We start from the raw sequence: 72,089 nt of genomic DNA, 5'->3' as shown, positions 1-72,089 counted from the left end.
GGACCTACCTTGATTATAAAACACTATCGAGATACAGTTACAAATCATATTGATGGTGTTGCTTTCAAAGTTTTAAAAAGCCGTAAAACTATGCAGTTAATAAATGGGTGTAACGTTTGATAGTTTTAAAGATATCTTTATGTCTTTAAATATCATCATTCATCAAAACGCTATAAAAGTCTTCCGGTAAGACTGTAAACTACCGTACTTTTCAGACTATAAACTGCACCCCTATATAAGGCGCATCTGCTTTATTTTCCAAAAAAACGATAATAAAACAATACATAGGCCGCACCTTTGTATTACCACATAATTCAGGACGGTGCTTTTTAACGCGGCAGCAACTTCGCTGTTTAAAACGGAACAGTGCCTAACAGCACAGCTTCGTATTAACCAACGCTTTTCAACCTAATGCCTAATGGAGCAGTACCGTTAGGCATTGTTTCGTATTTTCTTTCACCGCTAGAGGTGCACTAGGCGCACTAACCGGAGATTCTGGTTAATGCGCCCTAGCGATAAAAGAAAAAGCCAAAGATTAGCCGCACTCTTATATAAGCCACATGGCTCAAATCATCAGAAAAATGTAGCGGCTAATAGTCCGAAAAGTACGGTACATTATACACCAATCTAAAAACAATGGATTTAGACCTATCGACCGATCTTCTTAGGTACACTGTCACTAAAATCGTGGCAACCACTACAGCAACAATGGAAAAACTATTTGTTATTGATGTAACCAAGTCATTATTAGTACTATTTTGTGGACATTTCTACTGATCCCTTTCTATTATGGGTTTGTAAAAATCAAAGAATGTCAAAATGGCAGATAAATAGAGGGGTGGCATTCAACTACAGGATGGCACTGTATTTTTCGACCCTTCTCCTATTACGACACTGTATTAGAGGCAACATTCAAATAAAGGCGGCGTTCAAATAGAGGTTTTACGGTATTTTTGGTATGACGAGTTGGTAGTCAATATCAACAATCATTAACAACAATAATCTGGGTGTCATTGATCTGCGCTGTTACTTGTGAGCAGTCGCCCCAAAAAATTTCACATATTTCTAGGCAAAAATAATTCCTGATTAAAATGAAGGCTTTTATCTGTTTTTATTGTCACACAATGTGCAGGCTTTATTCATTGTTCCGGTTCTTTTAGGACAATGCAACACGGCCTTCCGAAGAAATGGAATAATTATGTTATTCTATTAGTAACATTGAAGCTGCTATGGTAGTGTCTTTATTGCTAGTAGTAATGGCTGAGACAGCAACGACTAGTAGAAAGAGAGCCTTAAAATAGTATATTCAAACGTCTCATGCCAAACAAAAATCAATCACAGCAATTAATAGATGAAATGAACCAATGTTAGACTGGCTACAAATATACTAACCTATCATAGCATTTAGCAGACTAGTACTTCCTGGGTAAATCATCCATCGTCCGAATGAGTGTGCCGCCAAAAAACTAAAAGGAAAATTGAATTGTGGAAACATTTACCAAGCTGTCAAGTAAAACGCAGGCTGCTGCCAAAAAAAATTATAACCTAAAATTTGTTGCTGATGGTTTCCAAATACAGATACTTTAAATAATCCACCTTTTAGATGAAAACAGAGCAAAATTGTTTACTAAATGTATCATAAAGTAACAAGAAATAAGTCGCTCATGAATTATGCAAACATAATTGTAACTGGTAATCAGGTTATTTATTAGCAGCTGAGTTGAAGTGTAAATTTAATACTCAACTTTCTTCACTGAAATGACTTTAGTCTGTAATCTAGAATATACATGTGCAAAGGTTTCAAATAAAGTTGACCATGACACCTCAGCTTTACTTTAACGCTGACTGTATAAGTATCAGCCATTACCCATATCAGATGTGATAAGTTCATTGCTCATACAGAAACCCTGAAGCAGATATATGCTCATGTCAATAGTACAATGGCTCTAGCAGGCAAGGTATGATACCTCTCAGATGGCCTACTGGTAATCAAAAGGACTACACATGATAAGATATATCCATAAAGATCTATCATTGAATGAGGTACATGATAAGCAATTGATAACGTCTATGAATATCCACAAACTTGGAGTTATCTTCTCAATGATATGTGATCAACAGTAATTACACTTTCAATTAGAGGGTAACCATAGGATGAATCCAATAGGATTCACCTTTTGGAGCCTACAAACTTTAAATAATTAGAGTGGACCCCCGCCATATGACATTAATTCGACCCGATGTCGGTACAGTAAGGCAAAAATGTTGTATAGCGGGGTATAGAAACCCATAGTAATGATCTAATGCAAACACCCCCTGGTGAAAACTTCAAAAAATTTTATTTGTACTGTACATGTTAAAAATTAGTAACAAAATAGTACATTAACCTTAGTAACTATAGTCACCTACAGTAATTTTAGTATAATTCGTTGTAATAGTCTGCAATAAAATGTAATATTACCATGTACTATGTGCAGTACGAACCGAAAAGGGTGTTCTGACCTTCGGCTATAATATAAACATTGAATTCACCTTAAATGAATTTAGCTTATTCGACACACACCTGAGGCTAAGTTTTAGTATGCATTTTACTAAACTTTAATTTTGTCATCGCCTTAAACTTATCACATCTGTTTTAGGCTTCGTTTTCACATTGGCTGCCAAATTTGAATTTGAAGAAAAATTTTTGTTGATGTCGTATGGCGAAAAAATACCATAAGGCGGAGACGAAAAACGTGATGTGTGACATTGTAAGGCGAACAAACCATATAACAAGGACATTGTAACCCAGGGGTGCGCTGTATAAGGATTTGCAGCCAATACTTTTAACAATGCAGACACTGTCAATAAAGCCTACCCTACTCAGTTATCACGTATCCTATTATATCTCAATCTACCGAAATTCTTCTACAACTCTGAAGGGTATGCAAACACAGCACAAGTACTATATACATGTCCCCACTATACATTGGGAGTACACATACTCCATACAAGTACCCCCTAAATATACTCAAGTGCAACCCTATGCATGGGGGACACTCACTCCATAAATGTACCGCCTATGCATATGGAGTACATATACTTCATAAATGTACCCTTTATGCATAGGGAGTATTTATACTCCATACATGTATCCCTAAGTGCGTTTATAGAGTATATGTACACCCTATATATAAAAGGTACACGTACTCCGTACATGTACTCCTATCCTTAGAGGTGCATATATGGAGTACACGTACCCTTTATACGTAGGGGGTACACATACTCCATACATGTACTACCTATCATTAGGGGTACATGTATGGGTACATGTACCCCTATACCCCTAATGATAGGGTTACATATATGGAGTACATGTACCCCCTATACATAGGGGGTACATGTATGCCATACATATACCCCTATGCATTGGGAACCTGAAAGCACCATCACAAAATAAGAGCAGCAATAAATAATCCATTCCAGGAACGTTTACGTTATAGGGATTTTACGTTATAAGAACACTAAAATACATGTAAATTGCCTAATCCGTTCCAAGATCTTTCCAAACTCACCCCTTTGAGCATACAAAAAACTTGATATAACTGTTTTAATTTGTAGGCTGTACCGTAACTGCAGCACTATTAGTTTGCACAATCAACTTGTCTCCGTTTCATGATCAATCTCAGTGGTTTTTATAGACCATGATTGCGGTAATTTTACAATAACTTGACGAGGAGCGCACATCTTCGACGTTCATTTACAATGATTTGCTTATTTATCTAAACAGCATTGTGTACTCTTCAAAGTAAAACTAATAATTATTTTATACGTCTACAAGAAAGCGAAACAACAAAATATTTAACAAAAAGCGGTACTACCTGTTCAGCATCTATATGTATCCAGGGGTCAAGGTGAGGATAAAAGAGAACTTTTGACGATACTCCAATTCGTGACATTCAGATTGGTAGACCGACGCCGTAACACCTGCACCAATCGATTGCCTTTGTATTTATGAACAATGCACAGCAACCCTATTCCACGTTTTATCGGCATATCTGACGATATATCACGACAAACTAGATTGTTGCAAAAATTGTATACGTATATAATATGTAGGTATTACGATATACGGTTTTTCTTTCGCAAGTGCGACGAGATAGATTGAAGTGCAAATCGAATTTGAAAATTTGCCCAATTTCACAATTTACGCTATATGGAATTTTTACAAAGTAGGAAGAAAAACATAATTTTTACACGTTATCCGGAGTATCCAATATAGAAAGTATACAGGTATAGGAGTGTCTACTGTATTAGTATTACAGAGGGATAGGCCTACTAAGTAGATGAACAAGAACTTATGAACAGAAAGTGTGAGTCTGTACTAAAATAGCTTACTAAGAACAGAGCATACCTCACCTCAGCAAATTCGTTGGAAGTTCCTGTATTTTTTCTGAGAACGTCAGCCTCCGATTGGCAGCCTTGCGTTTAATGTTCGGAGCAGAACTGAAACAAGTTGTTAGAACAAACCATAAATTACTAGTTAATAAATACACTAAAGGATCACATTGCAACTGACAATAAACGAATGAATGATAAGTGTATGTCGGCATCAGAAAGTCAGTCACACAGGCACTAAAGCAATTAAGCACTTGAAAACAACTTATGATCGACTTGTTAGTAATGCCTTATAAAGCCTGGCAGCAACATAAACATCTGAGCTAAATATAACACATGAAAACAGTCATAATCGTCTATATTTAGCAATTGTTAATACGTTTACATTTGCTAACTATATGATGCTTGCAATGCAACCATTTTTAACTTAACCAGGCAAAAGTAGGATTCATTTAAATGTCTTTCAAGCTGCAGCATCAGTGAACAGATAATTTATCCAGGCAAACGTTGGACATTATAAATGGTTGACCCCTAATGCTCATTAGGATTTTATAGCTTAGGCACAGAGTACAAAGTTCTCTGTCTCAAATATATGCTTACTTGTGACCAATCTTCAGATCCAACAATTCTATGTTCAAGGTAATGGCAGCAAAATACCATGAGTAGCTGTTTCCCTTGAATATGAGTTGATTCTGTTTTTTTACAAATCAATTGCAGCAACTTTATTAATATGAACAGTTACAATATTTTTGGTATAGCTGTGTCTTCTCTAATATTAGAATTGTGTTCTCTTGTCCTGGCATACCCGTTGGTGTTATACATAAGTTTCCTCATGTCGGACTGTATTACGACGATCAAGTTTCGACTGTTTAAAACATATGTTTCGGCTGTGTAACAATATGAGCGGTAATGATCTTTACTCCGAATGAACAGGAAACACTTTCAACTAACATCGCTGGTCATATGTTAACTATATGTCTCATTCATTGCATGGTTCCGTGCTCTGAAGATGTCTAATGTAGGAGTCGAAAGTACTTCTAAGACATAATTGTTGATAGGCTTTTAAATAATCAGAGAAGATTGTATGAAACCAAGATTCATGTGTCCTAGTTGACTGTTTTGACACAAAAAATTAGTTTACAAATTAAAGAACTCATTGTGCACAATTTGGTTAGATGTAGGCGTTGACTTTTTCAACTTATTCATCTATTACCATCGATTTAGAGTATGAGCAACTCTTTGTTCGGACCAGTTATATGATAAGTTAGTAACAAACAGCTCTTATGTTACATTGAAAATAAAACTTACTTGAAACGCAATTTTTTAAAAAACTGACATGGACAGCTATGATAGCAAGTCTTGAAAATTAACTGAATATCACTTATGACTATTGAGATCTTCTAGAACTACTGTATCTATACGGGTATATCTATCTATACGGGCCTTACAAGAAAATATCATCAAAACATAGATTTGCATTTCAAAGGATTAAATCGTCATTCGTGTGCATTTCCATTCATCCCATGTTGCTAAGAAAGCATACCAATATACTGTACGTATTATCTGAGGAACTTATGCGAACTAGTCTGTTTTCTATCCTATCAAAGCCCATGTGCAGGCCTTCTAACAGAAGTAACACAAGTTTGCCATTAATAGCAACGCAGAATCAAACGGCATGTTTTAAAAATGAGTATAAAAATACTGAAAATTTAGCAGGGAGATTCAGGAGAAATTAGCTGGTGCTTATTCCTCAAACTCAGATGTACGATGCTAAAACAATAAAGCTGAAAACAACTCTAGGTGTTTGATATGACAACTCTTTTTAGCAGTTTGATTAGATGATTTAGTATTATTTATGATTTAGGATTTCTGGCTTTACGGTTTTACTTTGGCACATCTGGGTTTGGCAAATAAGCGCCAGCTACCTTCTCCCAAGTACGTCTACTGAATTTCCTCATCACATGGAGGTACAAATTTGTGTATGGTTGAAACTCTGGTGGAATAGTCTTACTAAAAAATTGAATTGTCGTCAACATAAACACAGTGTAACTAGAAAAACCTAATAACACAAGATTTGATAGTATATTTGTAAGAGAGCTTTGGGAAGAGACAACGCGTGAATCTCTAACATTGACCTTACCTATCCTTATAAATCACCAGATAGTCAAGTAGATATGTCGGCATTTTAAATTGGTATTTGTTGGATCACTAGATATTAGTATAAAACTGAGCAGGAGTAGCATAGGGCAACATTAAAGGGTATATACAATCTCAGACATACTACTGTAAAGAGGGTTTGTTAAGTATTTTGTGCATAATATAATTTATTATCTCAAAGGAATGAAGTTGCAGCAACATCCCATCCATAAGCTGATACCGTCACTCCCCTTCTGGTATTACATGTCTTCAAACTCCCTTTCTACTGTGTCATGCCTTTCTTCTACTTCCTATCAGCCGGTTTGAACCTAACCTTAGAGATATATCAATTTTAGTGATAGCCCAACCAATAGCAAATAGAGCTCTCCTCATCTTTGTCATCTGATGCCCAAAATTATTTTCTATTGTCCTTTTAACCTCCTGGGTCTCGCCAAGCATTCCAGGATCCTTCTATGAAAATGACTGACAACCTACTCAATAACTAGGCTGCGGTGGCAGCTTTATTTGTACTCACCTTTTGTTCTTTAGCGAATACCGAACCGGCCAATGAGTGAATGTGAAGTCATACTTCGCTAAAGTCGATCTTGGCAAGCTACCATTTTGTACTTGTCGTAATTCTGCAGCAAAGCGCTTGTATGATGAGTTGGACATCCTTCCTACACCTAAACAGAAGTGTAGAGTCGTGATAAAAAAGCAAGAATAATGGTAGTTGACACTCGACCATGAATTACACATGTCGACAGCAAAACCACTTAATTTTTAGACAATGAAATTGCTATAGCGATCCTGAAAACACCTACCTCAACTCAATGTGAAATAGGTCAATTGTTGCCAGGCAATACAAATAACTGGAAATAACTGTTTATACATGCTCATTAATGCTTCAGAAACATGATTGTGAGCACATTACTATAAATCTAGAAAAATTTTGTTCATCTATACTGACTTACAACAGCCACAATTCATTTAAACTGCTCGCATTTAAAGATGGACTTGCACAAAAATTTAGTTGATCCTATCAGAAAGTATCCGTATTTTTCTATCCTTTGAGATTGTTTTTATGTTTGAGGCGATCTGACTGCCAGGATGTTTGAAGACTAAAATCGACAAAACTTGATCGCAGTTAAAATGCTCAGATCAAGCAAAAGTACGATTATGACATCTGCAGTTACAAAAAACTGACAGAATAGAGACGTGTAAGGGTTCAACTTGAACACAATAACCGATATCAACTAGCGCAGCGATAACAACAAGTGGCATCATTATGCACGTATTTGTCTTCCGAGCATTTTGAACGCGCTCAAGTTTTGACGATTTTAATCTCAAAACATCCTGGCAGTCAGATCACCTCAAACATAAAAACAATCTCAAATGATACAAAATACTGATACTTTATGATAAAATCTACTAGTTTTGCCTAAGTTCATCTTTAACAATTTAGTAGTAAGCATTTGCCTGTGTTTTCAGGCAAATGCTTACCACATTTAATACATTCTAAATTTAAATCATAAACATATCACTAGGAGCAGTTCAACTTTCAAAGATTACCAATACCTGAAAACAACTAAAAGTCTAAAACGTAACTTAAGATTAGTAGAAGATAGGAAGACAAGCATTATGGCTGTGCTGTGAAAAAATGAGACCAGTTAGCTACATACAGCTAGTCGAATAACACATAAAACAGCCATCATTCCTTACCAACCATTAAATCTCTAACAGTGTTTATCAAATTATGTCAAATTCATTAAACCTGCTCTACTCATGCTTATTCTCACAACACAAGATGATACTCATAGAAATAGTGAAGTCCATCATAACTCTTTCACTACTACAATAAAATCGTTATTCTCACCAAATTCATCCAACCGGATTTTCGACAAATCAATACGCCGCTAGAATTTATGCAATATCTTGAAAACCAAAGCAGCTATTGTTTTACTGTAAAATGTATCTTATTCAGAACAAAATTCTCTACAAGAAACGTATAAAATTGTTTAGTGAACCTCACCCCCGCAAAATTTCTGACGCTTCCTTTGCACCGAATGAATGCGGGGAACTTCTTATTACCATAACGATTGCGATCTGGTTTTCCCGTTTTGAAAAAATAATTAGAAATGGAATTGCTTAGCAAAAATATTTTTGATTGGTTGCACGTGATTGGCAACAAGGTTGTTTCGTTGGAGATAAAATTTGATTGGTCTAGCTAATGTATAGCCTTTGTAATAAAGAGAAAAGTAATACCCTATTAATAAGCTAATACATCAGCTTACGGTCTGTATTGTATTATCGCGAAAGCCGATACATCGGCTTTCGCGATAATACAATACAGACCGTAAGCAGATACATCGGCTTACGGTAGCGAAAGAGTTAAAGCTGTATGTAGTTTCCCTGATTACATATATCTTAGACCGACATATTTTATTACAAAACGAAAATTCTTTGATCGTTGCCAGCACATTGAAGTTTTTTATGCATGTGTTTTAACCAAAAAGATAGTTGATCATAATGTTGAACTCTCCAGGCAATTTGAACTACTTAATCTATAAACAGCCATGAGATGAGGATTTTTATCTATACAAAGGATATATCATACCTCGGGTTAAATGAGCTAAATAGTAGACTCCTAAGGCTACACTCACAACCTTAGCCATGTACGGAAGCCCATCAGCACTTGTGAGCATGCCCCTTCTGTAGAGCAAGATCGTGATTATTGGAGATAAATAGAAGCACATATTCCAACTGGCACGGAGCTGCAAGAGAAAAACTATGTTAAATTTACAACAAAATTGAATATCGAAAGTTTTGGCAACACTAAGGAAACACAACAATACTACTTAAACTGAGATATCTGTACATGATGTAAGCTAACTTACAGCAGTATTACAGAAATACTAATGTAAAATTTCAGAAATACCATTTTAAGTTTGTTCATTTACAATCTGTATAAACAGAAATAAAGGCATAAGCCTTTGCTTGCCTGATAAATCTGCTACTACTGAGCCAGGTGTTTGGCGAAGGGTAACAGATAGGCAAAGTATAAATTCCTAATTTACGTAACAGTATAGAACTTACACAGTTGATAGTGCGAGAAGAATAAGCTTCAATCTTGTTCTCCGCATATGGGATACCCTAATAAATAAAGGAAAGTAGTAAACTTCATGCCAGCAGCACAATCAAAAAGTGTTTATGTTACATTACATAATCTACGGCAACAAACAGGTAGTAGATTAACACAAGAACGTAAAAGCCTTAATAGTTTCTTGGCAACAATAAAATGGGTTTGTTACACAACGTGATACTAATAATTTAATAGAACATATTTTGATTAAACATCGCCACAAATCAAGCTTGCTTCGTAGAAATGTTACAAAGTCACACGCCACATTATTTCGTTTTTCAAAGAACTTCAATTTCGTAACTTACGGTAGATGAACCGTGCTTGTAGCGATGATATAACTCAGGACCACCTGAGAACTGCAATAAAGCCGCCATGCCAGTCAAATACTTGTTCTGTTGGAATTAGTGTTTGAAGTTATGTAAAATAATATTGGTCGAATCGTCTGATTTTGAACTTTACATCTGAATATAAACTTCATTTCTTATAGCCTAAATTCAATAAAAGATCGGCTTGATTAAAGACTGTTATCGCTTCATTTAGCACGAATGCCCTCACTCACGTACTTGTTATCTAAATTCGAAACTAACATTGCGGCTTGGGAAGGTCGTGAAAGCTCTTTTAATTTCGGAGGCGGAAATATCGATGCAGACTAAAAATCGCGAAATGCGGGTAGTACTAGTATGTGGGCCGAGCTGGCAAAAGAGCTCTAGAAACATACCTGACAACTCTCACGCATTGGGCGTGAGACTCACGCAATAACCCAAAAAAAAATGAAAATGCATGAGATTTTTGCCCGAATTTGCAAAATTTTATATATACTATTAGGCTATCAGCCAAGATATAAAAAAGTGCTTAGTTTTTTTATTTCATGAGCACCTCCTTTCAGATAGAAGATTCTTTCAATTTATACTAATTCAAGTATGTAGATTTCAAATCTGATGAGTGACTCTGAATGTGATTCCCATTTCTTTGTAAACCCGAATTTGTACATAAATCGGTAATTGTCTCCCCTAATAAATCCCTTTGAGGCCCGAGGACAACTTAATTGTGCTGCAATGATGAAACTTGGTGTATGCAGTGTCTAAGTAGCACTTAGAACAAATATTTTGTCAATTTTGTTTTATTTATTTTATTTGAAACATTATAAAACATCCCTCCCAGGGGACGCTGGACTTGGGTATCTGCAAAATTTTGACATGTACTTGATAATAAAATAGGTTGAGCAAGTAATTATGACAATTGTATTTTGTACAATAGTACTGGCACTCTACTATAAAGCATGCGCACAGCTTATAAGACTAGTGTCAGGGTTTGAAGCAATAGATGACCAAAAGTCAAAAGAAATAATAAATTGTGAGATCACCTAATACCACAACTGCTGCAAAACATTGCAGCAAGCACTGTGATGCATCAATAAGCAGACATGAAATATGTGGCAATTGCTATGCTGCTGAAAATATCAAGCATGGGAGTTGTCCAACTATCACAGCTGATGCAATGTGAATATATGGGACATCATTTCGATTGGGAGTTGTCTGATCATTATAATGAAAAGCTTAATGAATGAAAAACAGCATAAAATTGTTACTAAATCACGATTATTATTGATCAACATCACTTAATATGAAAGAGACTAACTGGTTACAACAATTATTAATGGATATTCAGCAAAGCAAACAACTCTACAGAGTATCAGGCAAAAATGGAGGTATATCGCCAATATTACAGGAGCCAGCCAAATTTATGACTTGTTGCAGCGAAGAAGCAGCCGGCGTGCACCAGATCAGCAACCAGCCATCAGTGAAAGAATCATTTACAACACTTTATTTAGTATATTTAGTTATAGCTTATAACATCATTATAGTCTAGAAAATGTTGTATTGTAGAGCAGTAGAAAAATATAGCATAATTATTCATTAACTCAGATATTGTATTTTATGAGAAAATATTGACGAAATGGTTGTACAAAGAATGGCATAATATTATAATAGTTTCTCTTGCTTCATATAAATTAGCTAGCTAATAGCGTCTTAGAACGAGGATTACTGTAAAATTAATTTTATAATGCTGCCATTGTTAGTTTTTGAATTATGGCCAGTTTTGTACAATTTGTTACCGGACTTAGAATATTTTTCACTTCTCATTCGCTTGTCGTCATGGAATCCCAACCACAGTAAGGAATTTTAGCTCACCGCAAGGAATCTGAAATAGAAATTACACAAAAGCTTACGCAAAGACCGCAAGTAAAACGCAACCAACCAATGACATTCGACAATGGCTCAAGGACAAGTATAAAAAAGGGGCAAAATCAAGGGAAGAGAGGAGAAGCTGGCAGCGAGCCAGACGGCAAAGGGGCGCTGCAAGGAAGAGCCAAGATAGGAGGATTAACATAAGCCCAAGATAGCCACGGAGCCAGCAGCAACCAGCTCGCCGAGGATAGACTCAACAAACACGATTCACCCAAAAGAGGTGGCAAGCCAGGAAGCCATAAAGCCCTGAGAGAAGAAAGTTAACTCAGCCGCCCCTGTTTACAGTAAGAGCTACTGCTACACGCCTAACAGATACATACTCATTTAACCTAGTAAGGCCATAACAAATAGGGCTAAGCATATTGTTATTTTTGCTTGAGCTAGTAAGTCTTGACAGAATAATTGTTATTTTGACCTTTGGAGAAAAATAGAGTTCGCAGACGCTTAGAAACAAACCACTGGCGTGTTATTGTCAAGTATAAGATAATTACCTGCAGATAGTTGCCTACAAGAGATAGTAGGCCTTATAATCTCAATAATACTTGATACTTGGGCTCATCGATACAGCAACGCCTTACTGTCAAAACAAATTGCAAGGATAACTATAGTAGTGCCCATCTCCATTGATTGAGTTGGTATTTCAATTTTGCTTTATAGCAACGGTCTGATTTTCTGGGGCAGAAGTGCCACTTTGTCTGCGGTCAAAATTTGTCTTGGGAGAAATTGAACTCAAGGTCCAGAGGCTAACCATTACACATAGAACCATAGAACCATTGTAGTATTTCACTCAAAGGAAACTCACAAAAACAGTACATTTCATATTATTATTTAAATATCAAATTATTATTATTAGCCTACTTATTATATTCATTATTATTATAAATTTTAAATAAATATAATAAATTAAACTATACTTAAAATTTCTCCCTTGACACTAGGAGTGAAATTCCTGCAAAGTCCAAGTGCCATTTAATTATGAAAGTCCAGAAAACAGTTTCTGTCCGGCACCGTGCAGAGGAAAACATCACAGTGCACACATTTCACACTTGTTTTGATTTTGCAATCTTCTCTTCGGCAACGCGCACTGTTTTTTAATCTCATTGCCATAGGTAAATGTTTTGCACCTTTTTCTCGACTTTTTTGTGTTGGGAGAGGTACGACTTGACGGTATTGACGTGGAGTGTCATCAGGATCATCACTAGAGCTGCTGGAATCCCAAGCATCATCAATAAGTTGCTCTCTTAGCAAAAAACGGTAGTCATACAGCTGCATTATTTTGGAACCTGTGTTGTTCCTTCTGTATTCTAGCCAACAGTTGTTCACAGCTACATCTGTAAGATGCATAATAACTCGGATCGGCCACCGCTTTGATCGTGCCGTAAACCGATGGTATGAAACCATCTGATCACATAAGTCTACTTCTCCCATTGATTTATTGTATTCTCGAACGGCAGCTGGTCGAGGCGCAGTAAGAAATGACTTAGTTTTTTTGCACCATCTCCGGCACTCATCTCTTGGTTCTAAGCCATGTAAAGAAGAAGCAATAAGAATGCTCTTGTTGTCAAACCACTTTATGATGCTGATCTGCTCGTCTTTCTGGTTTGCAGAGACAAATTGCTCCATGGCTCCTCTATCTTTCTTCTTCATGACTTTATCTGCTGAGAACGTTACTGGAACATTCTTGAGGCTAACAGTACCTGTTAGGGATATGTCCTTTTTGGCCAAGCAATCTATCAAAGGTATGGTAGTAAAAAATCTGTCACAGAATACATGACTTCCTTGAACCACATCTTTAGTGAGCCGCAGGACCGCTCCTACTCCTTGCCCACCCGAACCATCGTCAAGCTTGTAATCTTTAAATGTATTTTCACCCTGATAAATTTCGAAGTCTAGTACCATGCCACTAGGAATTGCTAGCACAAAGTTTTTGAGGCCTGTTGGGGACGGCTTTCGCGGCACGTATTGCCTAGCTGGACATCTTCCGGTGAAAAATATCATCTGCTCATCAATGCTCACTTTGTCTCCCCTAGCTACCTGTGTGCAAGCAGTTCTTATCTGTTCAACCAAGGGACGGACTTTCCAAAGTCTATCTGCTTTTTTCTCATGCTCATTTACCGAGAAGTTGTCAACTACTTTAAGATTATTTCTGATTTTAAAAAACCGTGTTCGAGACATTGAATTTGCTATAATTGGTACCCTCGTCTTTTTAGACCAATACATTCGCAGTCTCTTCATGTTGATGCAACCCATTATGAGGCTCATCCCAAAGAATTTCTTAATCTCTGCCATCGTTGTACAAAGACTTTTGCCATGGTTCTGGGCATGATACTGGTTGGTCAGATCAGCTATTGTTTTGAATGTGTCATCATTCAGGTATGCTTTGAATGATTCCAGTGATGTCTTATCAAGCACTGGTGGGTCAGAGAGCACAGGATGTTGGGAGAACCTACTGGAAAATGTGTCACTTTTCTTGAAATTATAGCTTCTCTTTTTGCTCGCATCCTTTTTTTTGGTAGAAGGTTGTGGTTCGGCAACATCATCATCTGTGTCAGCATCATAATCTTCATCACTGGTGTTTTGAGAAGCTACATCTTGTTCTGGGTTGTACTCATCTTCGCTTGACAAGTATTCAAGATCAGACTCATCCAGTTGGGCTAATAGATTATTATCACCATCCCCATTTAGTGACAAATACCGCTTTTTTGATGAATTTCCAACAAAAATTAGTTTTATTGTCATAAAAACTTAGACAAATGCACACATGAGCATTGTTGACAAGTCAGCAAAATAAACTGTGACTGATAAATGCTTCAACTTTACATTTCTAAAATGTATGCTAAAAATTGTTTGTAAGCATTAAGCTCCAGTGTCCCCCGCAGAGGACATCAGATTTAAGCTTGAGCAAAATAACTTCTAATACTAGTAAATAAACTTTAAACTAGTTCAACATTTTGAAATGCATGTTAACAACAAGAATATGTAGTTTAAAATTATAGATGCACTGCTTGAACAACTATACAGATAGATTTACCTGGAAGGTTTGAAGTTTCACACTTTGAAGTGGAGGCAGCCATCTTGAATGTTTTCTACCTCTCACAAACGAGAGTGAAGCAAGTACCAACATGAGAAGACAATAAACACATTGTCCCCTGAGAAGGTCATTAGACCTTAATACCTACAAATTGCTAGGCTCAATGGTATCACTAATAAAAGAATGTCCTCTTCAGGGGACTCATGGCCTCAAAGGGATATGAACATGTGATTTTCAGGGCCAAATAGCAATAAAAATACAATTTATAGTATAATTATTAGTTATAATTATTATTATATAATAATATTATTAGTTATAATTTATTATCATCTCCAAGCCTACAATAGAAACTCTGTACCTGACATGAATAAAAAACTTCACATAACTTCAGATGAATACTGGTATCATATTGAGTTATTCCATGTCACTTTCAGGATCACTGTTCTTATTTGCATCTACATCAGATTCTGTGTCTTCAGCATTCTGGCAATCAAGGCAACCACAGAGCTCAGTACACGGTAACTTGGCAGTTTTGCATGCACATTTGTTGCTCATACAGCCAGTTTTCTTGCATTTGCATATAACAGATTGTATCACATTATCTGGTGCAAGCACCCCACTATGCCACTTGATAGAATAGTCTGTCTCATCATTCTCAAGAGCCCATCCATGATTTATTGGTGGTGGTGCATCAATGGAAGCTTCAGTTGCAGACTTCCATATCCTGGCAACATAATTCGCTCTTTTCACGTGTTCTACTAGGGATTCTTTACATGGGGGAAGAGATGAGCTCGCACCAGATTTGGCAATGAATACTTTATAGCGTAGCCAATTTATGTCCATCCCGTCTTCCTGGCATACAGTTGACACGTATAGGCCTCACAAAGATTGAACACCTCATCTGTGTTGAATAATTTTCTCAGTGAATTCATGGCCTGCTGGCACTTGGCATCTGTTTTTATGAGTTTGTAGTGTATTTTTTTCCCTTGCCAGCAAATGAGGATACAGCATCACAGCCCGAAAAAGCGTGAACTCCGATGAGGGCATCCACTACATTATCACCCAGCTTTCCTGCCATCTTAGTGACATCCAGGAACCTTCTCTTCTCTTTGGTCCCAGTCAAGATGGCCCATTGAAACTTGACCTTCCTGCAGTGGAATATTACCATAACAGCTACATCCGTATCTGACGATTTTATGATCACAGGTCCACCTGCATGAGCTGCATGTAATATAAGACGTGTATCGGCCTCCTCGTGATCGGTGGCTAGGCATCTTACTTCCCCAGCAATAGGTTGTTGGTTTGGTGTAAACATCAGACTCACACATGTGGTTTTGGTGGTGGCATACAATGTTAGTGTCGTGTCTCTTGTTAATGATCTCCAATGGCTCACCAGAAACTCTAGCATAGACTCTTTGTTTTTTCTAGACCTGAGATAGGAGCGCCAATCTTTTGGCACATTGACTTTGCTGTTGGTTATGTGCAGGCAGTGTTGATGCTTGATGTCTCCTCTTCTACTTTTCTCACCACCTTTGATGCTATGCTGGTAGTAGTTGTAGATAACAAAATCAACTCGAGCTGCTTTGTACTTTCTCCCACGAGCTATCAGCAGGTCTAAAATCACCTCGCCGAGTTTCCCCAAAGGTAGCTGGAATAGCATTGGCTGACAGAGCCTGGATCATGGCCTTAGCATCAATTATGATTGCATCCACAACATCCAAAGATTCAATAATGTAGTCATTGCAGTCAGTTTCAAGAGCTTGCATTAGTGTTGATTTGTTGGTTTTTGACATTGATCCATCAGCAGCTGCCAGTGGCACTGAAACACTAGAGAGCGGATGTGATAGAATTGCTTCTAGATCAATAGGTCTTGATTTGCTGATTATCAGAAGTCTGGCAAACAGGGACCTGTCACTGGCATGCATGGCAGCGTTTGCTTGCTGAGAGGTTTTCCTTTTGTTAGGCTGAAGAAAAGTAGAGAGCTTAAATGCCTTAATGGAAGTGAAAAAATCCACTGAGCCCGTCTGTATTCTTTGTTCCACAAAATCTTTCAATTTTGTCTCACCCACAGTCTGGACACTCAGGAGATCTTTCAAAACTTTAGCAGGGGCGATACAGCCAGACATAAAACTGATAAGATCCTTGCCCTCATGCTTAAAAGGATTGATGAATGCCTTGATAGTAGTGATCACTTTCTGTACGTCAGATTCATCTTTCTCCATCCGGGTAAAAAAATAATAATGAAATTATTCACCCAAGATATAATTTCAATTTTTTTCTTTCTAAATTGGCTCAATGAAGATTCAAAGGCAGATTATTTCATAAGATTAAAAATCAAATTTATGTTTGCAATACAAATTAGGCTCTTGAGCTTTTCATGGGTGTAGAAACCTGACGCTTGTTGGTGTGATGTGGCATCAGAGAGTTGTTAATGTATGCGATTTCGATCATTTGCAAACATGCAACACCACATATCAATCTTTGTCAGGTAGCGAATCTCAAAGGAGTGTAATTTGCTTATGTGAAGTTTACCTCTGCTCTGTGAGCTCTGAATGAACAGTTCCTGAAGTTTGCATGTTCCCCATCTGTTCACATTCACCGGAAATGGTAGCCCTTTCTGACTGAGTTTGATACCATCGCTGCATTGCATCTAAATGATTTAAGACAGGAACATATTTATCATAATGGCTACATAGGAGCACAATATAAATTTCTCACAAACTATGAGTCCTTGCTTTCAATTTATCTACTGTTTGAACTGTGTACATACATCTGCTTACATTAAGAAACTAAGAAGCTCAGGTAAAAATACTGCATGTGAACAGACAACTACCAACACTTCTATGTTTCCTTCAGGCATGTCATAACATTAACATAATTTTACCTTATAGTGATACCCTTTTTTAGAGTCACTCCCTTCAAGCCACCAGTAGTCTTCGTATCTCTATTCACTGTCTGCTCAATGCCCTGGTCAGCAGATATGCTGCTGAAAGCCAGACGGCCACTACGCTGGAGTGTCCAAGACCCAGTCTCACAGAGTGCCTGGTATATCTCAAGATTAGTTGCAGGAAGTTGCACCATTTCATGCCAGTATGCTGTCCCATATCTATAAGAAAACCAAAAAAGGAGTAATATAGATCTCATATTTTGTAGCTATCGAATGAAATTGCTGGAACACTTTGTTTCAACTGGGTTCTAGTTATCATAGTTTCTGCCTGCTGAATGATAAAACGATAAAAAATATGAGCCAAAAGTGAGGGATTAGTCAAATGAAAACTTATATATCTTCTGTTGTAATCATAACTAGAGCTCCAATTGACAGGTACATGTACATGTACCAACCTTGCATAGTTTGGTCAATCAAGTGAGAAGAAGAATGGTAACATCAATCTGAAAGCTTGCACATGTGCATCTCAGTCTGATTCACGAGTAGCTCTAACAAACATCAAGAGTAACTGAACTGCTTGAATGTATGTATACCAGTAGGCAAACATGGGACATTTTTGGCTTTTGGTGGTAACATAGTTTTTAAACAGTTCATAAACTTTAAGTAATTGGGGAGGACAGAAAGCTCGATGGTTTTCGTTGATCACTAACTCAGCTAGATCTCTGTATGTCTGTGCGGACAGCTCATCTAAGGTTCCACTAAAGCTTTGTAGAAGTAGCCATGATAGACTCTCGTACATGACTTTGTGGGCACCAATGAAGCGATTGTAGTTGTGTCCATTTAGTACACTGGGCATAGATCGTTGAGCAACTATGTCTGCCTCGATGAGCACATCCTCTAAGCCCGAAAGTTTGAACATCTTACTAATTGCTCCCATGAAAGCCATGCAAGTGTGAAACTCTCCCATTCGAAGGATGAGACGTTTCTGATACAGATCATTCATATGTCATTGATACATCAATTGCCCCAAAACCAAATCTCACGCATTGCCCCACTCTTGGGTTGACAGGTCTGTCTAGAAATGATGTTTCATTGGCACCCCCTTTCAGTGGCAATTTCTGCAGTTATTCAGACTAATTTTGGTATGGAAAATTCAAACTGACAAAACTGAAAAGTTGCCGCAGCTACCATTCCCACTTCTATGAGAAACTCAATAAAATGATATTTTTAAGATTTATCTCTCCTGTAAATAAGATTCCTTCCATAGAAGCATCAGATTTGCAACTTATATCATAATTATCTTGCAGTAACTTAGGATGGCAGTGGTGAATACAAAATTCATCTTCTATTTATTTTAAACATTCCATATCCTACGATTGTTACACGCACGTGTAAACAGTATAGGCAAATAAACATGTATAAATATATATGTATATACATTGTATATATTCATAAAGTGGATACTTAGTCAGCTTATTGGTCTAAGCTGACTAAGTGGTAGTGATTTTCTTAATCAATGCTGTCCTGCCATTCATTTAGCCACATGAAGAGAGTTAAAAACCTGCTACTAATGATAAAGTGTGATACTCAATGTACCACATGAAACTATTAGTAATAAAATGTTTAACTTATAGAGTGAAGTTCCACTTTTACAATTTTTACATATATATATATACATTGTATATATATACATTGTATATATACATTGTATATATATATACATTGTATATATACATTTTATATGTATAGGGCCAATATATATATTTATAAAATATATATATTTATTTATACGGGACAGATGGCACAGTGGGAAAGGTATTGGGACCGTGACCATTGTGTCCTAGGTTCAAACCCCAAAAACTGCACCCTTCTGGTGGTCCTTAGACAAGACCCTTGCTTCTACGTATGATGAGTGCAATAACCAAAGCCATGCTGGCTCGGACGTCGCTCGGTCAAACAAGGTCCGCGCTGCCTGTTGCTGAACCAGGACAAAGCAGTGAAAAATGGGCTACTGGTTCAAAACGGATGAAATGGACTCGGACTGATAACACGGACCTCATGCAGTGCTACTTTATGAGTGAACCTCAAAAGTGAGGCTACATGGGAAAGATGCGTCAACTGTGAATAAACATGTGCCCTGAATTTCCACTAACCGCTAAGCAACATGTAGCTCAGAGGAGTAACATAATCAAGCAGCACCTCATATCGGAACTTGAGGTAGATGAAATTAGGGAACAGTTCACCCAAGTAACCTCGACCAACGAAGAGTGCATATGAACACACACAATCACACATACACAATCTTGTGTTGAATCACGGGTTGAAGAAGACATGCACTTTGTCCTTGACACCAAGGGTGAAAGAGCGTGCAGAAAATATCATCTGCCAGCTGCTAATAATTATGGAAGCAGGGTACCACCACAGAGAGTTAGCAAGGCCATACCTAAGAAGCTGTTAGAAGACATCAACTTGGAACTGGAGTCAATCTCAACTGGATCGATCAGTGAGACTGATGCCTTAATCTACAGTACGGCAACCGTCGTCTTGGAGGACCTGGTTATTAAGCCACTGTCAACATAGCTTCAAGCCATTCCATTTTGGCAGCTGAGGCTACAAAATAAGATCAAGGACTTGCACAAGAAAGTTATTAGGCTCAGTGAGAGATCAAACCACAGTTTGGAGCGTCCAAAAAGGGAAGCCCCAATTGAAGCTCTAGAATCTGCCAAACAGCAGCTAGTAGCACTCTTGGCACGACTGAAGCAGTACACTAAAGAGCGGGATAACAAGAGAATGAACAAACTGTTCATCAATAATCCATCTAAAGTGTATTCCCAGTTCAAAGGTGAACTGCAGAGGCCAATGTCAGATCCTCCTCGATCCAGCACCTCAAAGTTCTGGAAGGACATCTGGGAGAAAGAGACTACTTATAACACCACTGCAAATTGGCTGAAAAGGCTTAAAGAGAGCCACCAACACACTGTGGCTCAGCAAAGACTCACCATCAGCGAAGTGGACATCGAGTGCAGAGTGCAGCGTATGAAAAACTGGGCAGCACCTGGTCATGACATGATTTAAGCCTTCTAGTTGAAGAAATTGACGTCACTTCACACTAAAATGGCTAAGCAGATGGAATGCCTAATAAAAGAAGGCGACCATCCAGAATGAATGACCAAAGGACGAACTGTTCTTCTGATAAAAGATCCAAAGCAGGGGCCGATTCCCAAGAACTATCGACCAATAACGTGCTTGCCCACTACCTGGAAACTGCTCTCAGGAATAGTTGCAGACAAAATGGAAGAGCACATGAGTCACTATATGACCAGTGCTCAGAAAAGAATTGGGCGCAACACCCGAGGAGCCAAACATCAGTTACTGGTGGATCGGATGGTCTGTCAAGACAGCAGGAGAAGGCATACCAATTTTGCCATGGCTTGGATTGACTACAAAAAGGCCTGTGACTCAATTCTCAATAGTTAGATACCTGAGTGCCTCAGTATGTACAATGTTCACTCTGCTCTTGTGGCATTCATCAAGATGTCAATGACTAAATGGAAGACCAAACTGGAGGCTAATGGCAAAAAGCTTGCGAGTGTAAAAATTAAGCGAGGCATCTATCAAGGTGACTCCTTATCACCGCTGCTCTTCTGCATATGCCTAAACCCTCCAAGCAATATGCTAGAGAAAACTCAATATGGGTACCAGTTTAAGAGTGGCACCAAGATAAGCCGCCGCTTTTACATGGATGACATCAAGCTGTCTGCTAACAAAGAAAGGGACATTGATTCGCTAATAAACCTCACTCAGGTATACAGAAAGGACATCGGAATGACTTTCGGTATTGAGAAATGTGGAAAGCTAATTCTTAAGAAAGACATTCTATGCTCACAGATGGCCTAAGAATGCCAAATGGTACCATCAAAAATATAGAAGAAGGGTACAAGTACTTGGGGATTATGCAAAGCAACATCAACCACAAAGCCGAGGTACGTCACAAAGTCATTACTTAATACAAGAAACGCCTTCGGCAGGTCCTACGGAGCCAGCTCAATGCCAGGAATCAAATCATGGCAATAAATACCTACGCACTGCCAGTAATAAAATATCCAACAGGCATAATAAAGTGGACTGAGGAAGCCATCAAGGAAACAGATATAGCAACTCGTAAACTGCTGACCATGCATGGAGCTCTCCACCCAAAATCTGATACTACTACATTGTATCTCGATAAAAAGATGGTGGCAGGGGACTCAAAAGTGTACAGCAGACAGTGAAAGAGGAAGAACAAAGCATCAAAGCTCATGCAGCCTCCATAGCTACTTCAGATAAGTTGCTAGCTGAATTTCAATCGGCTGCTCTGACAATGGAGCTTTGCCATGATGATGAGAAAATTGACTGGCACATGAAACCCCTTCATGGTGCTTACCACCGACAAATATCTAAGGTTGACGATCTTCACCTGACTTATATGTGGCTGAACAAAAGAAATCTAACGGCCAATACAGCGTCGCTAATTATGGCAGCCCAGGAGCAAGTGCTCCTAACAAGGCAACTCCAAACAAAAATCTATTACACTAGAGACGATCCTAGATGCAGACTGTGCAAAGATGCACTTGAGACCATCCAACACATCATCAGTGGATGCAAGCAGCTAGCAGGAAACGCATACACTGAGCGGCATAATCATGTCGCAGGTATTGCGTATAGAAGTCTATGTGAATAGTATGGCCTTAATAAACCACAACACTGGTGGGAAGCTCCTGGTAAGGTCAATGAAAATGACCGCGCTAAGATCCTCTGGGGCTTCTACATCCAGACTGACAAGCATGTCCTAGCAAACCAACCAGATATAGTGGTGGTGGACAAGGAGAACAAGAGGGCTACTATAATAGATATAGCAGTACTCAATGACTACAATATAGCCAGCAAAGAAAAAGAAAAGGTAGAGAAATATCTCCTTCTTGGAGAAGAGATTGAAAAATGCTGGGATGTAAGAACAACTGTAATTCCAGTAGTCATTGGGGCACTGGGCGCAATAACACGGCGCATAAAATGTGGCTTGCCCAGATACCGACAGCAATCAACTCAGGTGAGTTGCATAAAAGTGCTTTATTGGGAACAGCTAAGATCTTGAGGCGAGTGCTCAAACTCCCAGGTATCTGGTAGGAAACCCGAGTTAGAGCAGAAACTACCACCCATATGGGTTGACAAAGTGAGGAAACAATTTTATATATATAACTATATGTATATAAATATGTATAACATATAGTATTGTATGGTTTAATAGCTTTATTTTACAAAAAAATCCAAAACACTAGATTTACGTTTTATAACCTGACACTGATGAATCATAGAAGATAAAAAGATACGAGATAAGTGCATTCATGGTTTGAGCTTTGACACGACTTGTGTAGCCTACATACATGGCTCTCAAGAAATTAATTTGATAAACATTGACTAAGCACACAGGCCAAACACTTTTTAAAGAGCTTGAAAGGTCTGTTTCTAATGGTGTATGCCTTCAACTTGTCTGCAAGGGCTCTCAGATTTACAGAACATGCTATCAGAGACTGACTAACAACAGCAAAATTGAGCTTGCTAGGAGAAAACACAGTGAGGTGGGTGAGTATTTTTTTAGAGTTGTGATACTTTACCACTCAAAAATTTAAGGTGAGATAACGGGACTTATAATTATTCTATAAAATAATTATTATGTAATTCAATTGCATAATTAATAATCATTATTAAGATGGAAAGAATGCTGGCATTGTAATTTGTACAAACCAGTAGTGGTGGCTACTGATCAAGAGGCTAGTATTCAGTTTGAAAAACAACTAAATTTCAATCCAGCAAGGCATTAACTATTGGTCTTGCACTTGTTTATTAAATGGATAAATCATGCATGTATTCACTCTAGTTTATTGCTCTAGTTCACTCTGGTCTAAGCTGACTAAGTGGTAGTGATTTTCTTAGTCAATGTTGTCCTGGCATTCATTTAGCCACATGAAGAGAGTTGAAAACCTGCTACTCATGATACACCTTGTCAAGATGAGGAGGAGCCACCAAAAAAAACCACAATATCCAATTCTGCTCTCCACTTATATCTATCAAGACCTACATTTAAACATATATGCAAGATTTGTGAAAATAAGGTGCAGTACTATTCACACAAATCAACTAATTGCAAAGCTGTCCTTCATGTGGCCAAAACTGTGTCTGCTGGTATATCCATCTATCCTGTAAATTAACCTAAGATATGATTTCTCCAGTTGCTTTGACTATGATTAAGTAATTGATAAGTAATTGATAACCAGTGCACTGTATTGTTTTGCAGACCAACTTGTACGGGTATAGCACCAATGATTGGCATCATATCGCCCTGCAAGCAACTAAGGCCTTCGCAACAGATTAAAACTCCTATGGGCATCTTCAAGCATGGTTTCGCGTGAAAAAACTTGCTGATTTTGCGAGCGGTCCACCTGTCTACGTATGCAGATGGATTGAAGAATGCTGCTACTATCAAACAGGAAGAACATGTACTTTGTAGAACTTTGATCAAGATGTGGTTGCTTTAAAGATGGCCTCTCATAACAAGTGTTATGACGAGTATATCTGCGTAATACTAGATACACAACTGCGGAAGTGGTGAAAAAGTTGATCAACCTTGCCTCAACAAAATCAATTAAGATCGTTCGCTACTTACCTATGGCATCTTGGAACTTTTTATGTAAGAGGAAAAGCAGAGAGCTGTGCCTCTTATTGCAGTTTTATGGATATTACAGCCCAGGTACCCAGAGGGCAACTGAGTTAGAAACCTTCTCAAAGGACTAGTTTATATCTATGGCAGACATGATCAAACTACCATAAATGCAGTGACTCCAAGCTATTGAGGATGTGAGGGCCATCCTTGTGGATGCCATGGCGCTTATCCAAGCCCTGCCCTCCAGTGCCATTCCTTCAACATTCCGTCAACTTGCTGATACCATTCTTGATGTGCTTATTGCTCATACTAAGAAGTATAAGGCTGCTTGTGTGGATTTTGTGATTGAAAACTATTGCAAGAATAGAGCTACTAAACTTCCAATGGGAAAATCTCATAGGTTTGCACAGTTTCTCTAGCTGGGATGCAGTTTCATCTTTTGCGGGCAAAGAGAAAAAGAGTCATAGGAAACTTATCAAAACAGAAGTCAACTTTCAGCAGGCAATGAAAGGAGAATCATTTGAGTTTTGGAGCAACTTTATTCTCTCTGAAAGACTTAAACACGCAAACTCCATGGGCAAGAAAAAAGCACCTAGGAAAATGGCACAAACTTCAACTGACTAAGGGACAGGCTTTTTGTGTCTAGGTCTGGGCTGGTCAGCTCCTTCCTCCCTTCAATCGCTGAGAAAAACATGTACATTGTATCAATTATGTTGCAGCTACCTACATGTACATGGAAAGAGGCAACAACACAACTTGCCAATGCACCAGTTCCTTCTTTACATCAGTAGATACTGGGTAAGAAAAATGATGAGTATGCAGTAAAGTGTCATACCAGAATCATTGCTCCACCTGATATTCTACAAGCAGTTCTATGGGAGTGTCAAAAATCCAGGTGCCGAGGAAACTGATGTGCCATTATCATGGCAAAGCTGCCTTACACAGAGCTTTGCACAGGCGTGCAAAGACAAAACTGAAGCGAGGGTAGCCGAGGATGCATATGGTGAGGACAATGACTAAGAACTCAACATATTGAACAAATAATTAGGATATGCAATATTTTGAAATATTCCAGCTCGTTTTGTAAGACTGTTGATATTAGCTACTAATAATACTACTAATAAAAATGCTAATAAAAATCACCATGTTCAGTCTGCTTGCAGCGTTATTATTATTTTCTTTGATTCATCAGTGTCAAGTTGTAAAACATAATTACAGTGTTTTGAATTTTTCTAGTAAAATAAAGCTATTAAACCATACAATTATACGCATGTACATAGGTATACATATACGTATATACATGTATATAGTTTACATGTTGTGCGTGTAACAAATGTAGGATATGTAGTGTTCGAAAATAGATTGAAGATAAATTTTGTATTCACCACTGCCATTCTAAATTACTACAAAATAATTATGATAAAAGTTGCAAATCTGATGCTTCTATGGAAGGAATCTTATTTACAGGGGAGATAAATCCTAAAACATTATTTTTATCAAATTTCTCATAGAAGTGGGAATGGTAGCTGCGGCAACTCTTCAGTTTTGAATTCTCAATACCAAAACTAGTCTAAATCACTGCATAAATTACCACTGAAAAGAGGTGCCAACGGAAATGCAAGATAAACGTCTTGGCCCACGGCCTATACATGTACGTGTACGTACACATTTTTTGAAAATTCCATCACGAAATCATATTCGAAAAACGAAAATCTCGAAAATCAAAACTTTCGAACTGCATCTGGTGATGGTTGAACATATTCATTAATACTCATCGTACATGTACTTTAAGATTATGGAGTGAGAAATATGGGCTTGCATAATTATATTTCTAATCCTCGATGGAATAAGAAATTTAGGCCTGCGCGAACATATTTGTAATATCGAGAATTGGGAACAAACTTACGTCAATGGTATAAAACTCTCCTGCTATAAACTAATCTGTATGACTTAACAAGAAGGAGCTGAAATCGACTCTTTATACAATGCTAAAAGCAACAGAGTGCGTGAACCTAACGCTATTTGAAAAAATACCTGCAGGACCGAACAGAAGGGAGCTTAACACTTGTTAGAATAATCTATGTATTTGATGCTAATATATTTAATGCTACAGTCTTTGCTATGATGTGCTAATATGGCATTACTCTTTTAAAACCCTCAATTAATAAGCGAGATCCTTCAGTAAATGAAACGTCTTATTTAGGCCTATGAATCATTTTTCCTGAAAGCAAAACACTGAGAGAGCTGGCATAACAATTTCGGCAGTAACTACATGTATCATACATAAAACAAGTGGGCTTAAACGACCCTAATAACAATTACTTGAATCGTCTAATCACAAAAGCTACTGACTGCAAGCTATGTAAAAGTTTCCATTATTTGACAATAGGCAAGCTAATATGGTATATCAGAATCGAGCAGAATTATACAACAAAATAGATACCATTAAAAACTCCATAAAAACCACATGTAATTAACAATGAACAACATTTTTCGATAACCATAATCCGTATGTACAGATTATTAAGCGAATAATATGGAGGAACATATCAATAAAAATATCACTTAAATAAGTTTATAATGGGTAATAACTACTAAAATTAAAATCATTTAATATTCTGGCAAGCACACAATGTATTATTTAGGATTTTTCCACCATGTTGCCATGACGAATTAATTTATTACAGATTGCATGATGTGTGGCTCACTCATCTCAAGCTAAAAAACTAGTTTTGGGTTATTTTCTAGGTCAACATCAGGCCAGACAATCTTTAGATGAAGATACCATCTGATTTATCAGAGCGACCACAAATTTCATATAGTTCACCTCATAAGTAATTTACTGATTTCGGGTTTTACGCCCATATATGAAATATGACGAGTACAGAAGAAAGACTTATGCAAACATATTTATAATATACAAAGAATAACTTAAGTTTACTGAGAGATTAGAGGATAATTGTCATGGCTGTTCTGTCCAGAGGGAGACTGGTTGGTTACATATAGGTAGGCAAAAAACATATGACAGTTGTAAAGGATTTTACTAACTATCATTGTTCATATATTCACTCCTATCATATATCAGCATATGTATACATCGATATAACTACTGCAGTTTATTACCAACTTCCTGTATGTGTTTAGATCTTTTGTAAACTAGGTGGGCTGGGCTTTATATCATTTATTCTCTTTTTCTACAGTTGCCAGATTTATCGCAACTTGAGAATAATCAGACTGCTCACAGGCACTGTTCACTTTTAGGCACTACCCATTTCCTATATAGGTTATCTTTGTAAAGCAGTACTAGCAATACTTATTCTTATTTTGTTCAAGTAGCCTTATACTCAGGTTGCATACCAGCAAGAGCAGAAAAAAACAGTAACTATTCTGTATTCAATATTAAACTGCACCAGAGGATTGTATGATGCCAGCACTAGTCCATACGATTGTGCGCCAGTCATCTTCTCTAATCATCAGCCGTTTGTTCAGGCATTAGTTGAGGCATTAGTTGAGAGGGGGTTGGCAGTTAGCTGCCAACTCCCTTACACCAATAGTCCGGTTGCACTATTTGTTAGGTGCATCATCTGAAAGGCATTAGTGGTACCTTACTGTCTGGCTGCTATTAGTTGTTTCCTCCTGCCAGGTCTTAGAGAAGGCATGCATCTCGACTATTAAAACTAGAAATGTTAGAGTTGCCCTCTCTCAACAAAGTCCAAGAGTAAACAACTCTCAATTTGAACCCATAGCATCGACTTCAGAGCCAATCATTCTTTAGCAGTGGTTATTAAACCTTTAACAGTGTTCATCAACTGTAAATTTCGTTGCATTCTTTTCACCTATGCCTATTGTCACAGCACAAGATGATGTGTAGAGCTTAACGCTGTATGTCATGAAATATAATTGTATACATATATGTTAGATTTGTGAGATGCATGCTACTAAAATCTAAGAATAATTACAAGTTCATGTTTTTTTCTAGACAGAGGATGACACATACTTTTGATTAAATAGGCTAACTAGTAGATCTTCAAGATTAAACTTGTACTATAACCAGGTACCAAAGCCCATTGGCACTTGGGCACATACCCCGTCTGTAAAGCAATAGCATAACCAATCATAAAGAAACATAATACTACTTTCTGTAAACATATTTATAATATGACAGTGTTGTGAGTATTGCCCTGCGTGTATATAATTTTGTGTACTAAATGCATCATGATTTTTAAATTATTGTGTTCCTAAATTACCTGGTGTCATGTGTCAGCTTGTACTTACTGCTAGCAGCTTCTGAGCTGTATTGGCTTATTATAGATCATGTCATTGTTTGGTTGGAATTTTTCTTCCGATCATATAGACATCATCTTTAGCCAATAAGAGAAATGAATTTAATGTCAGCTCATCAGTTAGAATTTTTGCCACCTCCTGCTACCATTTGGCATCAAAAAAAGCTACAGAAAACAGCATTTGTTATATTATAGTTAGCTTTTGGTTAAACTTTAAGTTATGATATTTGTGTTTATATTTGTCATTTCACATTTAATTATAGCTTAGCTTTTGTCATCACTGTTATAGGGCAAAATTTACTGTCTTGAGTCGAAGACCAGTACGATTATATGGAAGCCTGCAACAGAAGTAAAAATCTCATACTTCTCACAAAATGCTTACAGCACAAAAAACTGAATTATCAACATGCCTTGCATAGACTAGTGGATAACTAACGACTAACATGTTTTGGTTATACCCGCTGAACAGGAATGACCAATGTGCCTTGTTTAGGCTTATGAAAGACCAATGATCTTGGCTTTTTCTTTTTTGTACCAATACAAGTAAAACCATGACCAACATGCTTTGTTTATATCAGTAAAATTCTGACCTTGCATTTAAGCATTGACTCTAGCTTTAAGCAACCAATTTTTTTTTTATTCATCAGCTGAGTTGGCTCGATTTAAACTAAAGAAAAACTGGTTTTTATGGGTTTTTTATTACTTTTTGTGTGAAAAACATCATATTTTAAGCTCCTAGTGGTTTCTGTATGATAAAAATGTAATTATATGTAATTATCAGCTGTGGAAGTTCATTTAGCACCTAGTAGTAAGGTGGTGGTAGAGCTCAAGTTGCAACTACATGAAATCCTAGCCCAACAATGAATTAGTGAATTTCAATTTCAATTGCTTTTATCAAGTGATATGATGATTCCTTTATTGGTGAAATATGAAAACCATTTAAAGTATACTAATCCCCTCATAATCTGTAATAATGAATGAAAATTTTTTTAAGTCTGGCCAAGGAGAGAAGATTGCTTATAATTAGAAATTAAAACAATAAAATCCTTTTGGGCAAAAGCTTTAAGTTTGCAAACTAATATTTCATTTAGTGTGCACAAGCCAAAGTAGTTGGATCGTTAGAATTCAGTTTATCAAGTTTTTTGTGTTTCGAAAAGTTAAAGTTGTGCCTTGAATTTCCAATATGCCTCGCAAACAAAATCCCGTTAGGCAGTTTTTCACTTGAACTGCAGAAGGCAAAGGTTTAAAGGCAAAATGTATGTGTCCTGTTGTAATGCAAGGTCACACAGATAGGCTTAAAGCACACGTAGCAAAATATCAAGCTGCTACTTACTACCACGCAATTAATCACAAACCATACAAACCGGTCTAAACCATAAAAACCGGTTTAAACCAAAAAAACTTGGTTTATTCAGTTTTTTCATAAAAGCCGTGATTTTTTCCAACCCTACCCATGAGAACTACCTTAAAACATTGTCTGCTCAAAAAGCTCATCTTTTCGAATTTATTACATATAAATATACAATTCAGAATGGTGATTGTTGATTTAGCTGAAACATCAAAGTTGATACAGTTGACTGGATTTTTAATCCCCATTATCATGTCTCTCTTCAACTAGCTTATATTTTACTGCTGCAGTTTTTTTATTGAGATTATATCACGTACATACTGTTCTGCATCCTCTTCATTGACAAGTAGGCAGCAAAAGTCATTAACCAATGAGGTTGAGAATGTCTACCCGTAAGAATCATAGCAAGAATATAAATGTGAATGTTGGTAGTGGCTTTAGCCTTTTCTTGAATGGTTGCTATGAGCTGATGGCAAGGCTTTATGAGAGTTCACAAAAAAGAGAGTAACATATGCATGTTTAGCACAATTATTATGTAAGATTAGTGAAAGAATGGAACCTTCAGGTAAGCAAATATGTCGGTGCACATGGCTTTTACATAATCTATTGATAGAGTTTACATAGGAGACACTTACTTGGTAGTTTCACATATAAGACTTGTGACATTTTACTTATTGTTGACCAAAAACATTCCACCTGCAGCAGGCTATTTGCATTTATTTGCAGCAAATTCTGACTAATTTTATCTACAACATGCTATTTACTTGACTGACACTGTGTCATCAGCTAGCAGTTTTCTAGAGATGTAAGGGCTCGTGTTCTTCATATGAATCTCAATAACAACATTGAAAGTAAGCCATGAATTGAGTTTTGATGAGCAACCGAAAATTTAGTACAGAGCTAATCTAAACCTAAAAGAGTAAGAATAGCCACTCGGCCTGACAAGTTCTAGTCAGTTTGAAGTGTTTAATTACTGGTTGTTTGGAGTCATGCAAGTTTATTGAAAAGCTGCTGTAATTGGAAACTTGGCTCTTCGATAAACTTTTCAATTGAGATAATAAATGCATTTTTATTCCACTTTTATAGCAAATGTGTAGTGAACAGATAAATTGAAACACTGTGTTTATTAAAGTCTTCTCAGAGCTATGGTCTTTGATGGTGCAGCCGTAGTAGTGTGCTGTGTTTTAATAATGGCTAAATGGTGTGTATTTTTTGCACTGTAACCATAGACCTATTAACTATACGGCATATAAAGTATACAGTAGTTAATAGATGCTGCTTTTAATAGTTAAAAAATTATCTTAAAATCAGTTTAGTTAACTTTAAAATATGAAATAAGCAGTACTGCCAGTACGGTTTTCTAAACTTTTAAATGTAAGATTTTTTTTAATAGTTGTCTTCTCATTAAACCATGGGGCGACTAGACTTAGGTTGACTGGGGAGTGGTCTGTGCTTAGGCGACTGGACTAGGCCGAGTTATTTCTGAAGCGACTCGTAAAGGATTGGTTTAAATGACCCTGACATGACCAGGTTAGGCTGTAATTAGTCGACAAGACTTTCTGTAAGTACGGGCGTCAAACTCCTCACGAATATGTCGCAAGAAGAAAAAAGATACTGGGCAGTCGAGTTCTGGGGCTTTTTTATTCGGGTTATTAGTGAGCTTTCGTTAGATAAGCACTAGTAATTGCAAATTGTGGTTTACAATTTATTGCCGCATTTAGCTCTTGCAGGTGTTTTTAACGATTAAAGGTACAACTAACACATAGAGTTTTATTCATATTTGCGTGCAGTTATTACAGTAAACCTAATCGAGGTAAGAGTAGCGGCTCGGTTTTTGATAGGAACTATTATAAGCATGGTCGTAAATAAATTACCCATATCCATATGAAATTAAATTTCACAATACTTTATTAATCACAATGCATACACGTACAATTGTGAAATGTGTTGTTCTGAATCAATCGTATTATGTCTAATTTGCACGGACATTGTATTTAGCCTAACGCTTATATTTTTGTGCAGGGTAATGTGCGTCATAAAAAGGCTATTCTTGTAGACATTTACTGCGACTATAGCCAAATAACTGACAAAGACGATAGGGCTTGATGGTTTCATACTTGATAATTGGACTAAAGGACTATTTGATAAAGGACTAAAGGACTATTTGATAAAGGACTAATTGCTCAGCCTAATTTCAAAAAGATATATGTCATATACTACTGTTAAATTTTTGTCCTGCAAGCCTAATATATCTATCAGCTTGAAAGTTTTTACTAAACGATCACTTTCGCATTATACTTTCTGCTCTAAAAATTAAACTGAGTTATGTTCTATAGGCCTATGTCACAAAATTGTTTAGTTATTTATTTCACTCGATAAAATCGACCAAGCATCGGCTTAGTTACTTGTACTTGCCTGTCACCTAGCGTCCTTTCAAGTTTCCAAGTGTCCCATCATACTTTCCAATTGAACATCTTATCTTGCCGTAGGTGTTCGGCATATTAATCTGTTTAACTTTAAATTGAACGAGAATGGCAAACTTCTAAAATATTTTGACAGTATACATCGTGTAATTCTTTCCAACTTGTCCAAGTGTCATTACAGCATAACTTCTTAGTTCATCCTGTAATTTTTTGTAACGGCCTTTTTGCTAGCACAAGTAATATAGTAAAGTAGTCCTCGCTAATGATGCCACCCCCGACCGTCAAGATTATACGGGAGCTACCCTAAGTCTGACTAAGCTTGACCGGAGACTGGCCCTGACGAATTTGGACCGAACACAGGCCCGTAGAATCTGACCGAATACTGGCCTCGTAGGATCAGACCGAATACTGGCCTCGTAGGATCAGACCGAATACTGGCCTCGTAGGGTCAGACCGAATACTGGCCTCGTAGGATCAGACCGAATACTGGCCTCGTAGGATCAGACCGAATACTGGCCTCGTAGGATCAGACCGAATACTGGCCTCGTAGGATCAGACCGAATACTGGCCTCGTAGGATCAGACCGAATACTGGCCTCGTAGGATCAGACCGAATACCGGCCTCGTAGGATCAGACCGAATACTGGCCTCGTAGGATCAGACCGAATACTGGCCTCGTAGGATCAGACCGAACGCTGGCCTCGTAGGATCAGACCGAATACTGGCCTCGTAACCTGGCTGCCGGTAAACTCCAACACTGTAACTCACTGAACAAAACTCTTGGAAGTTAGAGTTACCCGGCTTCAGGCATGAAATTATCCAACTATCGTTAAATGTCTAGTTCCTATTAGTTGGCAGAACACTTGTCTGGCTGAGGTGGTGCACTAGCGTGGATGCAGCTGTGGTTCACTGTCTAATACCACGTGCCTACGCTCAGAGTTACAGACTCGCCAAATCTGTCTGTCGTCTCTCGAAGCCTTGTGTGGCTGCAGCTATGAAACGCAGTCTTAAGCCACGGCTTACGAGGAGAAGACAAGACAAATAAAGCTAGTGCTCCCTACTAGATAGTCTGCTATGAATCAATTAACAACACTTTGAGAAAGCGTCAAAGTTTATTCACAAATATCAGCACAAAGCACAACACGAGCAGACTGCTCTAACAACACAATTGCATGTTCTTATATACACACAAAAATGGCAAAACTAAGATAATTGGTTAAGATAATATAGGTCAATTTCACTGACTGTAATTGGTTACACACATGGATAAGACAGCAAAACGATAAGATTCAATAAACATCCAGTCAAATCTTACCACAAAAGTCCGCGCAAAACAAACAAAACGAGTGTCTATTACCACCGCTTTACAAGTCCTCTCCCCGATACGCCCGCTTATTACCCATAAATACCGTAAGCTAGTTCTTTCGACTCGGACCATAGCCTATAGTTCCGAGCTGATTTTCTCCCAAAGGGCCCTTTTCAGGGCCACCACCTTGTACAAGAGTAGTGTTCATCTGGCTACGAGCGTTTACTTCAATAGCAATCAGCTAGTTCGACTCACCTCCAAATCTTATGCTCTTAAAAGTAGGGCCTGCTTTTCTTCTACTGTCCGATTGAGCTAGCTATTTCCTTTCATGAAGTGATTGGGAGGAGTGAGTTCAACACTTGTTTTACATTTTATCTTGCCAATTTTTGGCATAATTTAGGATTCTTATCATCTATGTTGACCGCTAGGTGAAATATTAAAAAATATACATGTAATACGTCCAGTTGCCTTTATGCCATTGTCAAAAAAATCCCCGCATCTCTCACTTTTTATGCAGGCTACACATATGGTTCATTTTTATTGTCTTTAAAAAGCAAAAAAGCATCTTGAATCTTGTGAGCTGAAAGCCAAAAGCGCATTGCGAGTTTTTATATTTCATTCGCAAACAATGCATAATGTCTGATTGCCTGCATTAATTGTTTGCTGCAGATGGCGGAAATATGCTACCCTAGGACACTTTTATTTTGCTAGTATTTAGTTTCGTGAGTAGCACACAAAGTAAAATTCCGCTGCAACTTAATTTCGCGGCTCTGATGAGTGCGAAAATATAGTGATGTGAAAATAAATGCAGTGGAAAAAACAGATTGCATTCCTCAGGTCCAGTTTGCTAATAAGAAAAAAAAATCAATTTGGGACTAGTTCGTATTTGTAAACCGCAGGTTGAAATGTGTGGGTGAGATCTATAATTCAATTTGATCACTTGCTGCCATTTGTTTCTTGGACTATCAACGACGTCTAGGTCCCTCCCGCCGTGACTTTCACAATCGAATCCCAAGAAGAAGAAAATAGATAGGTAACAACCAACTTCACAACCAAAACTGTATAACCCTTTCGCTGCCATAAACACATTTATGCGTTTTCTAGGGGCCACTGCCATAAACGCATTTTCGGACTTTCTCAGCAATTGTGTGGTAACCTGATTTTATTATTCGTTGACCACATAACCCACGGTCTTTAAGAGTTTTATGAAATTGACTGTGTTGTCCGAAGATTTCTCTATAAAATCAGCCTAAAACGAAGCAATTTCAAACTTTTGTTTGAGAATTTCTAATCTAAAACAAACATTTTTCTGTGAGTTCATTAACTACCCGCGCGAGTCATAAAACAGGTAATTAGCTGTTGATGACATTATAGCTAATCAATTTTTAGATTTTCGTGATTATACAGATAATTAGAGTAGCAGCACTGTCTTTAATGTGTCTGTTCACAACCAAAACTTTATAATGTGGTTGGACCTGGTGAGGGTTGATATTATTTTTGGTTGGCAATAAAATTCATCATTACAATAATTATTCTTCAATTTTATGATTTCACCTACCAGACTTTCATCCTCATCAGTTACAAATTCCGTGACTAAACTGATATCATCTTAATTTGCTTTGCCATGCTGCTCAGTCGGTGTATTAGCTATAATGAGTTTACCAGAAATTTCCCATTGAGCCCGACCACAGACGAAAATTGTCTGCATTTCTAATATGAAGATTTTATTGTGGATATCAATGAACAACGCTATTTAATTTTGCGCTTTTGCCCGTTCGTTATGATAGTTTAGTTTCGCTCATGAAATTTTCGCGAGAGGATGACACCGCGAAAATGCGAAAGTTAGATGACGCGAATGCTTAAGTGTCCTAGGGTAGTTTGATATTCAATATGACAATCGCTGTACGTCTAAACATGAAAAACCAAAATATATTTTTGTTCCAGTTTGTGGACAGTGGCTAATAAGACTGTTTTCTTTAGTTGTTAATACCCATAAACCTACAAGACATACAAAGTTACAATACAAACTTACAAAACTTTGGGTTTCATATTAAAGGCAAACACTGTTTGCCTTTGATATGAAACCCAAGATATGCTGTGGAAAGAAACTTCTCTTTCTAAAGGTATTATTTTCTCAGTATTAATTTTTTAATTTGGTTCCTTGTTGCAGCCACCCTGTAGACGTATTTTTGCCCAATGCTCAGTTTTTACTCTTTTTGCGATTGTATGATTGGATTTAGTTGAACAATATCTCATCAACTGTATCAATGAATGCATCACAGCATAAATGACCGTCAGATGTTAGTCATTGTAATACATATGTGTCATATAATTGTCAGTATTGTTACAGTTTTTAGTTTACAAACTTATATATTTACTTGTTACCATGGTGATGACATACACATGCTCAGTGAGGTATTTCCTGTATAGATTGCATATACTTGTTCATTACTCACATCCGGCATTCTTGGTTTTGGCTTACTAAAAAACAGACGTATTGTTTCTCTTGTATCCTGGACTAAAATAAATGCTACTTGGACAATAATTCTAACTAAACTAATATATACAAAACACGATATTGCGTCGTAGGCGACGTACATTGCTTTGTTGGATGTATAGCTGGACTGAATACTACTTGAAGTGAGATTGTTGGAGTTTGAATAGGCCCGTTGTTGTTCAGCGTGTTTGTGCTGAATTGTGACTGACTTTTGGTGTTAGTCTGGTTTGGTGTCTTATTCAACAACATTATGGGTGACTTCAAGGTGTCTGCTCCGAAAGAGATGGATTTTTCTGCACCGCGGAGCTGGCCGGAATGGAAGAGGAGATTTATGAAATATCGCAGTGCTTCTGGACTGAATGAAAGGAATGCTCAGCGTCAGGTAGACATGCTGCTGTACTGTATAGGCGAGGAGGCGGAGAGTATATATGGTCAGCTGGCTGTGCGCCCTCCCCGTGTGGCTAATCCAGATGCCGGTAATGCAGCTTAGGACGCAGATCGTACGTTGTTTGATAGAACTGTGGAAGCTTTGGATAATTACTTCACTCCTCGTGATAATCACTTGCATTACGCAGTGCTGCTGGGTTCCCGAGTTCAACTTCCTGATGAGAGTAATGAGGAATTCATAAGGAACGTGCATGAACTGGCTGTGAAATGTAGCAATTGGGATGATAGACACCGACAGGATATGTTACGCACTCGACTTTTGGCAGGTATGAAGGATAAGGAGTTGAGTCGTGAGCTACAGTTACGTGCAGACATAACGCTTGAGCAGATAAAGCAGCAAATGCGTATTAAGGAAGTAATCGCAAGGAACCAAAAGGCTGAACTAGATGGTGTTCGTTCAGTACAACCAATAGGCTCAGATCCATATAAGCCTAGAAACTATACACCGCAACGCCAGAATAATGCAGCAGCTAATCACATGATCACAGATTGTTCATTCTGTGGCTATGATCATGTCAAAGGTAGATGCCCTGCTTATAATAAGACATGTAACGGTTGTCACTTACGAGGGCATTTCAAAAAAAAGTGTACTGGTCTGAAGAAGAGTAATGCTACAACTCAGAGAGTGTCATTTCTACAAGCGGGTGATGGTGACGTTAGCTCAGATGATGACATGACGTTCAACGTGCACACACTGGATATGCCTGATGTCAGAACTAATGGTGTCCTTCATGAGAACAAGTGGCTACTGACAGTAAACATTCTAGGTCATGAAGTGAGAACAAAGGTCGATACTGGTGCCCAAGTTAGTACTATGGCCATTTCCCTCTTCACTAAACTAGGAGGTAAGAAAGTTACTAGAACCAATACTAAGCTAACTGGGTACGGTAACAAAGAGATCACTGTAGTTGGTAGAGTAAAACTAGATGTGCAACTACAAGATGGTAAAACCGCACTGGTCAAATTTTATGTCACCGATGATGATAATCAAACATTATTAGGCATGCCGGCTATTAAAGATCTAGGATTGTTGTCTAATGTTAAAGTTGTTGACCAAGTGAATGAAGTGCTAGGTGGCAAGTTCTCTGATGTTTTCACTAGTCTAGGAAAGGTGGGTGAACCAGTTACTTTAGAACTCAAACATGATGCTAAACCAAGGGCTGCATCTCCTCGTGTTGTACCCCACCGACTCAAACAACAACTAAAACGAGAGCTAGATAAACTACTAGGTGAGGGTGTGATAGTAAAGGATATATCACCAACAGAGTGGCTATCACCACTGGTACTGGTGAATAAACCTAATGGTGAGTTACGGCTAGTGTTAGATCCGCAGTACTTGAATACACAACTGGTAAGAGCTCAATGTGCAATACCAACCTTCACTGAGATATTTTCAAGTATGTCTGGCTCGAAATATTTCACCACTACAGATGTCAAATCTTCGTTCTATCAGATTCCGCTTGATGAGCAGTCCTCTAAGCTATTGAGTTTTGTCACTCCATTTGGGAAGTTCAGATTTGTAAGACTTGGTATGGGTATCTGTAATGCCACAGAGATATTTCACCAGAGAATGGTTGACAGTTTCGCCGATATGCCATTCGTGAAGGTCTATGTAGATGATGTTTTCATCTACACTCCATCGAAAGAGCTGCATGACAAGTTTCTGAGACAATTCCTACAGAGGTGTCGAGAGATTGGGTTGTAGAGGTGGAACGAGACACGAGACGTCTCGAGTATCGACCTGTCTCGTCTCGTATCGGTCTCGTCTCGAGTTAACTATTGCCAAACTCGAGACAGGAAGTAGAACTAAAGCGCCTGCGCACGGTTGTTAAAACATGGCTTCTTGCGATAGCAACAACTCCATATATTGTAATGGATTGCGGGCAACTGCCTTTAAAGTTATACCCGGTCTGTTACTACCTGTTGCTACTGATTATGTTGGCCACTGAGTCTAATCATGTAGTCCGGAAAACGGCCCTGTTATTTTTTAGTTCGGTTCTGTGTCGTTAAAACAGATACCGGGTCGTATCTAATTACTCTTCGGATAATCCAATTTAATAAATAAGACTTTTGCGGGTAAAATGTCTGTATTTTATCGTATCGTGTCTAAACACCAACTGCCCTTCATAAAATTCGGGCCTCTTTTACCAATCGCGGGTAAAACTTGCCCGGACACGGAGAAACGAACGAAAGGCTGTGTCGACCATAGTCCGTGCTCGGTTAACAATGACGTTTTGTTAGCTCAATGTAAGAATATACATGTATACAGTAATTAATATAATTTCATGAGTACAATTTAAATATAATTCACATACTACAGCTAATACACAAAACAAACTTTATTGAAACGATAAGAATGAAAGTGTTATCGTGTGTTCTTTTAGTTGCGGTATTTCTTTGTAGAGTGACGGCTATCGGTTTCATTACACATTACATTAAAAAGTAAGAACTATTCAATAGATGGTAAAAATATACATGTACAAAGCAATATGTTTATAATAATTATGATCAATCAAGCTCAAAATTCTTAGAATATATAACTTCGGTATTTTAGAGCTGTTTGTGTCACTTTTGTTTACAAAAACTACATGCATATCACTATTAAAATGTTGTATTTAAATCGTTTACACCAGGTGAAAATTCAATTTAAAAAGAGTTTTATTAATTTTATATATACCAAGTAGCTAGTACTTGTGTAGTAAAATCATCACCAAATGCTCATTATTTTACTGTCTCGTGTCTCGAGTCTCGAATTTTTACAAGACAGTGTCTCGAGTCTCGTCTCGAGCTTAAAAAACCTGTCTCGTTCCACCTCTATTGGGTTGACTTTGAATCCTGATAAGACTGTGATTTGTAAGGACTCTGTGTCATATCTTGGTCATGAGTTAACAGCTGAGGGTGTAAAACCTAGTCATTCAAAAGTCGAGGCTATCAAGCATATGGTTGCTCCGGTTGAAAAGCAAGGTGTTCAGAGGTATCTTGGCTTTGTTAACTATTTTGCTAAGTTCATTCCAAATCTGAGTGAGCATGCTAAGCCTCTCTGAGATCTGTGTAAGAAGAATGTGCAGTTCATCTGGGAGGAGGCCCACATTCAGGCATTTGAAAAGCTCAGGAGCCTGATTATACATGCCCCTCCTCTGGCATATTACTCAGGAGGCGAGGTGACCCTGAGTACTGACGCATCATCACACAGTATCGGCTCTGTAGTACTAGAAAATGGTAAACCCATCGAGTTTGCTGCTAAGTCCCTGACCGAATGTCAATCAAGGTATAGTCAGATTGAGAAGGAGTTGCTTGCAGTGGTCTTCGCTTGTGAGAGATTCAAATATTACTACCTTGGTCAGAAACGAGTGGTTGTTGAGACTGACCATCTCCCTCTGATTGGTCTTATGTCTAAGAATATCAATCAATTATCTCCAAGGTTAGCTGCCATGCGGATCAAACTGCTGGGCTATTCTATAGAGCTGTTGTACAAGCCTGGTCAATATATGGTCTTGGCAGACACATTAAGTCGATCATGTCCAGAGGGCGCGAACAGCTATGATGACCTGGGTGTAGATCCTCTCAGATCTGTGTGTTCTGTTGTAATTCGTAGTGATGGAGTTATGGGCAAGAATCAAAACGCTACTTCTCAGGATGAGGAGTTGCAGGTAGTGCTAGAGTATGTAAGGAATGGTTGGCCCACACACAAAAAGTCGTGTGGTGCTCGTGGTCTGGCTTTCTGGAATCTGCGTAATCATCTCTGTGAACTGGATGGATTGTTGTTCTATGGTGAGAGATTGGTCATTCCTACACAGTTGAGGAATGATGTGTTGAACCAGCTGCATATGGCTCATCAAGGGGTCATGAAGACTACAGAAAGCTATGCAGTCTGTGTTCTGGCCTGGTCTCAGGCGTCGCATAGAGGACAAATGTCAGTCTTGTCAGGCGTGCCTCAAGTCGGAAGGCTGTCAAAAAAAGGAGTCATTAATGCCTTTTCCTATTCCCAACACGCCATTTGAGATGATCGGTGTAGATTTGTTTCATCTGAATGAAAGTGATTATCTTCTGTTAGTTGACTATTTGTAAAAGTGGCCTGTAGTGAAACATTTGCCTAAGAGTACAAGTAGTGGTGTCGTTATCAAGTGCTTGAGAGAGATATTCGCTGATTTCGGTCAGGCAGATGTTATTGTATCGGACAATGGTCCTCAGTTTTCTAGTGATGAGTTCAAGAGATTCTGTACTGAGTTGAAAATATCCTATCAAACAAGTTCACCTCTGCATCCATCAGGAAATGGTCAATCCGAGAGGACTATTGGTACAGTGAAATCAATGATGGCTAAGTGTGCAGATGAAGGCACCGATTGGTTAGGTGGTCTGGTAACGATACGTAATACACCAGTATGTGATGCCCTACCATCTCCGGCTGAGCTGCTTCAAGGTAGGCTGTTGAGATATTCAATGCCAGTATCTACTGAGAGATACAAAGTCAACAGTTATGATTTGGAGCATGTTAGAAACAAGTTGGGTAGTATGAAGAGTTCGGATAAGTATTATCACAATAGACGGGCAGGTAGCGAGAAATCTCCCCTCGAACCAGAACAGTCCGTGTATTTCAGAGCTGCGTCAGGTGAGTGGAAACCAGGACGGATAATTGACATAGCAGGGGATCGCAGTTACCATTTATCGACAGGTAGTTGTACCGTAAGACGTAACCGTAAAGACATAAGGGTATCACAGTTTCCTGCGCCGCAGAATCAGAGTTATATCCTGGCTGACCATTTCCCAGAACAGGCTGAGAATCTTTGTACCCAGGCAAGAAAAACAGCCCAAGATAGTTTTCTATCAGCCTCAAACGACACTGTACCCATTCCCAACAACCCGCCAGAATCTCCACGTTCGTTACCATTATCTGAGCCAGCCTCTGAAGCAGTGTCCCGGACCAAACCCTTAGATGTGTTCTGCCTCCCCGGAATAGAAAACTCCCCTCCCGATACGCTGACTATCTGATGTTCTAACCAACTTAGAAGTCCAAACCAGTGACATTGTTACATGTTCACATCATATTTCATACCATTGTACTTAGCAATGATTTTGTGTTTGCTTTAATATTTCCATGGAAAAGGAGATGTAACAGTTTTTAGTTTACAAACTTATATATTTACTTGTTACCATGGTGATGACATACACATGCTCAGTGAGGTATTTCCTGTATTGATTGCATATACTTGTTCATTACTCACATCCGGCATTCTTGGTTTTGGCTTACTAAGAAACAGACGTATTGTTTCTCTTGTATCCTGGACTAAAATAAATGCTAATTGGACAATAATTCTAACTAAACTAATATATACAAAACACGATAAGTATAACATGAGAATAATTTCTAATGCCCTATGGTTCTTTTATTAAATTAGAAGTATTTTTATGTAGCTCGTAGATTGTAGTTTGTCTGTTTATTATTAATGTATCTATAGCAAGTCGAAAAACCTAAGAATTTATGAAAATGATATTATTTTTGTTTAATCAGAGGGAAGTCATAGGCTTTTTGAATTCTGGGAGCCCCTCTAGAGACCCACCCACTGAACTTTGAACAGACACAGATGTTTTTTTCAGAATTTTGTTCATCTCTTGTTGCTTTCTTGTCAAGGTATTTTTATTGTTACCACTGATATTATTTTGTTTTTGTTCACATCACGGACAAGTTTTTTGATAGCTCACATTGCAATTGCTACTTGCAGTTGTTTCCCTGGTGGCTGGATGAAAATAAAGCTCTGGAAGTCTGCCAAAAGTCTGCTGGTAAAGAGTGTGTTATTATCAATATGTTTTAGCAGATTCACAGTCATGATCATAAGTGTTAGCACCTCTGCATGTGTTCGACATTTTTGCATTATCTGGTACATTATTTAGTGTTAGTAGCTTCCTAATTAGTCGAATTATCAAATAAAAACTTGAGGTTCAGATTTCAGCTATTGAATCTATTTGTGAAAACTGATATTTTGAAAAAAAAATGATGTAAGTTTATTTGACAGTGTATTGAAACCAGGTTTTAGATTCACATGTACATGTTTGATAGGTATAAAAATTTATTTTGGGTACAAATTCCTCTGAAATTGTAGCACAATATCTAAAAGCCGGATTGTTATCCGTGACTCGTCTATTGGAAGGCCAAACAGCATTAATATTTTGTATATTAAACCCTAGATTTAATGACGACACGGCATCAGCGGCTCATGCTGTTCACCAACTCCTGTATCATTACACTTAGTTGCATATATCCTTCGTTTTTTCGTGACGTCATTTTATCGGTGTCGGCCATCTTTATAGACAATTTTATCATTAAAAACACGAAGCTTTTGCAATGAACTTTTAAAAATGATGCCTTTGTTTACAATTTTTTTGTTATAGTATCAAGACAACACCAAAAAGTATTATTAAATAAAAGAAAAACGATCGTTTTCTACAAATATGGCGGCTTTTTCGGGAAAGAGTGCATGAGCAAACGGCTTGATGACGTAAAAAAAACGATGGATTGCAGTAGATTTTGGTGCTCTAGTATTATTAGAACTCTTTTACAACCCGTTAATTACATATATTGCACTATATTTTGATGAGCACTCGTTTGATTAGGACTTTTACAAGCTAATCCTTGTTTACACAGAGGGATAGTTACGCCCCTCAGAGTTTCAGCGGTTTTGAGTGGCATTTTTAAAGTTCAAACCTGAATAAATCGTGTGCTACTTTTCCATCACATTTGTACTCACGAAACGCTGAGCTAAAACTTTCTAATAACATCAAGGGATGTAATGCCTATTGTAACGTTTTGAAAGATGTATTCTTATCATCTTACCATGAGACTTAGTATAATAAAATTACACAAGGAACTAATCTGATCAAAAAGTTTAGAAATTATATCACAACATATCACATTATCTTGAGTGGATTACAAGTCTTCCTAAAGTGTTGTTGTCTTCTCTGTGTGTAGTTAGTGACATAGGCCAGCATCTCAGCTTTCAGATGATATATATAATGGGCATTTTACTCAAATATATTACGAATTATCGTTGATGCAATGCTAAGTACTATAAACCAACCTATAATGGACATACCAAATTCTCTGTGGTGCTAGCACTTGTTACCATGACTGTATGTACATATGTATGTAGCTTGTCTGTATACTTGCAAAATATACTCTCGATTCATCACTCTAAAATACGGAGTTTTTCCATTTTGGCATTATAGACGACATGCAGCATATCGAATTCAAATGGTGTTACCATTTAAAAATGCAATCTGAACTGTACAATTGCAACCTCTGTTCTATTGCTAAATTTTAAAATCTAGTCGAGGTGATAAATGGATTGAATATTCTCTTCTGCCTGCAGGAGTGAGTCTTTTTCACCACTTTACATTGCATGATGCGTGTCATATTTATAAAAAGATAATTGATGTAGCCACTAAAATACGTTTATGGGCAAAAACAAATTTCAGCAACTATTAGATTTGTTTAGTTATCTTAAAGCTTAGTTGGCAGCTCGAATCCTCTCTGTTGCTCATTTTATTAATAGATACGCTCATAGATGCCGCTCATAATATTTACAAAGGCGCCTGTTAGACAACCAAATTGCTCCTTCCCCCTAGATAGTTGTGATTACTAAGGTTATGTCATTCGTTGTAGTGGATAAAACGACAAAAGGTTGATAGCCTTTGTTTTTGTTTGAGATGCAGCTGGCAGTACGTTTGGAAAGTTCATATTTCTTAGATGGGTTAAGTTAAATCTTAGCCTAATACCTCTAGTTGTTTTTGCATCTAGATGGAAGAGGTAAACACTTTCATTTAGGCATTTCATGTCTTATTGTCCCCAGCTGAAATTTTTCATTAAATTTGTTTTACTTGTTTTTAATGTTCCATGTTGTTCTGTAAGTTGATCATTTATTTTCTAAACCCTTGCTGTAAGTTGGCCATGGCTTGCACATCATACTACTCAATACATTGTGTTAGTCCAGACATGAGACAATCGCTTGCTTCAGTACAACTTCCCACTAGTGATATTGATTTTTGCATTCAATTGTTGACTTGAAACAGTTATAGTAGCATATTTGATCCGTCAAAGATGTTGTTTGTTGAAGTTATCATACAAAAGAGTTTATATTCTAACTCGTATTTTAACTATAAGATGGCTTTATTGCAAAATCGAAAAGATAGATTGAATCTTTTGAAATTTTAAGTTGTGATCACAAAATTTATGTGTGAATTTGTGATCCATTTGCTGCACTTATGTAGCGAATTTAAGTTACTGCTTTGTAAATTAGTTATGAAATAGTCCATTGCTAGACAAGGAGTTTAGAGTCGTGTGTTCTTTCAATTCACTTAATGTTAAAAATGGAGCAGAGCACTCTTTGTAACACGTTGCGTTTCATCACTGGTCGCCACGCGAATGTGAACTCTTGTCTGAACCCATATTTCTAAAGGTTGTTCAGTTTGAACATTCAGTGAATTGGTCTCAAATGTCTGCACTAAGAACAGAGGAGGCAACGCACAAATTCAACAAAGTAAATTTGATGGACATAATTGTTCTGATTCATAGAAGTGTCAGAGATTATTGCCATAAAGTATGTTATTTCAGTCTTATATGTTGATCGCTCATTTTTTTTCCATTATCCATATGTGTGTGTTTTGTTTAACAGACTGACCAAGGCTTTGCTTCTCTAAGAAATTTCACCAGCAAGCTCGTGTATGGTATGGAGGCCCTAATGGCCAGACTTTCAGCCGTAGAGGATGTGGACATAGATGATGATGGGGTGTAAGTGAACCAGCTCTAATCATTTATCTAAAGTTCATTCATGTACATTTGAGAACTAATTCTATAAACATAGCGTTAGTTCTTATAGGGTTAGTATATTTCATGGCTGTTCTCAAAAGCTGTCAAAAGAATTGCTTTTTAGTACATACTAGCCGAATGTCCAGCGTTGCACGGGTACTAAAAAGTAGCTTATAAACAGTGGCAGTTAATGTACATAGTCGCCTACTACTTGCCATTAGCCTGGCACACTGCCAATAGTTAATTTGAGTAAGCTAGTATTGCTAAACTTACTAATAAGAGCTGAGGAAGCAAACATAAAATGATGTTGCGTCGTAACGCAGAGTGGTATGCGTATTTTCACCCACGTAGCGACATATATATCGCCCATTGAATCCATCCATCTCACGTAGCTCAATGATTTAGCATATTTCTGGGGAACAGGAGGTTCCCAGATCAAATCTTCTGCAATACAGATTTTTCATTCCAAGATTTTAATAGCTATTGCTGAACAGCTATATACATGTAGATTACATGTTGTGATACATATGCTCATTTTCTTGTTCTTCATTGTCAGCGGCTATTATCTTTCTAGGATATGGAAGCATTTTATGATTGCAAAAGAGTTCCTATATAATTAAAATGTATATATATCTGCGTATGTGTAGGTAATAACTGTGAAGGTGTCATCTTATGACACCCTGTAAGTCTTGGTTACCTCCTAATATTGACTCCTTTTTGGCTGGTTCAACACACCAGTTGTGCAAAGAAGCAGTGGCACTTGATTGTTAAACAAAGACATGCTGTCTGACCAGCTGAGCAGCCACAGATCTTTTATGGTCATCCATTCAATTGTTGGTTCATATCTCATTAGCAAGCAATAAATTATTGTTTTTGATTCGATATCATTAATAAATAAGTATTAGTTAATAATAAATTTAAACTCTAGTGTCATTATTACTAGTTTAGAATATCTGAATTTGGTGAATTTAGAGATTCTGTGAATCTTTGCTCGGAAAAAGGGGTTTACCCCATTATAGCTTTTTAGGATCATTTAATTTTTTTACTTTGTAGTAGTTTTTAATACTTGAAGTGGCAGTAAGAACTGGACTCCACCTATATATAATCTGATAGTTCACTGAATATGATGAGGGCAGATTTTATATGCAATGCATTTGTATTGCTTGAAGATACTTGCAACCTACTTTGCATATATTCAGGTTCTTCTATGTTTCAAATCTATAAAATTTCTAAGAGGTAATGGAAATTTTAAAAACTTTCACGTAAAAATTTTCTTTTCTGATTTTCGCCTTGAGATTTTTAGGCTTATACTCTTGACTAGACTCTTATAAACTTATTTTATGAAATTAAAAGGTCGAGTAATCGCATAGTCTAAGCATGAAAGGAAGGAATTCCACATTATATTTGTGTTTGTATTGTGTTTAAGCATTTGTTTTTGATAACATTTTAATAAAATGTTTTGGATTATTGCGTAAACAATAAAATTAATACCGAGCATAATTTATTTGTTTCAACATTTGCTAATTGAATAAATACTTGGAAATGTTGTCACCTGTACAAGGCATGGCAAGGTTCAATGTCTGCAGTTGCAATGGATTTATATTCTTCAGCAATGGGAACCTCGAGAAGCAGCCATATTTCAATCATTATGAAGGGTTTCTCACTTGAACAGTATTTGGTAGTCATAAAAAATATGCTAGTGAAAGTGAGGCAAATCTTTGTGCCGGTATTCTGAAACATTAAACTCGACTAAATGAATTGCTCACTTTCGTTTGGTACAGAGTTGCCATTTTAGTAATCATTTTTTTAGTTGCACAGGAATGGGACGTTTTGGCGCAAACACTCTGACACAGGACTTTTTGGCGTGACTGCTTTTTAACCTTCTGGCTACAAGTTCAGAATTTATCTATTTTTTGTTGTGACTTACGGCTCAACAAATTTTAAGTAAAAGTGGAAGAGAAAAATTTATTCATAACGACTGCATTTACGTATTTGACAAATTTATTTCACCAGATACTTGAATCAAATTTTTGCGATGTAAAAATTCGTGTAAGCATTTCGTCTAAACGTATTTCGAAAAATATTATGTGTAAAGTTTTATCCCACGACCAAACACGAGCGAAGCGATTGGTTTGGGAGATTTATGATAAATGCACATGTGCACACAACTCCCGAAAAATTATCCGTTAACAGCCGTCACCGAACCCTTGTAACGAAATCCTATCAACAAATTTAACTATTTTTCAGTAAAGTCGTTTAAGTATAGTAATGATACAAAACGCATATAAACCTATTTAAATATGTTACCAAGCCTTTGAAAGGTTACCGCAAATTCCTAAAACTAACCCATCTGATCGGATTATACATAAATAAACAGATTTATTTGGCCGAAAAGCGTTATTAAAACTTGCGAAGCCTCACTTTTATCAAAGTTAAGACCGGAAATTAAAACGCCGAACGACAGAGAATAGAACGATTAAGTCGTGCGCATTTCACGAAAAAAATAACGTGCACGTTTCACCAGTCTATAGCATTGTCGAATTGCCGAAGGTTTCTGTAATTACGTTAGGAGTACTGAAATCGTTTCATTTTTGCCGATTTCAAAGTGACTGACATTTTAGACAATTTTGAGTACTTTGGTATTCTAACTGATGTCCAACGCAGTGTAAGTAAAGAAAATGACGATGATATTTTTTCTAACGGTTCTTATGAGATTATTACAATAATTAATTATAAGTTTGGATGACTACAGAACAATGACTATGTAGCACAGATAGTACAGATTTTCTAAAAATTTATATATAAATATCGCAACTTCTTGATATTGTGAGCTATGACGTTCTGAAATGTGAACAAAATTGTGCATTGGTTTTATATTATTACTATATTAATAATATTGGTTATTCTAATAATATCAGTGCATTTTACTTCTAATATTGGCCAATATTGCATTTCTCCTATTGCAGGGGGAGAGATATAAACATATAATCTTTTCCTTTCATTATTGCTGTTTGTTGTATATAATAAGACTCACACCCAGTACATTACAGCTACCAATGCAGTTATCCTATTGCACTGCAGTGCCATTTGACTGCTAATATTGCATTTCTCAACCATCAGTACCCTTTCTTTTTTTCCAATATCACTTTGGTCGTGGGCTGTATGACAGTGAAATTTCTAGTTTTTGCCACAAGGTGTTGTTGGTAATATTACTACTTTTATACAAAAAAGTTTCTTCTCACTCCTAATGAATAATGGCCATGCATTCTTCAAATTTTAGATTGATCACTGATAGGCTATCTGAAGCAATCGGTCAGTCTGATCGGTCGGTCTTGTGGTTTAGCAATGTTTAAAAACGTTGTTGTTTTAAGCTGTTACCGTTTAAATTGTTCATCTTTGCTGTATTTGTAAAGTTGCTTTTTCTCCCTTCCATAAATCCTCAGAATAGCTGTAGTGGAAAAGCGCGTTAGCAGTATAGAGGGCATGATGATCTATAGCAGTATAGAGGGCATGATGATCTATAGCAATATAGAGGGCATGATTATCTATAGCAGTATAGAGGGCGTGATTATCTATAGCAGTATAGAGGGTGTGATTATCTATAGCAGTATAGAGGGCGTGATTATCTATAGCAGTATAGAGGGCGTGATTATCTATAGCAGTATAGAGGGCGTGATTATCTATAGCAGTATAGAGGGCGTGATTATCTATAGCAGTATAGAGGGCGTGATTATCTATAGCAGTATAGAGGGCGTGATTATCTATAGCAGTATAGAGGGCGTGATTATCTATAGCAGTATAGAGGGCGTGATGATCTATAGCAATATAGAGGGCGTGATTATCTATAGCAATATAGAGGGCGTGATTATCTATAGCAGTATAGAGGGCGTGATTATCTATAGCAGTATAGAGGGCGTGATTATCTATAGCAGTATAGAGGGCGTGATTATCTATAGCAGTATAGAGGGCGTGATTATCTATAGCAGTATAGAGGGCGTGATGATCTATAGCAATATAGAGGGCATGATTATCTATAGCAGTATAGAGGGCGTGATTATCTATAGCAGTATAGAGGGTGTGATTATCTATAGCAGTATAGAGGGCGTGATTATCTATAGCAGTATAGAGGGCGTGATTATCTATAGCAGTATAGAGGGCGTGATTATCTATAGCAGTATAGAGGGCGTGATTATCTATAGCAATATATAGGGCATGATTATCTATAGCAGTATAGAGGGCGTGATGATCTATAGCAATATAGAGGGCATGATTATCTATAGCAGTATAGAGGGCGTGATTATCTATAGCAGTATAGAGGGCGTGATTATCTATAGCAGTATAGAGGGCGTGATTATCTATAGCAGTATAGAGGGCGTGATTATCTATAGCAGTATAGAGGGCGTGATTATCTATAGCAGTATAGAGGGCATGATTATCTATAGCAGTATAGAGGGTGTGATGATCTATAGCAATATAGAGGGCATGATTATCTATAGCAATATAGAGGGCGTGATTATCTATAGCAGTATAGAGGGCGTGATTATCTATAGCAGTATAGAGGGCGTGATTATCTATAGCAGTATAGAGGGAGTGATTATCTATAGCAGTATAGAGGGCGTGATTATCTATAGCAGTATAGAGGGCATGATTATCTATAGCAGTATAGAGGGCGTGATGATCTATAGCAATATAGAGGGCATGATTATCTATAGCAGTATAGAGGGCGTGATTATCTATAGCAGTATAGAGGGTGTGATTATCTATAGCAGTATAGAGGGCGTGATTATCTATAGCAGTATAGAGGGCGTGATTATCTATAGCAGTATAGAGGGCGTGATTATCTATAGCAGTATAGAGGGCGTGATTATCTATAGCAGTATAGAGGGCGTGATTATCTATAGCAGTATAGAGGGCGTGATTATCTATAGCAGTATAGAGGGCGTGATTATCTATAGCAGTATAGAGGGCGTGATTATCTATAGCAGTATAGAGGGCGTGATTATCTATAGCAGTATAGAGGGCATGATTATCTATAGCAGTATAGAGGGTGTGATGATCTATAGCAATATAGAGGGCATGATTATCTATAGCAATATAGAGGGCGTGATTATCTATAGCAGTATAGAGGGCGTGATTATCTATAGCAGTATAGAGGGCGTGATTATCTATAGCAGTATAGAGGGAGTGATTATCTATAGCAGTATAGAGGGCGTGATTATCTATAGCAGTATAGAGGGCATGATTATCTATAGCAGTATAGAGGGCGTGATGATCTATAGCAATATAGAGGGCATGATTATCTATAGCAGTATAGAGGGCGTGATTATCTATAGCAGTATAGAGGGTGTGATTATCTATAGCAGTATAGAGGGCGTGATTATCTATAGCAGTATAGAGGGCGTGATTATCTATAGCAGTATAGAGGGCGTGATTATCTATAGCAGTATAGAGGGCGTGATTATCTATAGCAGTATAGAGGGCGTGATTATCTATAGCAGTATAGAGGGCGTGATTATCTATAGCAGTATAGAGGGCGTGATTATCTAACTGGCGGTGCAGCACTATTGTATTGAACTACAAGTGAATTCTTTGTTATAATCTAGACGCTAGATACTGGATAGGTAATATTTTTATTTCCAGCATCTGATATAGCGAGTATGATCCTAGAAATTGGATAAACTTCCACTTTTATGGTTTGTTGAGTTCATATAATGTATATGGTAACAAGAGCTAATTACTTGGAGAATTCTCATTTTTTGTAGTTATCCTCCCTTTGTATTTGACCTGATCTATCTTCACTGTAATAATGTTCATTGTTAGATTCACACATGAATCCTTTTTTTAATTATTTCTGGAAAATGATTGCTTAAAAAATAGTTTTTGATAAATGACAACCCTTAACCGATTTCTTTGAATGCTTATTCATGCAGCTAAGTCATTAGTAGGCCTATGACATGACACCTGTCACACCTGTCACACCTGTCATTTCAGATTTGCTAGTTCGATAGTCCGCTGTAAAAAATGATCTGTCTCATAATAACAGCTAATAATCAGCACTGTAAAAAAGCAGACAACCCTTTATATCACACAGTATTTTACAGACTTTATAAACTAATTCTATTGCTTTTCTTTAAAGGTTTACTTGCAACAAAATTCACTTTACATGTATTTGGTATCAAAAGATTCCCCATGTCTTACTCTGTTGGGCTGTAGGTGCAAAATATGTGGAAATGTGATTACAAACTCTTTAAAGCTCAAAAATGAACAGTTAATCGCAGCCATCACAAAAACGCTGTAGTTTGGAATCTCTTTATTTGGCTGACGTACTCCAACAGTTTGGTTATTGCTTTGACACGTGATGTTATCACATGAAATTAATGGCCAATAAAAGGCTCGATATAGAACGTCTCGTAGCACTAGTTTATGACAAATACTTCGGGTTCTACCGGAAAGCCCGTATCAAATATAAATGCTTGCTACTTCACAGTATCGTTTCAGCCTAGTCTAATCATCTAGTCGTAATCTGATCATGTGACACATACTTTCTGCCAAATCGCGCGAACAGTTTCTGCAGCATTTCTGACTATCACAGGTAACTAACAGGCTCCTCATGTTCATCAGAGGATGATATGAACTCCTTCGAGCTAAGGTTAAAAAATTAAACGAATTTTCACGGTAGGTTTTGAGCTATCAGTGCTCAAATGACAGCTTTGCAATTTTGATGAAATAGACGCCTATTATAGACAATAGACATGGTTTTATTGAATGCATGAAGTATGTATTTGTGAAAATATTTTGGCGAATGAGGTTGCATGAACACGAAACAGAAGCCATGGTGTTCAACTATGTCCTATTTAAGCCATTTTGGAGATAGATTCCAATCTACAACATTTACGCGATGGCTAGGATTAACTGTTCGTTTTCTTAGCTTTTAAGATCTTGTGATCACATTTCCACATATTTTGCACCTTCAACACAGCAGAGTAAGACGTGGTGAATTTGTTGATATTAAATCACTGTGATGTGAATTTTATTGTAAGTCAACCTTTAAGCCAGTGTCTAAAGTGTTGTTTGAATGTTTGGTAAGCAGGGCTGAAATTCTCTTGATTTCACAAGATTATTGACAAAGCTTTTGTTTTGTGTTGAACTATATCTGTTCAATTCCACTTTGACTGTTTGCCTCTTTTCCTCGCCTTCTAGGTTCAAGTATGTATTAATAAAGGTGTCCGCCAGCAACCCTGTAGAGGAGTTCAGTAAGGTGATAGTGCGCGGCTATTCATGGGCAGAGTATCACGGTAAGGAGTTTCATTAAACACAGACTTGCTTTATTTGAATATTATGAAAAAGCCAACAAAAGTATTTCTAAACTTTCATAAATTTTTTTAGCCATTTAAAATACCATCTTGTTGCATTTCTTCTATTTCGGTTGCTAATTGACCAGCATTGTTAATAATGGAGTTGTCCTACCTACACTATGCCCTGTTACAGTGCTGGTCTTAAAGATAAACTTTCATAAAATTTGAGTAGATTCCATCGGAAAGTGTCGGTATTTCTCTATCATTTGCGACTGTTTTTGATGTTTGAAGTGATCTGACCACCAGGATGTTTCAAGGTTAAAATCCACAAAATTAATTTGCGGTTAAAACAAATGGAAGAGAAATATGTGCTGAAATGATGGCACTAGCTGTGTGACTGCCTGTCTCTTTTGTTATTTATATCAGCTATTAAGTTCAACTTGGGTGGTTATGCAATTCTATTCTGTCATTCTCTTTTTCGAAGCGCAACTATAGACGTCATAATCACACATTCACTTGAATCTCAGTGTTCCAAGTGAGGAACTCAATCAAACTATTATATCTCTAGACTGAGTAGGTCTACAAAAACCAAAATTACATCAAATAAAAGCTTGATGTCTTAGCTTTAGATCAATATTATTTTAATTTGCACCACTTCAATGGTGTAAATTGACCTTTGAAGACATCACTGAGTTAAATTATTTAGAGTAGACATAGGTTTAGCCTTAGGCCCCATAGAGTTTTCATAACATAAAACTGAGTTAATTAAAGAAAGTATAGACACTAGTTATAGTCTATTCATTAGATTATAGCGCACTACATTTCACCAAGAACATAGAGTATTCACAGAGTTCATAAGGTTACTTATATATATCTCAGTATCTTGTAGCTGATATCTATGATGCGGCTAGTCAGAGAATTGAGCCACTCGGACTGGACTGTGAGTGCTTGGGTGGTGGAAGGATTCAACACGCTCCTAATAATAAACGTCTCAAGGTCTACGGTTATTCTATGGTTAGTAGATTTATGAACGATTGGTACTTCATCTAATTGTGGCAAGGGTTGGGTTCACGAAACACAAATAGATTCTCATGCCAGGTAGGTAGGAATATATAGTGCGAGTACAATCAAACTTTGACATATACTAGGTAATGATGATGGTAACTTGAAGTTATGATGGTGATGATGAAGAGATGATGGTAAATTGCATTCAAATTACTTTATATGATACATGAAGGCACGTGGCATACATAGTACCAAGTCAGCGATACAGCCCTTAGTGTCAACTGCCAGCTTATTACACTCTGTTTATTGTTACGCTTTCATTTAGAAATTTATGTTTGTGTCAAATAAGAATCATAAATAGCTGCATACAATCAGAAACAAACATGAGGAAAACCGAAGTATTACGCTAATTTTAACAATATCTAGTTGGTTGTAGAATCATTTATGGAGTGATATATGTTTATGATGCTAGGTAGCTCAGTTGTTGCTAAATAATTTGCTAAGTAATGGTAATATTGTCCATTTAAGTTATGAAACACAGATATTTCCTCCTTTCATTTTGACCATGCCCTTGATTGTGAACACAAATATACAATCAATTAGTAAATTTAGTTACCAACCATACATATAGTATGTTATAGTATAGTCTGTTTTAGTCGTGAATATGACTCTTCTCTACATGTACATGTAAGGTGCAGTAATAGTATGTTCCTAGCATGTTAATAGTCGCAGCAGAAGCCTTGAGGGAGAACTTGAATATTGACAAATAATACATAATATAAAAAATAACAGAATAAAACATAAATTTCACTGCTTTGGCTCGAGTGTTATCACAGTTGACACCCATAACAATGGTGGAAACAGGCTTAATACTATTTTTAGGTGTTTGTCTTCCTCTCTGTGCTAGTCATTCAGTGATGATGAATATTAAGTGAAGCATCTATATATATTAAAGCAATTACAGTGCACCCTCAGGATACGATGTTGGTCCATTCCAGGGTTGGCATCGTATGGTGGAAAATTCATATGTAGGGGTATAGAGACCATTGTAATTATACAATGCAAACATCCAATGGGGAAAATCGTCAAAATTTTATAAAAATGTACACATATTCAAAATTAGTAACAAAATAGTATATTAACTTCAGTAGTTGTAGTTACCTACAGTAACTGTATTGTATTTAGTGTATTTAAATGGTTATGATCTGCAATAGAATGCAACATTATAATGTGTGCACCAAATTCAGTACGTACGGTAAGGAGTTCTTGCCTTCAAGACGAACGCATAACATAAACTTTGAATTCACTTCAAATAAGTTTAACTTACTAAACTCACACTTAAACTTAAGTTTTAGTATTTTTTTTTAACTATTTTAATGAATTTCAACTTTTTATCACTAAAATTTTATTCTTTATCAGTTTGTCTTCACATTCACTATAACATTTAGCGTGTCTGGTTAAAACCTTTTTCAACCTAATTCAACAAGAAAGGCCAAGCGATGCAGTTATCGAAAGCGGCCTCTCGCACACTTGACCATTTATTGGCTATCGAAAAGAAAAATAAATTTTATTTTCTATACAGGACGTACAACCTTTGGAGTAACGTGGCTTTAGCTGGTACATGTAGCGAGTAAAGCAGAGAGGAGGCAGAGACGTATCAATGCTAATTATGTTACTGTACACTTGAAAATAAATTTAATAAGTAATGAAATGGAATTTTTTAGCAGGCTAAAATAAATTGTCTAATCCTGTCCATTTCTTTACCGGTTTTAAAAGAGGTTTACCACATTTGGGTCCTGAAAAGCAGAAATGGCCAGGAGGACACAGCTTTCCTACTGGTGCAGAGAGTGCTCTAAGAAAGCAAACTAACTTGGTGCAATGTAGAAGATAGCACACTTGATCACTTATTGAAGATGATGCTTGCTGGTGTACTGTAAATGCTGGTACAATGTAGAAAATTAATAGCTAGCTAACGCTTGTAGAAGGATCCAGAGAAGGTTGTACAGTAGTTTGTCTTGTATGAAATGTGCACAATCATCAATTTAACCATACATACAGAAGTTTGTACGTATTTATACCTTAGAGGACAGGGCTTTAGCAAGTTCTAGAAAGTAATGTGGATGCGTCAACTATCTTGAGTAGCTAGTTATATATGAGTTACATGCATACAATGATTTGTATTTACATAGTAGAAAACAGGCCCGCCTACAAAGACATGGTTAAACAAAAAAAATCAAACATAAAATCAAAAGAAAATAAATAAAACATAAAATGAAATGAACAAAACATGAAAACCATGCCGCTCAAAGAATGATATACGTTATACATGTACATGCATTGTATAATCAGTAAATTAAACACTTGAAACTTTTTGCCAATGTAGGTTTTGTCTCTTCTACTTCCTCGACAACACTAAATGATTGCTCCTCTTGAATGCTGATCCCGTGCATGGCCAACTCCTGCAAGGCGATAGTCGTAAGCTCCTTGTGTTTGCTTAAATGGAGTTCTTGTTTTTAATAATAATCGCAATTATTAATTGATTGTACCCATATTTCTCGGCAATATTAATAATACGGGCGCCTTCTTCCTATTTAATTATGACCTCCAACTTTGTTGAAGAAATAATCATTTTTCCTTCGTCTTGTAATGTTTGTATCGGTCTCAGATTCCATAGCTAACGAATTAAATATCCATACTTGTAGTTATATACGTATGCTAAATAAAACTGTATAGTAAAATGGAGTATAACGCTAGAAATGAATATTTGCTCTCGCTTATGTACTTTTCATAAAATTTCCCATGTGGAATGTTGACTTGAGAGAAGTCGGTCATCGTGTCTTTTCTAAACGTTGTGAAAATGTTTTCGACGAACTGCATTTCGGCGTCTTTGTTATTTCAACGTACATAATAAACACACGGACTGCCAAATTTGAAATCGGGTGAAAATTTTTTTGAATTTGTATGGTGAAATAAAAGTCGTATAATGAGGTGAAAACCTCACTTCAACTTCGTAAGGTGAAAAAATCGTATATCAGGATGATCGTATCCTGAGGGTACACTGGAATAATATAGCTGAAAATGTTGAAATAATTATATTATGATGATCATTATTATTATTGGCCGTTATCTGTCCGTCTATTTGCTTTCTGGTACAGAGCACAGAGAGTAAATATTAGCACAATTATTCTGAGTTTTGGAGTGTGGCTGATTAGCACAGTTGGTCAGAGCATCAGTGTAATAAGCTAAATGTTATGGGCTTCAGCCACCTTTTGGCCAACATTTTAGTCGTCTCAATAATTGCTTGTACAAAATTTTGTGATTGCATGAAATTTGGCAAATTTAAAACAACTGATAATGTAACACGAAAGTAAAAGGCTTTGACATCCATACTGCACTTCATCATTTCTGATGATTTAACCTGGGTTCAAAGGTCACCTTTCATAAACAAAGAATCGGAGTTTTCCCGAACGATTTTCAAATGAAGCTGATTTCTGATAGAAGGAATTACATCGGAAATTATCCTCAAACACAGTATACATAAAGTTATGTATCACTCGTCACTTGGGAAACCTTATGAATGGAGAGAATGGTCATTATCAATCGGCTTGTTACATATGAATATTGCGAGAGTGGCTCTAGTTCTACCAAAGTGATGGCATGTGTTTGTTGAGACTGTCTCTTCAGCCTCCTCAATTGATGAACTTTTATGAGTTGGAGCTATGATATCCATAAAACTAGTAGGGGAGAGTAGGATATGTGGGCCTCCAAATGTGCTAATAATTTGTTATCTGAATATATTCTGCCGAAAATGCCAAAAAACTTCTTATTTCATGTCGCCATGAGTTAAAGCATTTAATTAAAGCAAAACTATTATGGCATTAAACTCCTGCACAAAACATTTGATCAAAAGTGTGTTTTAAAAGTGTGGCTCATGTATCCTTTCAAGGAGGATACATAGTCCGCTGCCGTAGGATATTTGGATACATAGTCCGCTGCCGTAGGATATTTGGATACATAGTCCGCTGCCGTAGGATATTTGGATATTCAAGATATTCTTATCCTTCACTACTTTTTTTTGACAGATTTTCTCATCACGTTCTCGGGTACCGCTTCTCTGTCTGGTTTCTTATTGTAAAATTGGGGCATGATTTTCTGGAATAATCGAAAAATAAGGTAGATGGACCACCTTCCCAATCTTCCAGGTATATATCTGCATCTATGTAGGATACTTGGGCCGCCCGGTTCACCTATCCTACCATGGCATGGCCCATGTATCCTCAGTCAAAGCATTAGTAATTTGATAATTTTTTGGGATTAAACAGTTTTAAATGTTCGTCAAAATGCATTGATTGGCTCATTTAATGTTCAACTTTAATATAAAATTAAAATCCGTAACATCTTTTTAATAATTACAAAGACCCAACCAGCATTGACTTACTTGAAATAGTCCAAGTTTGCAAGCATAAGGCACCTCGTCTGCAGCTCTTTGTATGAACGTTGAAAATTGTTAAAAATGGCAACCGTGGGTTCTTTGTTGATTGGCTAAAAAGATTATGGCAGTGGAAAACATTCACAGATAACACAACTCCTACAATAAGGGGTGGCCTATATATCCTTTGTGATCATCTATCCTACTCCTCCCCTACTAATTGTTGTCTACTACTGTTCTCGGGTTTGCTTGGTTGGTGGTCTAGTTATTCAGACACGCTTATATTTTATTTACAGGGCTTTGGAAAGGCAGATCATCAAATTACATGTGACTTACTCAAGACTAAATACCTCAATTATAATATAACATGGACAGACGGAGGCTACTAGCATGGCCATATCTCCTTTATCTTTATAAGAGGAGTAATATTAGTTGTGCAGTATTCAGGCAGGATTTGATTTTTAAGAGTCGCATCCCCATTTTTATTTCATTAAAATATGATACTTGTCTTCCTTACATGATGTTTCACTGTTTTATAGCTGATAAATATAATTTTATGCTTACAAATTTTACATAAAATTTGCTTAAAGGCTGGTCCACCCCATATTGCCGTATCTCGGAGTTGGTGCCAAAATACTTTGGTGATCATCCACTATATACAATGTTCACAATCTTATAAACACACGCTGTGGTTTGCTTCTGTTTTCATTTTTCGTTGTAATTTTCCGAAGGAACCTCATTCTTGCCACACGCTTGAATCGAATACTAGTCCTGCAGCGATTATCATAAACGGAAATATTGATAAAAATATCAGTGACAGCGAATCTTCATAGTCAAAATGGTGCACATTATACAGGCCGTCGTCGATGCTTGGTGAGCTTTCGGGAAAGTTTGACAGCTGCAAACTTTTTCGACATATCCGCATTTCTTTGTTGATGCCATCAGTTCATGATTAATATAGTCGGCGATGAACTCCGAAAGGAAAATGGCGATGTAGTGTGAACCAGGCTTGAATGCCACGCAGATTGTACACGCATACCAGCCTGAGACAAACAATTGTTAGGTGTAACCATAGACCTAGTAACTATACATGTTAACTATACATATTTACTATTGTATAGTTAATAGGTCTATGGGTGTAACAATCAAAGGAGTGTTATGTGAGGCTCAAGCTTCCACCATACAGCAGTCTGCACTAGTTTCTTCAAAAATGCACTATTTATCTTCTGATATCCTGAGAAAAAACAACAATATCCTGCAATGCTAGTGATTAGTGGTCAACGCAATCAGCCAATGAAAATAAGGAATTAGTGCACGATATACTTAAAGTTTGAAGTTTGTAAACAAGCCCTAATACTCGTGAGTGAAAGTGGATGTATGATATACTAATGATCATATAATGGCATCAGAAATGCTAACATGAAATGTGGCTAGCTATTTACTCAAAATGTTACAATGCAACTTATTATTTCAAGTACAGCGAGTGAAGCAACTGAATAACTCCTGATTTCCTGTTTGTGTATTCGGTTTTTGTAGAATGTAGTTTGAGGCAGTTAATTCGGCAGGTCAGTTTAGGTGTTTTCTATTGCATCAAGTTAACTGTGGTGCGATGCTGCAACACCGAACTGCATACTTCTTGTTTAGGTTTTTTCCATGCGGTGAAAAGTTAATCGGCTTAGTGTCTGTAACCTAATACTCACCAAGTGTTGCTTACGCGATATGCGGTTACTATTTCTGTGCTTGAAGTGCAACAGCAGCTACCTCTAAGTTTCATTGTATCTGTTGGATATTCTGAGGAGGGGGTGACCAAGCAAGCTTTTAATACCATTTTTATAAATATTTTGTTTATCTTTGCCGTAACAACTCCAAAGAATGGCTTCTCAGTGTATACTCGTGTATAGGTTATGCTATCACTGTTCTTGCCTGGGTTATAATACAGCGCACAGTTTCTCATTATAAGTACTTACAAAAGTACTTCCATATGGAGTTTATATATTGCTCTATGTTCGAGGTTCAGCTAGATCGTTGATTTATGTTGTAAGATGTTTGTGGGATTGATCACTCTGTTCATGAACATAAAGGTTTGGTTAGCCATAGAGGTTTGAGTTTGTAGTCTATGTCTTTGAAATTCAAAATAACATTAAAGAAACTAACTACCTGTTTGGTGGTTTCTGTATTTTTGTCGTCTGTTTGGATTGACCAAAAAGCCTGTTGTGTGTTTGTAATATTTTGCAACTCTAAGTCTTTGTGTAGTTACATCGATATGTATGTGTGTTCCAGGCAATTTCATGATAGCAGTTGTGTCCTGTTTTAGAAAATAATGGTATGCTTCTATTCTGTCCCCAGTCGATTATCATAGATAGTAGTGTTATATTAGTCAGTATGGTAGTGCAACTTTGATCTTCTGTTGAGTTGGTAAAAGATTTTGGAATCTCTTAAAGGTTTCTAGTGAGGAAGAGGTAAAATTCACATCTACCGAATACTAAAAACTCTTGTCCAATCTTTTCTATTATTTTATTAAACCAGCTTGTTTCTTTGAAAGAAGTTCATAATCGCTTATCTGCTGGTTCCGTTGTTTTTAGCGATGGTCTTTTGCACACTTTGGCTGATTTGCCTGTTACTTTGATTTTGGTTACTACTACATTGCTAATTTTCACGATTCATGCTTTTTTGGGAGATTGTATTCGGTGATACTAGTGCCTCTTAGATCATTTCTAACAAAAAGTAGGCCATTTGGAATACGAGGAATAAGCCTATAAGCCTTCATTCGTCAGTTCAACCAAGCTAAATGGACGTTTATAAAGCGATGCGTGACCTTGACAATATGAACAAAAATATATCTTCAAACATGATGCTATGGTCTATGAGAAAGGAATGGAAGATGTGTAAAGCAGTATATTGTAAAAGCGCGAGCTCACTATGTTAATTGTATGGTTTTTGTATGAGTGTTTGTTATGCATGTTTCTGCTTGAAGTAATCACGTCAAACTATACTGGTACTACCTGTGCTCACATGTCGAGGTAAGCATGGCTAGTGCACCATAGATATGTTAAACATATTAGTCGACGACTCAAACATGAACTTGGTGCATCTTTAGTTTTTACAAGTTTGTAAAATCCCTCTAAATAAAACTTGACTTTAACCTATAAATTGTTTTCTTTGCCGATAATGTTTATTTATTTATAGCTGTTTATAAACTACGCTACGATTAGAGGTAAAGTTGAAGTGCCATTTAAGGATTGTACACTTCTTTAGCAAATTAATCTCATGGCAAATAGATATCTTAGATGGCCTTCAAACTTTAACTCTATACCTGATGAAATTTAACACATTTTCTACTAGCTAATAGGGCTACTTAACCTGATTAAAGGAGTGATGGTTCATCTGCTGAGGCATGATAACATTTTGCACTTGGCGCTACGCAGGTAATGACATCGTTGTGGTGCTTCAATATCCATAATGCAATAGATGTACATTTATATCTACTAGATTTCAAGGTATATTAGTATAACTATTAAGAAAAACATTTTTATATGACTATAAAATATTTTTCCATGTATTAATAATCATGTTCACAAACTGGTTACTCACACTCATAACCGAGAGTATCAATTATAGCCAGGGTTCACTATTGTTATGTTTGCTAGTAGCTACTTACTGCACAAGGTGGTCATGATGGAGTGAAACACAGACTTCACTACACATGCTACAGCTTTTATTCCTAGTGTATACTATGCTCTGTGTACTTCAACTTTGTAGACTTTCATGTTGCAGATGATAATTAGATAGTCCTGATGTTATATCTTGTGGATGTGTCAATGAATGAAACAGCTCTCTTGCTTCCACGAGCTTGTTTGATTGTAGCAATGTAAATCTTCACCATCAGGTACTCCAATTACTGTGTAGACTTACATCTGTTGCAAGACTCAATATTCAGTCTTTGACTTGAAGCAATGGTAGACTAAGCAATAATGGCTAGCGTGTTCCTGGTCAGCTATTTTTTCAAAAAAGCTCTAACTGGAACTTTACCAGACGTAAGATAGTTAAGCACCGAGAAGTCTTTAACATAAGCCATGTTTTTTTAGTAAAGACAAATTCCTGGCATTATTAGAAACTCATTGACAAAAAAAGTGTAGCACTCCAGCTCAGTTCTTGGGATAAAGCCGAGTTCTTTGGATAAGCGAGAGTAGCCTTTTTTTTAGATGAGACAAAAGGAAGGGCCGTATCACTTTTGGTTTTTGATATTTCACTCATCCAATTGGTTCACAATTTTGGCAATTGAGATCATAAAACTCTTCAATTTTCTATAGCAACTTCCCGCTATGGAGATTTAATGCTAGATATTTAATATAATGTATCAAATGATCAATCTTTAAGGATGCTTAAAGTATTTTAATTTTTTAAGTATTATCTAAAATAAATTAAGTATCATTAAAGTTTTCCACGTTTTTTTCCTATCTAATAAAATCTTTTTGAAGTTTTGGTTCTCTAGTAGACCTTTTGCATTGTGAGTTTCGCAAACCGTGCTAACCATAGATGATGCTTATTACAATATTCTTATTGAATCTTCTGTTTTATATATGTTTAGGTTTTATGAAGGAACGTACATACACTCAGAAATTCATTCAGAGTTATCGTTATTGAGATCTTTGTTATTAAATTGGTTTGTTGAGTACCAACATATTTGCATTCTGAAAAGGTGTCTAGTCAGATTGTCAAAGTACATGTATTTTTTTATTGGCTAATTGATAATTAAACATTTAATTCAGTCTCCTTGTGAGTTGGCGCTTTAGTTGAACCTGTTATTTTGAGTTTGCGTCATTCTTAGCTCTAACGAATTATTTTTAGCCAGCAATAGAATTCCTTTAAAATGCAATGATTTTCATCCATGTGAGCCACACCTTACGCACTGTCTGCCAATTAGGCTCTGCACCTCAATCAGCCAATCATTGTGCACATGGAGCTTTCATCAATGATTTTTATGGTGTATTTTTAGCAATTGTCTGGCTGGATAAAAAGTCAATTTAATTCTCAAAAGACATTCATTGCATGACTCCAAGGCAGTTGGTTTTTCAGATGTTATGTTATATTCCTTCATTTTCTTTTGTTCCTACAGGTTCAGCCTTAAACTGTCTGACCACCAAAATAATAAACCAAATCTCTTCTATAAAACAAATCTTTGTAGATTTAATCATTAAAGATGTTGAGTGCCTATGTAGTTTTCATCTTCTTGTGTGTAACTCTGATTCCTTTTACTCTCCAGTGATATAACTTTTAGCTGGTATTTGGCATAACGACCACAATGAGACAATCATTATATGATCGTTTTATTGAATGAAGAAGTGTTCCAATAAATTATTAGCAGTCAACAGAAAGTTTAACTAACTATAACTAAAACACTTGCAAAAAGCTTTACTAAGGACAAAATTTCAAAAACTTTCAACTCATAACAATTCCAATTTTAAATGTTTGACAGCAGTACTATATGTATTAGGTAACTTGTCCACTCCTTTAAAGTGCTGCATCAATTTTGCGATTTTCATCAAAAATAACTTTACAGTGCATCTGTGTGGCATCACCAGGTTGTTATATAGAAAGTATCAATCTTTGATATCTTATCAATAGTAGATTGTCCACGGACAGCAGCGGCAAGTAATCCTTAAAGGGCTCCTAGTGTCTGACATTTTCTGAAAAGAACTGCTGAATAACCTTTAATCCACGCCTGCATACCTCTAGAGGTGGTGATGAAAGAGATCTGCAGTTTTCTATACTCAATGTGTTCAAAAATTTCAGTCTAGAAAGGTTTATGATGGAAACCAGTTTAAGACAGTGTGCCATATTTAAAGATTCTAACTTCTTCAATTGTTCGATGCTTGCAGGAACTTCTGGGAAGGCATTTCTTGATAGGTCCAGAACTTTCAGGTCACTTAAGGTCAAAATACTAAAATATAAAAAATTCGTTCTTGTACAGAAGCTGTTTACAGAGTCCAAGGTTTTAACAGCAATGAAATGCATTATCAATAATGTGAGGTTCAAATTACATAATTATATTTATATTGTCTATATTATATATTAATAGGGTGTATTAATATATACATGTATTAATATATTATATATTATATATTAATATAGTTATATATTTATACTAATATATTATATTTATATAGCATATAAATATTATATGTTGTATAAATATAACATATAATTTGCGTATATTTATATAACAAACCTTTCTAAAATAAAATTAATTCATTCAGTACAATGAGCCGCATAGTATGGCTGTGCGCAGTGTTTGTATATGGCCAAGAGCCGCAGGGTGTGGCTTTAGTAAGCTTTGTACATAACATTTCTGATTACTGAATAGTGAGTAATCAATTCAGCAGCCTATAATGTCTTGAATAAAAGGAAACAGTCATCTGCTTGCATTGAACCAATAGAAAGCATGTTTACAGTCCACGATGAGCTTAACTTCGTTTTGCAAAAACTTGATTTTTTATTGCGATTTCTTTTTTACTATGACCAGCCTTCTGTCAGGTGAATCGCAGCTACAGAGGTTTTACGAATTGTAGATCAGTGAGCTTCTTATAATTATTTATTGAACAATAGTACTATAGTGGCAGTAATTACTTTATGTACTTGTTTGGAACTATTGTAGTTGTGACTCGTTTGACTCGGAACATGTTCAACTTGTTACTCATGATAGTAACAGAAGTGGGTCGAAAAAGTGTCTGGACTCATTCTGCAATACATTTATAGATTTCTTATGGTACCAACTGATGTAAAATTTTATAATGATTAATTTGGTATTAAAAGCGTTTACATAGACCTTCTGGTTCAAAATTTATGCCATTGTCAAACATTAACTCTTCCAGCATATTTAATCATGACATGGTACAAAAATTTATTTGGTAGCGAAAGATTTGGGAATAAGAAAACAATATTTTCTCATTTAAGCAGAACTGCAATGTTTAAACTTGAAGAATTAATAATACTATAAACCTTTCACAGGTTTCATTCGTAGCTTTCTGCTGCATCTTAGATAAGCCTGATCCACTGCAGAATTGATGTCTCCAAAAATATATATTACGTATATATATATAACATACATATATACGTGTATTCCATTTCTACTCTGATGACATTAGACTGCAATTAGACTTTCTAATCAACATTTTGTAGTTTCGCAGTTTATAAAATTGTTCTACTTATTTTTAGCAGCTGTCCATTTAAATCCACAGAACTATCTATCTAAGTCAATAGAGCTATCTATCCATATCCAACCCAAACCATTTCTATAGCCATTTATGCCATCTGTTAGAGATACCGAATCTGTAACAATCTACAGGAATTATTGTTAATTTACTGAATAAGATACCTTTCTGGAAATTGGGAAAGGCTGCTTGCTGAAATTTTGAGGGATATCAAGCCAGTTAGATTAGCCACAATTTCTGGTAGACCTCCTGAAAAGTTGTTACCAGAAATGTCCAACTCTGACACACTACAACATACACAGATTAATAATAATATATATATATATATATATATACCGTAAAACCTCTAATTGTTATGGCATAATTTGAAAAAAATTTCTATTTGAAAATAAATTATTGCCAATAAAGTAATATATATATAAGTTAGCAGATTTATAGCATCCTTAAGGTTTAATATCGCTCTACCAACAAAAGACGGCAAAATTTAGGCGACATTTTCTTCGCGAGTAAAAGGTCTAAATTAATTTTCCCAAAATTCTGACGAGCCAATTGAAAAGTACACTGCCAGCCTCTATTTGAACGGCGTCTCCAATTGACTGCCACTATAAAGAACAGGTTGAAAAATAGAGAACCATGTGTTAAATTAGAGGTTTTTTGACATGTATACACAAATATATATATATATATATATATATATATATATATATATATATATATATATATATATATATATATATATATATATATATATATGAAACATGCCTTTGCAACAACACAAAATATACATATGCATATACATACATAATTGTATACATGATACTGTTGCGGAGGCATTATTTTTGATATTAAATGCACAAGCAACCATTTACCACCTTTTGCCAGATTTGGTCCATTCAATTAATAACAAAATATTTGTTACAGAATAAACTTGTCATTAAAACTAAGCCAATAGATTATCAAAGGAATTCAAAGGAAATCTCATTACCTTTTGGGAATTCCCTTTAATGCATCCCCCGAAGTGTCATCCTCTTGTGTTACTGCTGTAGAAAAGTTGTTATGAGCTAATTCCAACTTCTGCAGACTCCTTAGACCTTCCATTCTGTAAATATAAGCAAAGATTACTGTAGGTAGAAATATTGAAGTAATGGTATAAAACGGGCCCACCCAAAAGTTGTTAAGCTGTCAGTTTAATTTGATAAGTTGATGTTTTACTGCATCAAGCAATGAATTTCAGCTCTTTTCAAAACCTTCAATCTAATCACCCTCTATTTTAAGTGACATACTATGTACTGCTTTCAAAGCTCTTTTATTATTACTAGAAAGCATTGTAATATTTTTTATTTCTATAAACATTTGACATAAAGCGATACAAAGCCACACCAAGAACTTTCTTTTAAAGGATTTGTGTGTCATATTTGACTTAAATCTTGTTAGTGTCTTATGTTATAAACAGTTTCTCTTGACATCCAAACACTTCTTTTACGTTTATGGATTTATTTTAGCAAATTTGTGCATTTGAATTTTTTCACTTTGGTTACTATTTTTCTTTTACCCTTTTTCACTTATTCTTATGTCTTCTCAGCTTCTCTCACTTCCTCTCAGCATCTTTTACTTCTTTGCAATACCTCACTACCGTCCTCCCAGCTTCTCTCTCTTTTTCTCACCCTCTCTTTCTTCTATCTTTTCAGCATCTCTCTCACTTCCTCTCACCCTCTCTTTCTTCTACCTTTTCAGCATCTCTCTCACTTCCTTTCACCCTCTCTTTCTTCCATCTTCTCAGCATCTCTCTCACTTCCTCTCACCCTCTCTTCCAACTTCTCAACATCTCTCTCACTTCCTCTCACCACCGCTCATCCTCATTCACCCTCTCACAACACCTCTCATGTCCTCCCAGCTTCTCTCATTTTCTCTCAGCATCTCTCACACCTTTTCAACACCTCTGTCATGTCCTCCCGGTTTCTCGCACTTCTTCTCAGCATCTTTCACTTCTTTGCAATACCTCACAATCGTCCTCCCAGCTTCTTTCTCTCTCTTTTTCTCACCCTTTTTTTCCATCTTCTCAGCGTCTCTCTCACTTTCTCTCACCACTTCTCATCCTCTTTGACTTTTTTGCAATGCCTTTCAAACATCTTCTCAGCTTCGCTTTTCTTCTCACCACCTCTCTCTTCCATCTTCTCAGCATCTCTCTCGCTTCCTTTCACCACCTCTCACTCTCTCTCTCTCTCACACTTTCACTCTGTCTCTCTACCACTCGTCTTCCCTTACCTTTATATATTTAAGGTATATAAAGGTAAGGGAAGACCTTTTTATATTTTCTTTCTTTTCATCTCCCCTTTCCCTATTACTGTCATTCTCTGTCTTATTCTGTGTAACGCTTTTTCCTGTTTTCTCTATTACTCTTGTACTCTATTACTTCATCTTGCTGTTTTCTACTAACTTTCCTTCTCTGTACTCTTCACTACTTATCTTGGTTTTACTTTAGCCAAATTAACAGGTACATTTTACTTTGCTTATGAGCTTATGCAAAATGTACAATTGTAGTGCCAACACTATTTCCTCTTCCAGTTACAGCATTAACATGTTTGAAATAGATGTGACAATACTTCCACAGCTTTTCAGAACTAATTTTAGGAGCAGGTCAGTGTTACCACATGAATACTTATGAATATATCAGTAGTCAAATCCTCCACTTTGTAATGGTAAGCAAATTCTGTACATGAGGTTTGTTTATAAATAGGAACAATTGAGAATAATTTGCGAATATCAAAATTAATATTTACAGGGCCATGGCAATATAATAAATGCTGGTTGATGCTTGTCAAATACAAACCAGTAGGTATTCAACCAGACTATACAAACTGAACTTCCTGCACAGAATTCAATCATATATATGTTTACTTACTTTGGCAAAGCATCTAGACTGCATTGTGACAGTGAGAGACAGGTGAGAGAGGTGAGTGACTCTACAGGTTTCAGAGCATCTGTCGCAGACAAGTGGTTGGCTGAGAGATCCAATGATTCAAGATGTTTCAGTTGACCCAAGCTGCCATAGAGAAACTAGCATGACCAATATAAAGCAAAAATAGATAGCAGAAGCGGCCAGTAAACAGAGGTGAGCAGATTGTAATATTAACTGGATAGAAAGTTTGGTTTCTATTGAGGTAAAATAAACTGTTATTAATCGGGTAAAAACATCCAGCAATACATGTGCTAAATCAAAAAAATTCACATGAGTTAGACCTTTAAGAAATGTTTGATAGCTCAATAGGAAACTTTTAATTCTGAGCTCCAAATTTTATGAAAGCTGCATGCCAATTTTCTCTTTGAAATCCCCAAAATGGCTACCACGTTTTTATGTTATATTTATACTAGTTGTACTACCGGCATTGCCCAGGTAATAAAAGTCTTTGGACAGAAAATTGCTTTGTACTTAACATATAACATTTGACATTCTAACGTTCTAACTACATATCATGAAAAAAGTGGTGGGTGGGTGGGTGGGGTGTGGTGTGTGTGGTGTGTGTGTATATAAAAAAGGTTACTGTTTCACCTGAAGCTATCCATCAATACTTTGAATAAGACGATACTGGTACCTCTCGACACTGGTACAAATGTAAAAAATGAGATATCGGACTGTCTTTATCTGACCGAACGAAGAGAGAATGTAGAGGCTCTTCCTACCGAGGTAATACAATTGTCCGCGTGGCAAGAATTGGCCTTGATCGCGATATAGCAATTGACGGATATAGCAAAAACGGAAAATATAAGTACAAGAAAAGTTACCATAACAGATAACGCTGCACTCGCCATGCCGAGCAATGTACATCTTTTAATGACGTATATAATCCGTACACAAGTCACCAAATTGTAGGTTGGAGATAAATTATTGTTGATACCTTGGGGCGGACCAATGAGCCCTAACAACAAAAGATAAAGAAACATCGTGTTGCATATACTTGGGTCCTAAAATATTTCTTAACAGGGCCATTGTAAAGCCCATTGTAACGTGGGCGTTATGCTAAAATAATTAGCCTTTCCATGTGCTATAGGGGTAAATGATAATGACTGACATAACTACGCATTATATGGCTCAAAGGTAAAGTGCCTGGATTTAAAACTTGCAGTGCCAATATCCGTGTGTTCAAATCCATCAGATTGCGGACTTACAAGATCCAAAAATTCCAAGATCTAAAGCTTGGTTTCTATATGACAGCGCAAAGAGCGCAACAAGGCGCACGACGTCATGCGTAGGCCAGCTGTGATGTGGAAACGTCAACGCACGATGATCGCGCGACATGCATACGCTGATCGCAAGGATCCAACAGAATGGATCATTGCGACAGGTGCGCGCGATTCATGTACCCCACAATACACAGTTTGACCTTTTCAACCTATCCCACAATTCAAACGGAGAGCTGTTTTCTGAAGAAATCGGTCTCTCGTACGAAAGAGTAAGCCTGGTTTTCCTATGACAGCGCATGGTCGCAACGGAGGGCTGTTTTCCGAAGATATCGGTCTCCGGTATGAAAAATTAAGGAAATTACCCACCATGTCCAATTCAAGCATGGCGCCTATGCACACAATGGAAACACTGCGTCGCAGCCCAAGAAATGCATTGCGCACGATCACTGGGCCGTGCACGATCATTGCGCTATCATATGGAAACCAGGCTTTAATAGCTATAGCTCAACATTACCACGATGACAAACTTTAAGAAATATATCTATAGATACGCTGAAGAATTTTCCAAACTTAATATACCCATAAAACTAATTTTCAGTTTATTTCATGTTATTCACCTTTGGCCAGTCTACATCAAATTGGCTTGATAATTAGTTATAGTGGAGTTTTCTCAGGAAACCTGACAAGATGTTCTTCTCAATGAAAATGAGACTGAAATAGCTGATCAATATCTTTTGCACTAATATTTAGTTGATTGTAGGAAAATATGCCTTGAAATATTACATAATGTGGCGAAATGTTGAAAATGCTCTTTTTAAAACAAAATTTGATAATGAATGTTGATTTTTAATGACCCACTTTGTCACTAATGTATTTATATGAAGCTAACTGTTACAAGCCTGTTACAAGGCATTCGATCTACTGTCGAGGTAACTCCAAAAATGTGACAGTTTTGGAGTTACTCACCTTGGCCAGGTTTCCTGAAAAACTCCACTATATTATAACTAGAAATAATGAAGAAAACATCTCTCCAAATGACGGGAGTTATCTCTCACCGGTCTATTTTGATAATTGATAAACTTTGCAGCATTCAAGGACGTTATTTATTTTATATGAAGTTATGCATCAATCAAAGATATAGCGGTCCATTACCTGATGGGAATCTCCGAGAGGTAACAAGTGCCAAGGCTGAGTTCCCGTAGAGATACAAGTCGATCAAACTTGTCGGGAATTGTCTGTCCCAACAGTTTGTTCTGAGTCAGAATGAGTTTTGTTAGCTTTGGGAGCTGCATGACACTAAAAAGAAGACACAACATTATAAGCTATATTATGCCTAGGGATTGCCTTTTGTAATAAAGTGGCCCAAAGCTAATATGAACCCACCTCTCTGGCACAAGGGGGAGCTTACACTCACAAAGAATGAGTTCTCCTAAATTCTCGAGCTCGTGCAGCACAGATAAGGTTTCTTCATTCTCTGATGAGAGATGACTGCTGTACAAGTTTAAATTTACCAACTGTTGGAGGTGGCGCAAGCTAAAACAGCAAAATCTTACCGAGTTTATTTCTAAGTATAAAATCCTTTTGCACTTCAAAGAAAGGAAGATAAAAAAGTTAGTTAAGAGACATCATAGCATGAAACCACCTCAATCTTAGCAGTTTGCTATCGTTGTCTTAAGATAGAATACAGTGAATGCTTTTGAACATTTGCATATTTAGTTTTGTGTTATGAATGTCTTTTCAGATTAACATGAAAGTCAATGTATTAGGTGGTGTCAAGAGGTATACATACAAGTTTGTCATACTTTGATTAGTTATTTTATTTTGAAAGAACAACAGCAAAAGCGCCTAATGTTTCTTCTATGAAAACGAAAGCTCACAACAGAAATATTGGGCAATTCGCGAATGTTGTGACTCTGGCTTGGGCAAATGGTGAGCGCAAGAGTTTAATCTTCACGCCTGCTGTTTTATTGTATTTTACTAGCTAATTTTTACTAAGAAGAATTAAAAAAAATTTTAATTACGTCAAAAAAAGTGGTTCAACTTATAATAAGGTAATATTGTAATTTGCAATATAAATTCTCAACATAATACACAGGTATTCTGAATAAAAACTGTCATAAATAAAATTTTTGAAAACAAACACTAAATCGTATAGTTTTTTGCAAGCATTGCAATATAAGTAAATTTGAACAAATTTCAAAGGCAAAAATTAACGCATCGTTTACTTCTGTGTGTTTTGCAGAGCAACGATAACCGGACCGACGGTGAAAATATTATTTCACAATGCCTTTATTTAATCTCCAGTGTGATCTGGCCGTTAAAGCACTGACTATTGCCAAACATTGCTT

The 72,089-nt window shown here is 36.8% G+C and overlaps 4 protein-coding genes across 9 annotated transcripts in view; 1 reads left to right on the top strand and 3 right to left on the bottom strand.

Annotated features, from left to right (window-relative positions):
* The window catches only part of LOC137407722 (phosphatidylserine lipase ABHD16A-like), a 23,975-nt gene extending 13,825 nt beyond the window's left edge, over positions 1–10,150 (bottom strand). Inside the window, exons 1-6 of the mRNA XM_068094098.1 lie at positions 9,958–10,150; positions 9,607–9,663; positions 9,128–9,284; positions 7,049–7,196; positions 4,399–4,485; positions 1,393–1,466 (exon numbers count right to left, since the gene is read on the bottom strand). Coding sequence (XP_067950199.1) covers positions 1,393–1,466; positions 4,399–4,485; positions 7,049–7,196; positions 9,128–9,284; positions 9,607–9,663; positions 9,958–10,026 — 592 coding nt within the window. The 5' untranslated portion in view covers positions 10,027–10,150. The remainder of the gene's footprint in view (positions 1–1,392; positions 1,467–4,398; positions 4,486–7,048; positions 7,197–9,127; positions 9,285–9,606; positions 9,664–9,957) is intronic.
* Positions 10,151–12,870: 2,720 nt separating this feature from the next.
* LOC137388107 (piggyBac transposable element-derived protein 3-like) lies at positions 12,871–14,975 on the bottom strand. Its single transcript, XM_068074622.1, has 2 exons — positions 14,933–14,975; positions 12,871–14,555 (listed from the first exon to the last, which is right to left on the bottom strand). The coding sequence occupies exons 1-2, from the start codon at positions 14,973–14,975 to the stop codon at positions 12,871–12,873; spliced, it is 1,728 nt and encodes a 575-aa protein (XP_067930723.1).
* Positions 14,976–31,799: 16,824 nt separating this feature from the next.
* LOC137408731 (14 kDa phosphohistidine phosphatase-like) lies at positions 31,800–58,915 on the top strand. 3 transcript variants are annotated; one of them, XM_068095315.1, is made up of 6 exons: positions 31,800–31,896; positions 42,540–42,597; positions 45,486–45,601; positions 52,820–52,914; positions 53,804–53,928; positions 58,645–58,915. In XM_068095315.1, exons 2-6 carry the CDS (start codon positions 42,559–42,561, stop codon positions 58,735–58,737), a joined length of 468 nt encoding a protein of 155 aa, XP_067951416.1. In that variant the 5' UTR covers positions 31,800–31,896; positions 42,540–42,558; the 3' UTR covers positions 58,738–58,915. The 3 variants fall into 3 exon arrangements, with proteins under 3 accessions (XP_067951416.1, XP_067951430.1, XP_067951423.1); XM_068095329.1 differs by having other exon boundaries at positions 31,828–31,896; positions 42,540–42,604; XM_068095322.1 differs by having other exon boundaries at positions 31,829–31,960.
* A 4,969-nt stretch (positions 58,916–63,884) lies between these two features.
* The window catches only part of LOC137406154 (volume-regulated anion channel subunit LRRC8D-like), a 23,027-nt gene continuing 14,822 nt past the window's right edge, over positions 63,885–72,089 (bottom strand). For all 4 annotated transcript variants that reach the window (XM_068092686.1, XM_068092703.1, XM_068092696.1 and 1 more), the window contains 6 exons: positions 71,125–71,274; positions 70,894–71,037; positions 68,462–68,602; positions 66,545–66,658; positions 65,724–65,846; positions 63,885–64,289 (listed from right to left, as the gene is read on the bottom strand). In XM_068092686.1, the coding sequence (XP_067948787.1) occupies positions 64,019–64,289; positions 65,724–65,846; positions 66,545–66,658; positions 68,462–68,602; positions 70,894–71,037; positions 71,125–71,274 (943 nt within the window). In that variant the 3' untranslated portion in view covers positions 63,885–64,018. The remainder of the gene's footprint in view (positions 64,290–65,723; positions 65,847–66,544; positions 66,659–68,461; positions 68,603–70,893; positions 71,038–71,124; positions 71,275–72,089) is intronic.

This window comes from Watersipora subatra, chromosome 1, assembly GCF_963576615.1.
Source record: "Watersipora subatra chromosome 1, tzWatSuba1.1, whole genome shotgun sequence".
NCBI classification, from domain to species: Eukaryota; Metazoa; Bryozoa; class Gymnolaemata; order Cheilostomatida; family Watersiporidae; genus Watersipora; species Watersipora subatra.
The sequence above is the reverse complement of the archived record's forward strand: the minus strand, read 5'-3'. Positions and strand labels throughout refer to the sequence as shown.

What these genes read in the sequence shown, in the direction of transcription:
- LOC137408731 (XM_068095315.1), top strand. Translation starts at nt 42,559, where the DNA reads ATGAAAATAAAGCTCTGGAAGTCTGCCAAAAGTCTGCTG. An exon ending in AGTCTGCCAAAAGTCTGCTG is followed by an intron (nt 42,598 to 45,485) that starts GTAAAGAGTGTG and finishes TTTGTTTAACAG; the next exon opens with ACTGACCAAGGCTTTGCTTC. An exon ending in AGGTCTACGGTTATTCTATG is followed by an intron (nt 53,929 to 58,644) that starts GTTAGTAGATTT and finishes TTTTATTTACAG; the next exon opens with GGCTTTGGAAAGGCAGATCA.
- LOC137388107 (XM_068074622.1), bottom strand. Translation starts at nt 14,975, where the DNA reads ATGGCTGCCTCCACTTCAAAGTGTGAAACTTCAAACCTTCCAG. An exon ending in TGAAACTTCAAACCTTCCAG is followed by an intron (nt 14,556 to 14,932) that starts GTAAATCTATCT and finishes ATAATCTATTAG; the next exon opens with CCCAACTGGATGAGTCTGAT.